This window comes from Rhodamnia argentea, chromosome 9, assembly GCF_020921035.1.
Source record: "Rhodamnia argentea isolate NSW1041297 chromosome 9, ASM2092103v1, whole genome shotgun sequence".
Lineage (NCBI taxonomy): Eukaryota > Viridiplantae > Streptophyta > Magnoliopsida > Myrtales > Myrtaceae > Rhodamnia > Rhodamnia argentea.
The window spans coordinates 16,712,674-16,784,762 of record NC_063158.1 but is presented as its reverse complement, the minus strand read 5'-3'; the positions used below and the strand labels follow the sequence as shown (position 1 = coordinate 16,784,762).

The 72,089-nt window shown below is 40.0% G+C and overlaps 4 protein-coding genes and 3 pseudogenes across 6 annotated transcripts; all 7 read right to left on the bottom strand.

The window, feature by feature from the left end:
- Nucleotides 1-5,845: 5,845 nt before the first annotated feature.
- Nucleotides 5,846-6,582, bottom strand: LOC115754900 (vacuolar iron transporter homolog 4-like). Its single transcript, XM_030694080.2, has one exon. It carries the CDS (start codon nt 6,580-6,582, stop codon nt 5,908-5,910), a length of 675 nt encoding a protein of 224 aa, XP_030549940.2. The 3' UTR covers nt 5,846-5,907.
- A 2,133-nt stretch (nt 6,583-8,715) lies between these two features.
- LOC115754901 lies at nt 8,716-9,390 on the bottom strand (annotated as a pseudogene).
- A 2,690-nt stretch (nt 9,391-12,080) lies between these two features.
- Nucleotides 12,081-12,777, bottom strand: LOC115754899 (annotated as a pseudogene).
- A 13,313-nt stretch (nt 12,778-26,090) lies between these two features.
- Nucleotides 26,091-26,820, bottom strand: LOC115754898 (annotated as a pseudogene).
- Nucleotides 26,821-29,637: 2,817 nt separating this feature from the next.
- LOC115754895 (vacuolar iron transporter homolog 2-like) lies at nt 29,638-30,438 on the bottom strand. Its single transcript, XM_030694075.2, has one exon. The coding sequence runs from the start codon at nt 30,389-30,391 to the stop codon at nt 29,717-29,719; it is 675 nt and encodes a 224-aa protein (XP_030549935.2). The 5' UTR covers nt 30,392-30,438; the 3' UTR covers nt 29,638-29,716.
- Nucleotides 30,439-43,409: 12,971 nt separating this feature from the next.
- Nucleotides 43,410-52,965, bottom strand: LOC115754894 (folate transporter 1, chloroplastic). 2 transcript variants are annotated; one of them, XM_030694073.2, is made up of 11 exons: nt 52,671-52,965; nt 52,507-52,583; nt 51,015-51,091; nt 49,262-49,355; nt 45,942-46,035; nt 45,172-45,245; nt 44,821-44,934; nt 43,934-44,005; nt 43,834-43,854; nt 43,643-43,710; nt 43,410-43,561 (listed from the first exon to the last, which is right to left on the bottom strand). In XM_030694073.2, the coding sequence occupies exons 1-11, from the start codon at nt 52,777-52,779 to the stop codon at nt 43,429-43,431; spliced, it is 933 nt and encodes a 310-aa protein (XP_030549933.1). In that variant the 5' UTR covers nt 52,780-52,965; the 3' UTR covers nt 43,410-43,428. The 2 variants fall into 2 exon arrangements, with proteins under 2 accessions (XP_030549933.1, XP_030549934.1); XM_030694074.2 differs by having other exon boundaries at nt 44,821-44,931; nt 52,671-52,964.
- Nucleotides 52,966-54,282: 1,317 nt separating this feature from the next.
- LOC115754890 (RNA polymerase sigma factor sigB) lies at nt 54,283-60,498 on the bottom strand. 2 transcript variants are annotated; one of them, XM_030694066.2, is made up of 7 exons: nt 60,118-60,498; nt 58,759-58,975; nt 57,787-58,392; nt 56,748-56,981; nt 56,488-56,628; nt 56,162-56,362; nt 54,283-54,768 (listed from the first exon to the last, which is right to left on the bottom strand). In XM_030694066.2, the coding sequence occupies exons 1-7, from the start codon at nt 60,228-60,230 to the stop codon at nt 54,487-54,489; spliced, it is 1,794 nt and encodes a 597-aa protein (XP_030549926.2). In that variant the 5' UTR covers nt 60,231-60,498; the 3' UTR covers nt 54,283-54,486. The 2 variants fall into 2 exon arrangements, with proteins under 2 accessions (XP_030549926.2, XP_030549928.2); XM_030694068.2 differs by having other exon boundaries at nt 58,759-58,961; nt 60,118-60,495.
- Nucleotides 60,499-72,089: the final 11,591 nt, after the last annotated feature.

Genomic DNA, 72,089 nt, shown 5'->3' with positions numbered 1-72,089 from the left:
TATCCGAGTGGGTAACCCTCACCTAGGTGAGGACCTAAGAAGCACGGACACGTGAAGAAGGCATCCGAGTCTGTGTCGGACACCGACACACGTTCGACACGCGGTCAACGCGTGTTGGGAATTCGACACTTGGTCAACAGCCGTCAACACGCGTGTTGGGTACGTCGGACACGCAGAATGCGGACGGTGCAGAGGAAGATGATGGAGATGGCAGCGGGGAGCCAGGCGACAAGGAGGATGAAGGGCTCGGAGCTCTCGCCGCAGAAGGCGTGGTAAAGCTGGGCCAGGATGGCGTCTCTCAGACTGACGAAGCCCTTGAGGAGGTTGCTCTCTGGAGGAGGGAGAGGGACGTTGTAATGAACAACTCTTCCCGTCAGCTCAAAGTCGCCGGCCTCCGAACCTGCTCCACCGCTGCCTCTTCGCGAGCGAGAGAGAGAGAGAGAGGGGAAGAGGAAGTGATGATAGAAAGACGAAGTTTGAGAGAGAGAAAAAGGAGGTAGTCTAGTGCTGATTAGGGTTCGGCGAGGCAAGGGAAAGGGAAAGGGAAAGGGGTAGGGGAAGGGTTGCGTGTGTGGTGGGGTTCATTGAAAAAGAAACCTTGGGAATAAAAGAAACTCTCGAGAGTTGTAACTTGGAAGACTAACTTGACGTTGACAAGACTCCGTCGAGGTGAGAAGACCACTTTGAAGATAAAGAGATGGGGAGGAGATATAATGAATATTTTTCATTTAAAATTTTAAAAAGCAAAACAATTTCACTTAAAAATGAGGTTTTTTTTAACACTATTCTAAAATCTTTGCACACGTAACAAAATAATTTTTTTTAGACATGTATATATAAAAATACAACGTGTCCTAACGTGTCGGAATTTTCTATTTTTTAGAAATGACGTGTACACGTGTCGTGTCGTGTCGTGTCGTGTGTCGCGTGTCCCGTGTCCGTGTCCGTGCTACTTAGGTGAGGACTCCCTTGGGCAAGGGCTGCGACCCTCGCCGGCCATAATGACAAAAAAAAAAGAAAAAGAAAATGAAAGACTAATAATAAATAAAATATTATAATATTATAAAAGTTTGTCCACGTTAGCATTGATTTTTCCATGTAGGATGGGAGAAAGTTGCCAAAAAAGTCATAAACTTATTGCATTGGTATCGGTTTAGTTCTAAACTATTTAATTGCACCAATTTAGTCCTAAATGCATTGCATTTGCACCAATTGAGTCTATTCAACCAATTTTCACTGGAAATCGCTAATGTAGGAGATGGTCATCCTATATGGTATGGCCAACTCTGACCTAGACATTTTTAATAATATTTAAACAAATTTATATAAATTTTTTTGTTTTTCTTTTCTTTTGTTTTTCTTTTTTATTCTTCATTTTTTTGGGGACTAAGGGTCACCGGCCGACCCTTGCCGGCCACAAGTGAGGTCTCGGATGCCCTCGTCTAATGTGGGTGTCGCAACCTCGCCTAGATCGGATGAGGGCGTTGCGGCTCTAGCCAAACCCATTGAAGGCATTGAGCAAGGGCCGCCATGCCCTTGCCCGATACTGGTGAGGGTCACCAGCCCTTAATGGCCCTCAACAAAAATAATAATAATAAAGACCAGAAAAGAAAATTACCAAAAAGATTATAAAAAATCCAAAATTCTATTAAAATGTTATAATATTGTCTACGTTAGCTCCAACCGTGCCATGTAGGACGGCCAGCATTCACGCCCGCAATTTCCGGCCAAAATTGATCAGATAGACTTAATTAATACCATTACAAAAAGGTTTAGACTAAACCGGTCGAATTAAAAGTTTAAGACCGAATTGATACGGATCCAACGGGTTTATGACTTTTTTGGTATATTTCACTTGGGACATCCAACATTCGTGTCAGCGATTTTGGGTTAAAATCGGCCGGATAAGCTGAATTGGCACAAATGCGAAAAGGTTTGTATTAAATTGATCCAATTAAAACATTTAGGACTGAATTGATACGAATGCAATAGGTCTAAGACTTTTTTGATACTTTCCCATGGAGTCTGCTTATCCTTCATCATGCATTGATGCAGATCTATATGCTAGCGACCGAAGTCCATGCAATGTGATATGGAAATATGTTACTCAATGATGATTCTATTCACTAAATTTTGTTTTCATTCTCTTCCCCACTACCCTTTACCTCATTTCTCTCTCTTTTTCTTCGTGCTGTATTTTGCATATATGATCGGACTAAAATTGGGTTGAAAACAAGAGGCCAAAGTCGACGGGGCGTGATATTATGTATTCAAATATTCATGTTTCTCGGGTTTCAAATTTATTGGGCTTGTTGCGGTTGACTCGGAATGTCTTTAGCATTAGGTAAGTGCAATTAAAAACCTTAGGCATATAGGGGTGTGCATGGTCCAGGCCAGTCCGGTCTCGATATAGAACCGGGGACCGGACCAGTAGTCCCGGTCCCCAAACTTTTGGGAGCTGGACCGGCGGTCCGGTCCGGTCCCGATGGACCATCCATGCGAAAATGATAAAAGACATTGCTCCGAGGCACATCCTGTACATGTAATATTACTAGTTTGAAATTGTTTTTTTGGGTAAAGAGTAGTTTGAAATTGTTCAACATGGGTAAAGTGGAAAAAGCCTAATAGGTTCTTGTTTATGCAGCAAAATCTGAAAATTCATGCTCGTAAATTATATGATATACGAACACAACATTTATTCACCCAAGGAACAAAAATTCTTGCAAAGCTCATAGTTGTGCTGATACCCCTTTCGTTCATCTTTGTCGCGACCTAAAAATTCAGAAAATTTCCAGGCTAATGGATTATCGGGTTAATTATTTAACTAACCTAACTTGGACTCTCCCAAGCCCATACCAAATCGCAACTTGAGGTTCAACCGATTAACATGTAATGTATTTTAATTTTGGAGCCGTCACTAATCATTTATGGTAGGTCGATTAGAAACCTAAATAAAATAGCGGGAGAACTATTTTATTCCTACGAGCCAAAGATTAAGGGTTCGGGGACTTGATTACACCAGATTACTCTAACGCTCTTTCGGTACCATTTTATTTCATGAAAAATCATTTGAGAAGGCAATGTTAATTGATTTTAACCTAAGTCACTAACAAAGGTTATCATGCGGGTGCACAATCAATTAATGAACATCCAAAAGTCAATATAATCAAGGGAGCATGCGCCACACAAGATAGTTCTTTTATTTTCAATTTTTTTTATATGAATGCATGAAAGACTATACTATATGTGATGCAATGTCGTGATGCAAATGCAAGACTAAGGTAAATGACGTACAAAAGATGACAGGCAAATGAAAATTAACTCCGTGACGTATGAATTAATTCAAATTTTAAATATGCAATTTTAAACTAATGTAACAAGATATGCTTATAGTTTAATTAAATTGATTACGTGATGTTGGAATCAATTAAATTAACCTAAGCATGTAATTCTACATGCAATGCAAACTAACATGCAACCTATAAGACATGGTATGAGATGACATAGCAAAGATGAATGACGTGGCATGGATGACGTGGCAAAGATGAATTTTTTTATTTTCGGATGAATTTATTTCCTAAAATAGAACTATGCCAAAACAATTTTTATCTTGTATATTTTAGAGTTTACATTAAACTAAACCCTAATATATTAAAGACAAATTATTTTAAACATGAGATTCTATCTAAACATGCAATTTCTACCCTAAAATGCAATCTAACCTAATTATTTACAAGAAAACGATTAGTTATGCAATGATCTACATGATGCTATTTTTGAAAAGATATGTAATTTTCAAATATGGAAAGTGAATGAATACAATTTTTAGAATTTTCGAGATCGGATCACGCGACGGATATATTCTAAAAAAATGACAATCAAACAATTCAAATCAAATTAGGAAAGTGAATATGCCAATTAATGTCAATCAAGAAAGTGGATACATCAATCAAGTTTTGAAATATTTCGCGGATATTTGAGTCAATCTTTAATTCGTAATCCTACGATTAACGATTGAACCCAAATTCTTGCCTAATCGAGTATTCCATCAATAATCTTAAAGATGGACATTCTCGATTATGTGACAAGTTGCGGATTAGGAAAGAAAATTTTCCTAATCAATCTGTATTTTGAAAAAATATCCACCTCGATGCAATATTCAAGATATGCAAGTAAATCACAAAATAAGCAAGTGAATATATTGAAGTTCAAGATAGGAAATTTACCTTGTCTTGCAAAATTTGCACTTTCCACAAATTGCACACCAAGCTTCAAGCGATCGACCGAATGGCTAGGGAAATTCATACGCACGATTAGGATTAGCAAAGCGAAATCATAGCAGCTATTTAGCATCTTAAACAGCACCGAACAGTGGAGATATTGTGCCAAAAAAAAACGTGATAATCGCTCTCAAAGCACTAGCAAAATCTGCACTGAAGCATTAGCAATAACACCCAAAAAACTGCACTATTTTTTAACCTAACAGTGGCTAAATTGAGCACCAAACAGTGATGAAATCAAACTCAAACGACAAAGTATCTAGCACCAATGCACAAGGACTTCAAATGCTAAAATCTAGCTCGAACGGACACCGGACAGTAGCGAAAAAAAGGCTTGGACAGCAGCGGAAACCAGTGTGGAAAGCAGCGATTTTGGACCCTGAATAGCAATCAGAAGCACCGAACAGCAGCAAGAGATCTTCGGTTGATAAGTAGAGGCGTTGAATAGCAGTAAAAGACCTACGAAACAGCGAGCAAAGATGCCGAACAGCAGCAAAAATCGGCCTCGGGGGGAAACCTTCAACCTTTCTCACCGTTTTCCTCTTCACGCCAATCTCACGTGAATTTGATGTACGTGCAGAAAATTTTTTGCTCCACCCCCCTTTGTGAACGTCCATGACATATGTATATATAGGCATGAGATTAGGGTTTTTTGCCCATATCTCTTTCCTATTTTCATTCAAAGGACATATTCTGATATCTCTACGATATTATTGAAACAATTGGCTCATTTATCCTTTAAGATTTGAAATATTATTGCCCCCAAACCAATATTACGAATTTTAATGAATTAATTGCTTCCGTCGCCGGTCCTATAAAATGCAAATGTAATGCTTTAATTATTTTTTTTGTGAGAGCTAAAACTAATCCTCTTTTTTTTTATACAAGATAAATGATTTAAGAAAAATCAAAATTTAGGTGTCAACAATCTTCAGTTAGAAATCCCAAAGGAAGATGATGCGACGTAATCATAGGTAGCCACATGATAGTTCCATTACAAAATCTTAATGTTTGCAAATGAATTTGAATACAACTACAAATGATATAGGAACTGAATTTCCAAAAAAGGGAAGTTATATAGGTATGACAATATCGTCATATATATATTTGTGTATTGTAGATTCTAGGCGGTCTGGTCTCATTCACATGGAACCGAGGACCGGACCGCCCGATCATCTGTCCCATTTATTGGGATTGGGGACCGGACCAACTCGGCGGGTTTGGGCCGATCTCCCGGTTGGTTCGGTCCTGTTTGTAAATGCACAGGAAATTTATTAGGAATAACACTTATAAATAATCGTCATCACTTAATACAAATATTAAATTTTCAATTTACAGAGAAAGCACATTAGGCCCCAAACCCCACCCCAGTCCATCTTTTTCCCCTCCCGTTGTCTGCTTCTCACTTAGCCGCACGTACACAGCATACTCTCTCCCCGCCCCTCACCGCTACTACCACTGCCACGCGCCGCCGCCACGGCCCACCCTCTCTCCTGGCGGAGCTGATGGATGTGATCGTCGCCGGCGAGGGGCTAGCTAATATTCATCAACCTAAAATACAAACATGTAAATCTTATTGCTTGCCATTAATACCATCAAGTAAACACTACAAATGATGCGCAAGTTATTATAGACCAGTAGATCCAATCAGCTTGGTCAAACCAAAGGTGATGCCCATGGCCAACCACCCTCCAAGCAGCACCCTAGAAGCCGACTTCACCACTCGCGCTTTCCCCAACACCGCACTTAGCCCACCGAACCCGAACAATGCCACGCTTACCGCCACTATCACCACAGCCACCCTCACCTTGTACTCCTTTATGAACACAGCCGCAAGGATCGGCACCAGCGCCCCCATCGCAAAGGCCGGTGCTGATGCCCCGGCCGCTTGCCACGGGCTCGGCAGCTTCTCCTTTCTCGCGCCCATCTCTTCAGCTCCTAGAGCTTTGTTCATGGCCTCTCTCTTGATTTGGGCCACCTCAATGTCGTATCGCGAGTACACGGATACAAGCTCCCCGATGGCCATGCTGCAGGCCCCGGCGACCAGCCCCGCAACCCCGGTTATCGCCATGGTCTTGACGTCCCTGTGGACGGCACCCACGCCCATCATGAGCGATGCCGTCGAGAGCAGGCCGTCATTCGCACCCAGCACGGCGGCGCGGTGCCATTGAGCTCGCTTCAAGAAGTCGACAACCTCAACCTCTTGCTCAAGGGCTTGCCTGGTTTGTCCCTCAAGGTCGACGAGAGGAGGAGGAGCCAATTGTTTGGGGTTTTGCGGTCGAGTTGATGGTGTTGTTGCCATGGATGGACGGATACGGAAGCTATAGAAATGAAATGAATATTGGAGAGGAAGATAAGAGGGCGTGTGGAGGGAACACTCCCTAAGAGAAGCTATTTATAGAGAGAAACGTGCGTCTTAGAACTAGAACAATACCCAAGTGTGATCCGGTGGAACTTGGGACATGGTTTCCTATAGTTGGTGGAATCTCACGTGTTCACACTTGAATAAAATGATAAGACCTGCTGGTGGAAAACAAAGTCTGATGTTGTATCTCTGCATTTTGTTTTTTTAATAATGTGGAATGCGACCCATTTTCAGTTGCTCAAATAAGTTAACAAACAAATCGAGGGACAAGCTTCCCACGGAAATGCGAATAGCCTTTGCTTCTTATGGGCAATTTCGGATAATATAATCTTATGTGTTCGAACATGATTTGCAAGATCTTCCAATAGGTGTCTCCATAAGTGTGCTAATTGCTCATGAAACATTGATGAGATCTTATTATACTTCCTCTAGAAATGGCAGGACAACTGCTAATAAAGTATTTTGAAAAGAGCTACTACTCTAACAGTTTGATAGTACTGTCGGTTAGTTTTTACCACATGATTTTCCAATCAATAAGTGTTTTATGCAATACAAGCGGTGATGATGTGTAGATCTATAGTTATCGTCCCTAATAGCATTGTCAAGAAAGTATTTTCCAATTTTGAACACCCAATTAGTCATCATCCTGCGTGACTATTCTAGCCTAAATCGAATGAGGGCATTGCGGCCCTAGCCAAACCCATTGAAGGCATCGAGCAAGGGCCGCCACGCCCTTGCCTAATACCGGCGAGGGTCGCCAGCCCTTAATGGCCCACACAAAAAAAAAAAAAAAAAAGACCAGAAAAGAAAATTACCAAAAAGATTATAAAAACAAGAGGCCAAAGTCGACGGGGCGTGATATTATGTATTCAAATATTCATGTTTCTCGGGTTTCAAATTTATTGGACTTGTTGCGGTTGACTCAGAATGTCTTTAGTATTAGGTAAGTGCAATTAAAAACCTTAGGCATATAGGGGTGTGCATGGTCCAAGCCAGTCCGGTCTCGATATAGAACCGGGGACCGGACCAGTAGTCCCGGTCCCCAAACTTTGGGACCTAGACCGGCGGTCGGGTCCGGTCCCAGTGGACCATCCATGCGATAATGATAAAAGACATTGCTCCGAGGCACATCCTGTACATGTAATATTACTAGTTTGAAATTGTTTTTTTGGGTAAAGAGTAGTTTGAAATTGTTCAACATGGGTAAAGTGGAAAAAGCCTAATAGGTTCTTGTTTATGCAGCAAAATCTGAAAATTCATGCTCGTAAATTATATGATATACGAACACAACATTTATTCACCCAAGGAACAAAAATTCTTGCAAAGCCCATAGTTGTGTTGATACCCCTTTCGTTCATCTTCAGTTAGAAATCCCAAAGAAAGATGATGCGACGTAATCATAGATAGCCACATGATAGTTCCATTACAAAATCTTAACGTTTGCAAATGAATTTGAATACAAATACAAATGATATAGGAACTAAATTTCCAAAAAATGGATGTTATATAGGTATGACAATATCGTGATATATATATATATATATATATATTTGTGTATTGTACATTCTAGGCGGTCTAGTCTCATTCACATGGAGCCGAGGACCGGACCGCCCGACCACCGGTCCCATTTATTGGGATTGGGGACCGAACCAACCCGGCCGGTTCAGGTCGGTCTCCCGACTGGTTCGGTCCTGTTTGCAAATGCACGGCAAATTTATTAGGAATAACACTTATAAATAATTGTCATCACTTAATACAAATGTTAGATTTTCAATTTACAGAGAAAACACATTAGGCCCCAAACCCCACCCCAGTCCATCTTTTTCCCCTCCCGTTGTCATTTTCTCACTTAGCCGCACGTACACAGTAGACTCTCTCCCCGCCCCTCATCGCCACTACCACTGTCACGCAGCGCCGCCTTGGCCCACCCTCTCTCCTGGCGGAGCTGATGGATGTGATCGTCGCCGGCGAGGGGCTGGCTAATATTCATCAACCTAAGATACAAACATGTAAATCTTATTGCTTGCCATTAATACCATCAAGTGAACACTACAAATGATGCGCAAGTTATTATAGACCGGTAGATCCAATCAGCTTGGTCAAACCAAAAGTGTTGCCCATGGCCAACCACCCTCCAAGCAGCACCCTAGAAGCCGACTTTACCACTCGCGCTTTCCTCAACACCGCACTCAGCCCGCCGAACCCGAACAACGCCATGCTTACCGCCACTATCACCACAGCCACCCTCACCTTGTACTCCTTTATGAACACAGCCACGAGGATCGGCACCAGCGCCCCCATCGCAAAGGCCGGTGCTGATGCCCCGGCCTGCCGCCACGGGCTCGGCAGCTTCTCCTTTCTCGCGCCCATCTCTTCAGCTCCTAGGGCTTTGTTCATGGCCTCTCTCTTGATCCGGGCCACCTCAATGTTGTATTACGAGTACACGGATACAAGCTCCCCGATGGCCATGCTGCAGACCCCGGCGACCAGCCCCGCAACCCCGGTTATCGCCATGGTCTTGACGTCCCCGTGGACGGCACCTACGCCCATCATGAGCGATGCCGTCGAGAGCAGGCCGTCATTCGCACCCAGCACGGCGGCGCGGTGCCATTGAGCTCGCTTCAAGAAGTCGACAACCTCAACCTCTTGCTCAAGGGCTTGCCTGGTTTGTCCCTCAAGGTCGACGAGAGGAGGAGGAGCCAATTGTTTGGGGTTTTGCGGTCGAGTTGATGGTGTTGTTGCCATGGATGGATGGATACGGAAGCTATAGAAATGAAACGAATATTGGAGAGGAAGATAAGAGGGCGTGTGGAGGGAACACTCCCTGAGAGAAGCTATTTATAGAGAGAAACGTGCGTCTTAGAACTAGAACAATACCCAAGTGCGATGCAGTGGAACCCGGGACATGGTTTCCTATAGTTGGTGGAATCTCACGTGTTCACACTTGAATAAAATGATAAGACTTGCTGGTGGAAAACAAAGTCCGATGTTGTATCTCCGCATTTTGTTTTTTTAATAATGTGGAATGCGACCCATTTTCAGTTGCTCAAATAAGTTAACAAACAAATCGAGGGACAAGCTTCCCACGGAAATGCGAATAGCCTTTGCTTCTTATGGGCAATTTCGGATAATATAATCTTATGTGTTCGAACATGATTTGCAAGATCTTCCAATAGGTGTCTCCATAAGTGTGCTAATTGCTCATGAAACGTTGATGAGATCTTATTATACTTCCTCTAGAAATGGCGGGACAACCGCTAATAAAGTATTTTGAAAAGAGCTACTACTCTAATAGTTTGATAGTACTTGTCGTTAGTTTTTACCACATAATTTTCCAATCAATAAGTGTTTTATGCAATACAAGCGGTGATGATGTGTGGATCTAAGGTTATCATCCCCAATAGCATTGTCAAGAAAGTATTTTCCAGTTTTGAACACCCAATTAGTCATCATCCTGCGTGACTATTCTAGCCTAAATCGAATGAGGGCGTCGTGGCCCTAGCCAAACCCATTGAAGGCATCGAGCAAGGGCCGCCACGCCCTTGCCGCCACGCCCTTGCCTGATAGTGGCGAGGGTCACCAGCCCTTAATGGCCCACAAAAAAAAAAAGACCAGAAAAGAAAATTACTAAAAAGATTATAAAAAAATCCAAAATTCTATTAAAATATATAATACTATCTACGACAGCTCCGGCCATGTCATGTAGGATGGCCAAGATCCACGTCTGCAATTTCCGGCCAAAATTGATCAAATAGACTTAATTGATACCATTACAAAAAGGTTTAGACTAAACTAGTCGAATTAAAAAGTTTAGGACTTAATTGATACAGATCCAATAGGTTTATGACTTTTTTGGTACATTTCACATATGACATCCAACGTTCGTGTTAGAAATTTTAAGTCAAAATTGGCCGAATGAACTGAATTGACACAAATGCAAAAAGGTTTGTAGTAAATTGGTCCAATTAAAACATTTAAGACTGAATTGATATGAATGCAATAGATCTATGACTTTTTTGATTCATTCCCCATAGAGTTTGCTTATCCCTCATCATGCATTGATGCAGATCTATATGCTAACAACCGTAGTCCAAGCAATGTGATGCGGAAATATGTTACTCAATGATGATTCTATTCACTTAAATTTTGTTTTCATTCTCTTCCTTGCTACCCTTTACCTCATTTCTCTCTCTCTTTTTTGTGTTGTATTTTGCATATATGATCGGACTAAAATTGGGTTGAAAACAAGAGGCCAAAGTTGACGGGGTGTGATATTATGTATTCAAATATTCATGTTTCTCGGGTTTCAAACTTAATTGCCTCATTGCGGTTGACTCAGAATATCTTTAGTATTCCGTAAGTGCAATTTAAAACCATAGGCATATAGGGGTGTGCATGGTCCTGGCCAATCCAGTCCCCGTATGGGATCGGGAACCGGATCAGCAGTCCCGATCCCCAAATTTTTTAGATCGGGACTAGACTAGCTCGGGACCGGAGGTTCGGTTCGGTCCCAGTGGACCATCCATGCGATAACCATAAAGGATATTGCTCCGAGGCACACCCTATACATGTAATGTTAGCAGTTTGAAATTGTTCAGCATGGATAAAGTGGAAAAAGCCTAATAGGTTCTTGTTTATGCGGCAAAATCTGAAAACTCATGCCCGTAAATTATAAGATATATGAACTCAACATTTATTCACCCAAGGAACAAAAATTCTTGCAAAGCTCATAGTTGTGCAGATACCCCTCTGTTCATCTTCAGTTAGAAACCCCAAAGGAAGATGATGCGACGTAACCAGAGATAGCCACATGATAGTTCCATTACAAAATCTTGACGTCCGCAAATGAATTTGGATACAAATACAAATAACACATGAACTGAATTTCCAAAAGGGATGCTATATAATTATGACAATACCGTGATTTTATATATATATATATATATATATATTATATTTGCGTGTTACATATTTTGGGTGGTCCAGTCTAGTCACCCCCTCAAGGACCGGGTCGATCCCGGACCGGTCCAGTTTGCAAATGCACAGAAAATTTATTAGGAATAGCACTTAAAAATAATCATCATCACTTATACAAACACTAGATTTTCAATTTACAAAGAAAACACTTTCTCCCCCAAACCACACCCCCGTCCATCCTTTTCCCCTCTCGTTGTCTCTTCCTCAAACCCCGTTTCTCACTCGCTCGCACATACATAGCAGACTCTCTCTCCACCCCTCGCCGCCACTACCACTGTCACACAACGCCGCCGAGCTCATCGCCTCGATGGCCCACCGTCTCTTCTGGCGGAGCTGATGGACGTTGTCGTCGCCGGCAAGGGACCGACCACTGTTTATCTACCTAAGATACAAACATGTAAATCTTATTGCTTGCCATTAATACCATCAAGTAAACATTATATCCGATGCTCAAGTTATTATAGACCAGTAGATCCAATCAGCTTGGTCAAACCAAAGGTAATGCCCATGGCCAACCACCCTCCAAGTAGCACCCTAGAAGTCGACTCCACCACCCGCGCTTTCCCCAGCACCGCGCTCAGCCCGCCGAACCCAAACAACACCACGCTTATCGCCACTATCACCACGACGACCCTCACCTTGTACTCCTTTATGAATACAGCCATGAGGATCGGTACCAACGCCCCCATCGGAAAGGTCGGTGCCGATGCCCCAGCCGCTTGCCATGGGCTCGGCGGCTTCTCCTTCCTCGAGTCCATCTCTTCGGTTCCTAGGGCTTCGTTCCTATCCTCTCTCTTGATCTCGGCCACCTCGATGTTGTACTACGAGTACACGGATACGAGCTCCCCGATGGCCACACTGCAGGCCTCGGCGATCGGCTCCGCCACTCTGGTTATCGCCATGGTCTTGACGTCCCCGTGGACGGCACCCACGCCCATCATGAGCGATGCCGTCAAGAGCAAGCCGTCATTAGCACCCAGCATGGCGGCACGGAGCCATTGAGCTCTCTTCGAGAAGTCGACGACCTCAACCTCTTGCTCAAGGGCTTGGTTGGTTTGTCCCTCGAGGTCGACGGGAGGAGGAGGAGCCAATTGTTTGGGGTCTTGCGGTTGAGTTGATGGTGTTGTTGCCATGGATGGATGGAGAGAGAAGCTAGAGGAAGATAAGAGGGCGTGTAGAGGGCACACTCCCCGAGAGAAGCTATTTATAGAGAAACACGTGCGTCCTAGAACTAGAACAATACCCAAGTGCGATCCGGTGGAACCCGAGACGTGGTTTCCTATAGTTGGTGGAATCTCATGTGTTCACGCCCGAATAAAATGAAAAGACCTGCTGGTGGAAAACAATGTCCGATGTTGTATCTCTGCATTTTTTTCTTTTTTTTTTATAAATAATAATGTGGAATGCGACCCATTTTCAGTAGCTCAAATAAGTGAACAAACAAATCGAGGGACAAGCTTCCCACGGAAATGCGAATAACCTTTGCTTCTTATGGGCAATTTCGGATAATATAATCTTATGTGTTTGAACATGATTTGCAAGATCTTCTAATAGGTGTCTCCATAAGTGTGCTAATTGCTCATGAAATGTTGATGAAATCTTATTATACTTCCTCTAGAAATGGCGGGACAACCGCTAATAGAGTATTTTGAAAAAAGCTACTACTCTAACAGTTTGGCAGTACTATCGCTTAGTTTTTGCCATATGATTTTCCAATCAATAAGTGTTTTATGTAATACAAGTGGTGATGATGCATGGATCTATGGTTACCGTCCCCGACAGCACTGTCAAGAAAGTATTTTCTAGTTTTGAACACCCAATTAGTCATCATCCTAAGTGACTACTCCCCCCCCCCCTGTTTAGTTTAACACTTTTATATGTTGAAGTACGTTTGATTTAAGTCTAGATGATGAGGACACGAATCAAACCCAAAAAGAATTTAGGTATCACGAACTTCTTGATAATTATTGGCCCACAAGAAAAAAGAAAAAGATGTTTAGTAAAGAATGCAAAGATGCATTGCGTTCTTTCGAAGCGAGGGATGTCACCTTTACCAGGGTTGCAAGGAAAGGCATGGTCATAATTGGCGTAGGCTCGAACGTGGCTTTCTTTAATGAGGTTTAACTGAATAATCATTGTTATAAACAAGAGTACTCACGTAAATATAGCAATAGGATTTGTACATGTTGTACCTGTGCCTCTCTGCTCATGAATCGTGACATTCATGCGCATGCATTATTCAAATCAATCGCCAATCATCCTCCATATAGAAGCTAGTACCCCATGCGCCACAGATGTACAATGAGATCTTCCAACTCCCCAAGGTATGTGCATCTACCATATCTTGACGTTAAAATGCCATTATCATCACATGATTGACGGTGTAAGACGTAATTTTCTACTCATCAACTTTATAACCGGTTGTCGTTCACTAGTGTTTGTGCGACGTATTATTGTGCCTTCTTCAAGCAGAATCTATTTAACGGCACCAGGTAAAATTTCATGCTAGTGTCAGTCTGCATATGCTTGACCATCTTACCAATCTCATTTTTTATCAAAGGTTTCAACTTCCTGGTTTTGACAACAACATCAAACTCGTACCACAGCACAAATACTCAGGTCTTCTTCAAGTAGTCATTCATAACTATTTGCATATATCTAGAACTTTTCCTCGAAGGAAACCAAGATAGCATACAAACATCAAAGTGAATCAACTCTGCAATCCCTATGACTTCTCTAATAGATGGACTGAATTGTGCTTTTCGTTGTTTACTCAAGCCACAACGCTCGCATACATCCAGTTCCTCAACCACATAATCATACAACATATTCCTCTCACTTAAAACCTTTACACTTCCCTCACCAATGTGACCTAAACCTCTATGTCATGATTCTCTAGCAGATGCATTCAACTTCTCTACGACAAAATTTTGTCATTGCCTCCCCTTGAAGCATATATAGGTTACAGTGTTTGATTTCCCCTCATTGTTAGCAGGATATCTCAAAAGACCTTTAGAACTCCACCTTTTGGTGTATATTGACACCGAGCTGAATTTAGGCCATGTTCTAGTTCATTATTGGAACATGCCTTACTCTAGTCAATGTTTTTCCGATGTCATTATGTATTCTAATTCTAACATCACCAAGACTCACAATACTGCACTCAATGTTGTCAGCTACTCTTTACTATTTTCCGTGCACTGAATAGTAAACCAACTCTTGTTTGGTGTAATGCAAAATGAAAATATAAAATTCATAGCCCATTTGTCAAATGACAAATCCTTAGCGACAGACAAGATATAATCATCACCATTCGTGACACCATTAGCAATTTTAGTAATATCATCAACAGACTTAACTCTAATTCCCTTATCCTTTTATTCATCTACTTAAGGAAATCAGAAAAATTACACCTCAAGTGATAACATTCGTGTATAGCACTTACTTTGGTGCCAAAAAAAAAAATTCGGATCATTTAAATGCTAATTTTTTTAAAAAAGGTTATTTCAATGCCAACTCCGGTGAGTCTAGTCGGAAGTCATACATGGCAAGTTTTTATTAATTAACTAATCCTACGTGGCTCACCGGAGATACTAGTCAGCTTTCAAAGCACAAACGACATCATTTAGCCAATTCGCAAAGTGACTTTCAGTGCCATAAGTTGTAAATTATAATCATTTGAATCTCAAGTTTTTTTTTAAGTGATCATTTAAGTGACATAAGTGATAAATTGTGATCACTTAGGTGCTGTAAGTTTAAGACATCCTAGCCACGTCGACCGAGCGACATTGTTCTCCTTGCACATGTCGAATTGATTTTTATTTAAAAAACCATGTCACTAAATTGTTTGACTTAAAAATGCCATGCCACTAAATTATTTTAAATAAAAATACCATGTATTTATTTTGGCCAAAATCTCTCACCGTTGGCACTTAAGTGATAGTTTTTTCTCCGATTTGGCACTTAAGTGAGCCGGCGAAAAATTTTGGCACTAAAGTGAGCATTGTACACAAATATTGTTACTTGCGGTGTCCTTCTACCTAAGGAAATCATTTTAAGGATGCTCCGTCTTGCCACAACTTCAATGAATCATACTATATATCTTAGACTGAATTCATCTATTCAAATTCACTCGACGCCTGCTAACAAGAAAACTAGTTCTTCCTCTACGTTGACCTATTAAAGTAGCGGACACATTCACTGGATTCTATTTTATGGATGTCCTCAGTCTGAATCAGATCGCACACCTAATAAAACCTCAAGCTTCTTGACCTTGAAGAATTACTTACAGTAGTAATAGTAGTATTCCAATTAAGAGGCAATTGGGATAATAGAATCATAGGATGTACCTTATCATCAAAGACAATATCAACTGAACTCCAGCACTAACGATGGATTCATTGATATGTTCAGCAACCATCACACACTTGTCCATCTTTAAGTAAAACAAACATCGCATCAAGTAAACGTTTTTTATTACATAGGATATCTCATACATGTTCAACACGGCATTTATTATTCTTGTAGTAGTCTTCTTTTTCACGAAATCAAATATTATGCAATAACCGAACGTCAGCCAAATAACACCTAACGCATATCTATCCAGCAAATTCGAATCAACTGCCCTCATCGACCCTAGCTTCTTCCAAGACAAGGGTAAGTGTAGATTGCTTTGGTACAAACAATCTGCATTTTCCGGAAATGATAATCCTTCCCATCAAATTGATTGATTTTCATTTTTCCTTCTTTTGTTCCCATTGATTTGCTTCAACGAAGCATAGCCTCAGTGTAATATCACTCTGTCCAAAATAGAGAAGAAAGAGGTGTTACCAGGACTCTACCGTTCAGTCAATTCGGTTCCACTTATATCCCTATCTCATGGCCACATATTTTTCTGGCTAAGTAGCAAGCGAACAATAAAATAAAAATAATAAGGAAATAAATCGGATACCAAATTTAAGCAGTTCAGTCGATGGGATCTACTTCATGGGAAGAGCAGCATAGGATTCTACTATAGACCCAATCGATACAATTGAGATTACAACTATACTCGAGTCATTCAAACACTTTTAGTATTTTTGAGCGCCCACTTACATGTGTTTAACCCCGCAATTCTTCACGAAATAATCTCCCAATTTCACAAAAGAATTTGTAAATTTTATCGCAAGATTTATTGTCCTGAACACTAAAAACTCATCTTGGAATGCTTCTGAGTGTAATTCATGAAAAAATTGCCTATTTGATACAATTCACAAACAAGAACCACTTCTAAAAGAATTGGATCCAAAATAGAAAACATACACAAACTAGGGATTAAACTCGAACTGGGAAACCCGTTTGGACTTGATTTCCTTTACGAGCGAAGTTAGTAAAGCTGACTGATCTCATGCATGATATACTCGCACATCATAAACACCGAAGATTCGTCACCCACTCGGCATTATGTGAACAAATTGCAGGGAGTGAGAGGAGCAAGGCAACTATTATAGTTGCGATTAATAACTTTTCAAAGCGAAGTTAGACATGTAACAATCGTTGGTGTTAATTACATGAAAGTATATAATGAATGATAAAAGATTATTCAGGCAATGCACATCTGCGGCGGTCTGTATTCCCCAGGCACCACTTGGTTATCTTCAGTCGAGGATTATCATTTGATTAATTAAGAAAAGTTGTTGAGTTCCCATTTAGAAGATAATATGCTTTCGTGTGGACGCCATGCGCCTATGCGATCTGGCATCATTCTAAGTAATCAACTTAATGTGTGGTCCTGCTCAGCTAACTAATTTGTTTAAAAAAGTCCTAAACCTATTGAAATTGTACAAATTCAGTCCTAAACCTCTCTCTTTTTTTTTTTTTTTTTGGTCAATTCAGTTCTAAACCTTTCATTTGTGTCAATTCAATCCAACCGACTAATTTTGACCGGAAATTACTAGCCTAGATGTCGGTCGTCCTACGCTATGCAGCCGATGCTGACGTTGTAATTATTCACAATATTGTAATTTTTCTCGAATTTTTTATTATTTTTATATTTTATTTTGTCTTTCCTTTTTATTCCGCTTACAGGACTTGCTGGAGGAAGGAGGAAGAAGGGAAAAAAATACATAAAAAAAAAAGTTCAAAAAAATATTAAATTACTAAAAAATATCCACATCAATGCTTGCCGCGCCACGTAGGATGGCCGGTGTCCACATCAGCAATTTTTTGCCAAAATTGGTCGGATGAACTAAATTGACAAAAATGTAAAAAAGAAGAAAGTTTAGGACTGAATTGGCATAGTTACAATAGATTTATGACTTTTTTTTTTATAATTTTTCCTAATGATTTCAAAAGAAAGAAAAGGCAGAATGCGGTGTGAAATCTAAAAGATGCTGCCATTAAAGAAAGTTATAACTGTAGGAAATGAGGTATTACATTCAATCGGATGCCATGCGGCTATGTGATTTCTGTTAGATGATATGCTTTCGTGTGGATGCCACGCGCCCATGCGATTTGACTTGTCGTTCACTTGTCTCATTTCGAATCTTCTACTTCTTCGAAGAAAACAATTACTAAGCATCAACTCATTTGGCAAACGCGTAAATATCAGAGAAAATGGGTAAAGTAAGAGGAGGTACTTAAGATATTATTAAGAAAGAAAGAAAAAAAAAATCGATAGAATCAAGAATTTCTCATTTCACCCCTTCTCACGCGAAAGTTAAATTAGGAAGAGAAAATTACCAAAAAAGTCAAAACCTATTGTAATTATGCCAATTCAATTCTAAATCTTTTTTTTTACCGATTCAATCTTAAACCTTTTGGAATTGTGCCAATTTAGTCCATCCGACGAAATTTGATCGGCCAGTGCTGACATGGACGCCGACCGGCCGGCGATCGAATATTTTATTATTATTTCTGAATTTTTTTTATTTTTCTGTTTTTATTTTCTTTTTCCCTTCACCTTCCTTCTTCTTTTTCAGAGAACGACGGTCGCTGGTCTTCAAAGGAACATTGGTCGCCGAGGTATGCCGACTAGCCAGAGGGATGGTCGGCCTAGATCTAGCGAGGCTCGACCTTGCCGTCGTAGGCTCGAAATCTCAAGAGCAACAGAAAAGAAAAAATGGAAGCTTGGTGTTTCTTTTGGGGGAAAGGGACTCTGGGTGGTGAATCTGGTGATATATCAGGATGGTCGGCAAGGAACTACTCTGTTCGTCGGCCGCACAAGAAAAGGAACGACTCCAGTTATGACGTGTCACCGTCTCCGAAAAATATTTTTTTCCGTCTGATCCAATTGAAAAAAACAAGAAAACGAGGAGCATTAGATGCTGAAACCCCAATCAGAAATTGGAAGCTAGAAGTGCAGAAGGAGAACCCTCGAGAGAGGGTGTCGCGACCTTAAAAAAAAATTAATTTTTCAGGCTAATGGATTATCAGGTTAATTTTGATGACTAACCTAATACGGACTCTCCCAAGCCCTACCAAATCGCAACTTTGGTTAACTAGAATGATTTAGGATTCAGAGTCGCCACTAACCATTTTGGGTAGGTTGATTAGAAACCTAAATAAAAATAGTGGGAGGACTATTCTTATTTCTACGAACCAGAGATTGTGGATTCGGGGACTTGATTACATTAACTAATTAAAGCTAATGCCCTTTCGGTACCTTAATTTCATGAAATGTCCTAGGTTGGCAACTCAAGTTTGATTGAATTCACAAGGAGCTTTTCAAGTTCAAGTGAGGTTTTTTTTTATGTTTTCACTTTCTTAGAATGAATGCAATGCGTAACATGCGAAGGCTAAAATACGTGCCGAATTTGTATGACTAAATTAAGTAATGCTAACGACATCAAATTAAAGTGGAATGCAAGGCAACGTGCAGACAATTATGCAAACATTTGGAGACCGTAACATGCAAGATGTTAAGTCAAGGTTTCCCTATATGCAACAATTAACTACTTAATTAAAACATGCAATATGGCACAACATTTACGTAATATGAAATAACATGCAAGATAATGAACTTGAACAAACATGATATGCCAATGACATGAACATGTGACATAACAAAATAATGATTTTAAAAAAAATAGGATGAATGAATATGCAATTTTCGAAAAAATATGGTATATGATGTTGGTGATATTCAAAATACGCCAATGAACAACATATGATATAAAAGTATGACACGCGATATGCGAGATATGATTTTTCTAAAAAATATGATATGAGAAAGATATGCAAAGATAGCAAGATATATGCAGGAGATACACATGGAAACACGAGATATGCAATGAGGCATATTTTTTGTATTTTTTCGTGAATAAGATAAGATATGCATGAAATCACATAAGACGACATGAGATATGACAGGAACGTGATGAGATACTCTAAATATGCATAAAATGATGCAAAATGGCATGAACTGATCTTTTGTATTTTTACATGAATTTTCCCCAATATGAGAGATGCATGAAATAAATGAAGTGCATGATACCTTTAAATATGGAATGCAAGATTAGGGATATTCGAAAATATGCAGTGGATATGCAAGATATGCATAAAATTAGAAATATGCGCGAAAATGACGTGAGATGTTCGGGATATGCTAAATATGCAATGAGATAATGTGAGATGCATGACAAAATTCTCTGATTTCTATTCCCTTTCTTTTGAATTTTTGGCCAGATTAAAAATATTCTGATTTGATTCTCTTTACCTAAATTTTCAAGATAAACTTAATGAGATAAAGTTTTTAGGAAACCTTATCTTCCTAAAGATTTAATCAGACATGATTTATAAGAAACCATATCTCACTAATTTTTAGGATTCTTTTTTAAGTTTATCAGGAAATTTAAATCAAACAAGATCTCAATCAATTGCAGAATATCAATCCAATCATATAATTCAAGATAGCGATCCAGATCAAACCAAATCAAATCCTATTCTCTCGTAATTTTCGAAAAAAGGATATTCATAAATCTAAATTCGGCTTTTTGAAGATAGCGAATCGGATCTAAACGGCGATAGATCAGATTAACTAAATTCCCATCTTTAATAAGTTGGAGGGTCGTATCCGAATGGCGACGGACAAGTTTATCCAACTTAACATAGATGTTGCCTACTAGGAAATAAAATTTCCTAATTTAGATTTAGATTTTTTTTATTCTGAAAATATATCCAATGAATCCAATTAAACCCGATTTTCAAAATCCATGATAAAAATTAGGGTTTTGATATGCAAAACTTGCTCCTTGAATTTTTTCAAAATTTTCTGTGTTCATGCCGAAGAACAACAAGTAGACGGCTTTCAATCCATGCACAACAGCATCTAAAACGAGTAAAATACTTACCTTTATGCTCCCGCAAAGATATGCATGGTTAGTGACATAAATAACAAAAAAAACAGCTTGATTTGGATCAAAACAGCATGTGGACTATGCAGAAACAGCATTGGAACAGCAACAAAGCAGCAGATAAAGTACTCTAAAACATGCTTAAATTAACCCTAAGTGTGCAAGAGTATTACCTTGAATTGCTCAGAAAAATCTGCACGCACAAGCTGTGGGATCCGCCCAAAAATCACTTCCAAACGGTGCTGTCTCAAGTGCTGATTTGCAGCAGAATTGACCTCTGGACAGCAGAACAAGTTGGACCAATTTGGAGCAGAAACGGCACTGGGCAGCAACCAAACTCAAGCACCAAATAACAGACAATTAGGTGCCAAATTGCCACACATGAAGACCCTGGACCGTAGCTGAAGAGAAGACCAAACAGCAGTGAGAATAAGTGTGAACAGCGACTGGACTGAGGGTGCAACAGCGGCAATCGAGCAAGCTTCAGACTGAGCGGTGGTAGTTGGAAGCAGATGCAACGTCGAAGCTGGTGCCGAATTGGGCAAAGACGACGTCAAATCTGGATCCAGGTTCAGCAAGGAGTCGTCAACTCACGTCAAGCTTTGTGGATAGTCGAGCGATGGGAGGAATTATGTGTTATTAGAAAACCTAAGTCTCCCTCTTTGCTCTCTAATCTTCACGTGAGCAAGGAACTCTGACTTTCTGAATGTGTTAATGCCTCCACCTTTTTTGAACGACGCCCACACACACACACACATATATATATATATATATATATATAGATAAAGCCTAGGGTTTCGTTCAACTAAAAGGCTAATCTTCAGTATATCTCTTTTGCAATCAATATCCTTATCCTTTATTTTATTGCAATCAAGATCTTAAGGATTATTTTAAATTGGATTGAATAATGCAGACCTCCAAGTCCTACACCTCACGTGCATATAGACATATTATATCCATGGGCTTGGTTAAATTTTAAACAACATGGACTTGGTCTTGTTCAATAAAGCCAAAACTCCTATTTTTGCCTACAATTTTTGAACACCATCTCCCCACTGCAGGTGTGCCAAATTTCTGATGGGTTCTTGATCGATCCGCACGTCCATTTTAGGTGTGCTTCTGCCGCCGGTCCATATAAGATGCAAAATGTAATGCATGTTAAATTAAATTGAATATGCTATGCATGAAAAATATTTTTGTGAGAACTAGCTCAATTCTCATTTTATGCTTAAATGAATGATTTTCTAAAAATCAAAATTTAGGTGTCAACAGAGGGGAACCAGAGAGAGATCGAAGAGAGGTGAACATCGACGGGGAAAGGGGAGATGGTGGGGTATAGGGCTTTGGTTCGTGCATCCTCGTTGTGGCGAGCCTCCCCCGGCCATGGCGAGGCTTGGTCTTGTAGGCCGCTGCAAGACCCGCCATCCCTTTGACCGATCGCCGGACCTCGGCCACCAATGTTCCTCTGAAGATTGGTGTCCCTCTGAAGTAAGAGGAAAGGGAAGGACAAAAGAAAAGGAAAAAACAGAAAATAAAATAAAATAAAAAAGAGAAAAAGAAAATTCAAAAGTATCGCTGGCCGGCCGGCGTCCACGTCGGCTTCGACTAGCCAAACTTCGGCGGATGGATTGAATTGGCACAATTACAATGGGTTTGGGACTTTTTTGATAATTTTTCCGATTATGAATGACACGTGAAATGTGATGAATGAGGTAGATGTGTACCTAAAACAGACTAGGGCAAACTCTTATTATGATAACATATGTTTATAAAGAGCATATGAATCTCATAATTAAATGGGATAGTTCGATAAATAATTAATCTCGTCTCCGTCTATTTATTTGTTCAGTTTAGAAAGAAAGCAAGAGAAAAATTAAAACATGGCGCCCCCTCTCCACACTCCACCCGCCATGACAAGGGAATAATTCGGACAAAGACAAGTGCAAAAAGCGGAAATTAGATGCAGATGCTCTCGTGAGGTGATTAGTAATAGGAAACATGTCGAAAGGTGATGGCGTGGGAACCGGAATCTGTAACGTTCACACCTGAAAGGAACGCGTTCAACGTCGGTTAAGCTGCGATTTCGGCAATTTTGCATCTTCTTTATGTCAAGCAAGGGATGGATACGTATATAGGTCATTCAAATTTTGGGCACTTTTTGTCTCTTAGGCTCCCTTCGTTTCGTGAAAAATCCGATGTTTTTGAGAAAGGTTTTCAAGAAGTAGTGAATTGACGAGCATACATGGACAATATTTTCCAAACGGTTGAAACATGAAATGTACCGGAAGATATCCTCCGTTGTTTGGTATGGAAAATCTGATTTGATTTCCCTCCGTGCACTTCATTTAATTATTTTTTTAATGCTCTTTTTTGTTTTTCCTTCTTCTTCAGCCGATCGCCGGCCATGGCAACCGGCTATAGACGAGTGACGAGCTCACCAAAAAAATGAAAAATGATGACAGTTTTGATATTTTTTAATAAAAATAAATATATAATGCAAAAATAAAGAACAAATAATTAAAATGAGTGCACTTAGGAGAATGTGCTTGGTGTGAGTGAAAGAAAGAGGATGAAAAATGATTTCCTCTCTTCAAAAAGAGGGAATCATTTTTTCCACTTTTGTAGGTGTTTTTTTTTTTTTCACTGATTGAAAAAAAATTTCATTGACTAATTTTTCGTGAACCGAATGCCCGAAAATTCGAAAAATATTTTTATGAAAGTTGTTTTTTGCGAAATGAATGGAGTCTTAATTTCAACCGCCTCGGATGGGTTGGATGGTACTGAAGACTGAGCAAACTATGATTTCCATATTCGAAATCACCAAGATGAAAGAGTGCTGGTCATATTGGGGTTACCATTTTGAACCAACTTGAATCGAAACAAAATTTCGAATGAAGGGAGCTTCATCAACTTTCCAGTACTGAGTATAGCCTTTTGCTTATCTTTCGCTCATGAGCGGATGCGATTGCAGCTATTCCCCATGTCCTGACGATGTTTTCAATACAAAAGTCAAATTCATATCCCAACAATTTTTGGGTGACCGACTGTATTTTGAAAACCATGGTTAGCACTCAGCACCGACACTGTAACGACTACACAATTTGTCCTTCAATTGCGATCGCACACACGTACGCACAAGCTGATTCAGAGGTCAATTGACACAACTCAATCTGCTTCGAGTTCTAGTAGATTAGACAAAGGATAATCCCCTCTTTCGGCTCTGGGTTTTTAACACAATACGAGTGCATGCGATTACTGTCATGTCATGTCATGTCGTTCCATCTTCATGTTTTGGTTTTGACTTGCCATATCATGCTATACAAGATGATTGCTCTGTCATGTCATCTCACCATTATGCTCTTATTTTTCATGTCCTGTCATTAAATCATCCAGTTCTGCATTTGATTTGTCCTATCTTGCCTCATGTGGTTGTTGTCAGGTAATATCGTTCTTGTGTGTCATGGTCGAAGTTTGTATTCCGATTGACATTTGCATACGAACTTTCACATACAAATAGCGTCATACCATTGTACGCGAAAAACGTCCTCGTTGATTAACAAATGACATCAAATAGCATTTCGCGACATTTCAAGATTTTACAACAAAAATACCATGCATGCTTAGGAAAGTAAATTGGTGAATGCTTTAAGACTCAACGAACAATAGAACAAGGTGTCATGGAGTTTGCTTATCCTTCATCATGCATTGATGCAGATCTATATGCTAGCGGCCGAAGTCCAAGCAATCTGATGTGCAAATATGTTACTCAATGATGATTCTATTCACTTAAATTTTGTTTTCATTCTCTTCCCTGCTACCCTTCACCTCATTTCTCTCTCTTTTTCTTCGTGCTGTATTTTGCATATATGATCGGTCTAAAAATGGGTTGAAAACAAGAGGCCAAAGTCGATGGGGCGTGATATTATGTATTCAAATATTCATGTTTCCCAAGTTTCAAACTTAATGGGCTTGTTGCGGTTGACTTAGAATGTCTTTAGCATTCGGTAAGTGCAATTAAAAACCATAGGCATATAGAGGTGTGCATGGTCCGGGCCAGTCCGGTCCCGATATAGACCGGGGACCGGACCAATAGTCCCGGTCCCCAAATTTTTGGAACCGGGACCGGCGGTCCGGTCCAGTCCCAATGGACCATCCATGCGATAATCATAAAGGACATTGCTCCGAGGCACACCCTGTACATGTAATATTAGCAGTTTGAAATTGTTCAACATGGACAAAGTGGAAAAAGCCTAATAGGTTCTTGTTTATGCAGCAAAATCTGAAAATGCATGCCCGTAAATTATATGATATACGAACACAACATTTATTCACCCAAGGAACAAAAATTCTTGCAAAGCTCATAGTTGTGCGGATACCCCTTCCGTTCATCTTCAGTTAGAAATCCCAAAGGAAGATGATGCGACGTAATCAGAGATAGCCACATGATAGTTCCATTACAAAATCTTAACGTCTGCAAATGAATTTGGATACAAATACAAATGATATAGGAACTGAATTTCCAAAAGGGATGTTATATAAGTATGACAATATCGTGAGACATATATATATATATATTTGTGTATTGTACATTCTGGGTGGTCCGGTCCCTTCCACATGGAACCGAGGACCGGACCGCCCGATCACCGATTCCATTTATTGGGACCGGGGACCGGATCGCCCCCCTCAAGGACCGGACCAACCCGGCCGATCCGGGCCGGTCTCTTGGCTAGTCCGGTCTAGTTTGCAAATGCACATCAAATTTATTAGGAATAGAACTTATAAATAATCATCATCACTTAATACAAACATTAGATTTTCAATTTACGGAGAAAACACATTTGGCCCCAAACCCCACCCCCGTCCATCTTTTTCCCCTCTCGTTGTCTCTCCCTCACACCCTGTTTCTCACTCAATCGCACGTACACAATAGACTCTCTCTCCACCCCTCGCCGCCACTACCACTATCACGCAACGCCACCGAGCCCCTTGACCCGATGGCCCACCCTCTCTCCCGGAGGAGGCGATGGACGTGGTCGTCACCGGCAAGGGGCTGGCTAATATTTATCGACCTAAGATACAAACATGTAAATCTTATTGCTTGCCATTAATACCATTAAGTAAACACTACATATGATGCTCAAGTTATTATAGGCCAGTAGATCCAATTAGCTTGGTCAAACCAAAGGTGATGCCCATGGCCAACCACCCTCCAAGCAGCACCCTAGAAGCCGACTTCACCACCCGTGCTTTCCCCAGTACCGCGCTCAGCCCGCCGAACCCGAACAACGCCATGCTTACCGCCACTATCACCACAGCCACCCTCACCTTGTACTCCTTTATGAACACAGCCGCGAGGATCGGCACCAGCGCCCCCATCGCAAAAACCAATGCCGATGCCCCAGCCCCTTGCCACGGGCTCGGCAGCTTCTCCTTTCTCGCGCCCAACTCTTCAGCTCCTAGGGCTTCCTTCATGTCCTCTCTCTTGATCTAGGCTACCTCTATGTCGTCCTGCGAGTACACGGATACGAGCTCCCCAATGGCCATGCTGCAGGCCCCGGCGACTAGCCCCGCCACCCCGGTTATCGCCATGGTCTTGACGTCCCCGTGGATGGCACCCACGCCCATCAAAAGCGATGCCGTCGAGAGCAGCCCGTCATTCGCACCCAGCACGGCGGCGCGAAGCCACCGAGCTCGCTTCAAGAAGTCAACGACCTTAACCTCTTCCTCAAGGGCTTGGTTGGTTTGTCCCTCAAGACCGACGGGAGGAGGAGGAGCCAATTGTTTGGGGTCTTGCGGTCGAGTTGATGGTGTTGTTGCCATGGATGGATGGAGACAGAAGCTATAGAAATGAAACGAATATTGGAGAGGAAGACAAGAGGGCGTGTGGAGGGCACACTCCCCGAGAGAAGCTATTTATAGAGAAACACGTGCATCCTAGAACTAGAACAATACCCAAGTACGGTCCGGTGGAACCTGGGACATGGTTTCCTACCATTGGTGGAATCTCACGTGTTCACACTTGAATAAAATGATAAGACTTGCTGGTGGAAAACAAAGTCTGATGTTGTATCGCTGCATTTTTTTTTTTTAATAATGTGGAATGCGACCCATTTTTAGTAGCTCAAATAAGTTAACAAACAAATCGATGGACAAGCTTCCCACAAAAATGCGAATAGCCTTTGCTTCTTATGGGCAATTTCCGATAATATAATCTTATGTGTTCGAACATGATTTGCAAGATCTTCTAATAGGTGTCTCCATAAGTGTGCAAATTGCTCATGAAATGTTAATGAGATCTTATTACACTTCCTGTAGAAATGGCAAGACAACCGTTAATAGAGTATTTTGAAGGGAGCTACTACTTTAATAATTTAACAAGATTGTCGGTTAGTTTTTACCACACGATTTTTCAATCAATAAGTGTTTTATGCAATACAAGCGGTGATGATGTGTGGATCTATGATTATCGTCCCCAACAGCATTGTCAAGAAAGTATTTTCCAGTTTTGAACACCCAATTAGTCATCATCTTGCGTGACTATTCTAGCCTAAATCAAATGAGGGTGTCGCGACCCTAGCCAAACCCATTGAAGGCATCGAGCAAGGGCCGCCACGCCCTTGCACGATGCTGGCGAGGGTTGCCAGCCCTTAGTGGTCCTCAACAAAAAAAAAAAAATAGACCAGAAAAGAAATTTACCAAAAAGATTATAAAAAAATCCAAAATTCTATTAAATTGTTATAATATTGTCTACTCAGCTCTAGCCGTGTCATGTAGGACGGCTAGCATCAACATCTGCAATTTCTGGCCAAAATTGATTAAATACACTTAAGATACCATTACAAAAAGGTCTAGACTAAACTGGTCGAATTAAAACGTTTAAGACTGAATTAATACAAATCCAATACGTTTATGACTTTTTTGGTACATTTCACTTATGACATCCAACGTTCGTGTTAGCGATTTCGGGTCAAAATTGGCCGGATGAACTGAATTGGCACAAATGCAAAAAAGTTTGTACTAAATTGGTCCAATTAAAACATTTAGGATTGAATTGATATGAATGTAATAGGTCTAGGACTTTTTTGATACTTTCCCCATAGAGTCTGCTTATCCCTCATCATGCATTGATGCAGAACTATATGCTAGCGGCCGAAGTCCAAGCAATCTGATGTGCAAATATGTTACTCAATGATGATTCTATTCACTTAAATTTTGTTTTCATTCTCTTCCCTGCTACCCTTCACCTCATTTCTCTCTCTTTTTCTTCGTGATGTATTTTGCATATATGATCAGTCTAAAAATGGGTTGAAAACAAGAGGCCAAAGTCGACGGGGCGTGATATTATGTATTCAAATATTCATGTTTCTCAAGTTTCAAACTTAATTGTCTCGTTGCGGTTGACTTAGAATATCTTTAGCATTCCGTAAGTGCAATTAAAAACCATAGGCATATAGGGGTGTGCATGGTCCCGGCCAATCCGATCCCGGTATGGAATCGGGAATCGGATCAATAGTCCCGATCCACAAATTTTTTAGACCAGGACCGGACCGGCTCGGGACCGGAGGTTCGGTTCGGTCCCAATGGACCATCCATGTGATAACCATAAAGGATATTGCTTCGAGGCACACCCTATACATGTAATGTTAGCTGTTTGAAATTGTTTTTTTTTTTGGATGATCCAGGATCCGCCGGTCGTAATCGGGTCAACTCACCAGCCACCTTTTTGGTAGACGTGAAGACCCTTTCGATGGCGACTATACCTGGAGAGAAGCTGGCCCCGCAGCCCACTAGCAACCCCCCCACTTAAGTCCGAGAAACGTGTTGGGAGATTTTTGAACCCCGACGCGTGGCTTGGGCCGGTGCTAAAGGGTACGATTCTCACCATCACGCCATGCCTGTGGTGGGTAGCAGTTTGAAATTGTTTAGCATGGATAAAGTGGAAAAAGCCTAATAGGCTCTTGTTTATGCGGCAAAATCTGAAAACTCATGCCCGTAAATGATAGGATATATGAACATAACATTCATTCACCCAAGGAACAAAAATTCTTGCAAAGCTCATAGTTGTGCAGATACCCCCTATGTTCATCTTCGATTAGAAACCCCAAAGGAAGATGATGCGACGTAACTAGAGATAGCCACATAATAGTTCCATTACAAAATCTTGACATCTGCAAATGAATTTGGATACAAATACAAATAACACATGAACTGAATTTCCAAAAGGGATGTTATATAATTATCACAATACCGTGATTATATATATATATATATATATATATTAATTTGCGTGTTATATATTCCGGGTGGTCCGATCTGGTCACCCCCTCAAGGACCGGGTCGATCCAGGACCGGTCCAATATGCAATTGCACAGAAAATTTATTAGGAATAACACTTATAAATAATCATCATCACTTATACAAACACTAGATTTTCAATTTACAAAGAAAACACATTCGCCCCCGAACCGCACCCCCGTCCATCTTTTTCCCCTCCCGTTGCCTCTTCCTCAAACCCTGTTTCTCACTCGGTCGCACATACACAATGGACTCTCTCCCCACCCCACGCCATCACTACCACCGTCACGCAACACCGCCAAGCCCCTTGCCCCCGATGGCCCACCCTCTCTTCTAGCGGAGCTGATGGACGTTGTCGTCGCCGGCGAGGGGCTAACCACTATTCATCGACCTAAGATAGAAACATGTAAATCTTATTGCTTGCCATTAATACCATCAAGTAAACACTATATATGATGCTTAAGTTATTATAGACCAGTAGATCCAATCAGCTTGGTCAAACCAAAGGTAATGCCCATGGCCAACCACCCTCCAAGCAGCACCCTAGAAGCCGACTTCACCACCCGCGCTTTCCCCAAGACTGCGCTCAGCCCACCGAACCCAAACAATGCCACGCTTACCGCCACTATCACCACGGCCACCCTCACCTTGTACTCCTTTATGAACACAGCCGCGAGGATCGGAACCAACGCCCCCACCGCAAAGGCCAATGCCGATGCCCCAGCCGCTTGCCATGGGCTCGGTAGCTTCTCCTTCCTCGAGTCCATCTCTTCAGCTCCTAGGGCTTCGTTCCTATCCTCTCTCTTGATCTCGGCCACCTCGATGTCGTACTGCGAGTACACGGATACGAGCTCCCCGATAGCCATGCTACGGGCGCCGGCGATCAGCCCCGCCATTCCGGTTATCGCCATGGTCTTGACGTCCCTATGGACAGCACCCACACCCATCATGAGCGATGCCGTCGAGAGCAGGCCGTCATTAGCACCCAGCACGGCAGCGCGAAGCCACCGAGCTCGCTTCGAGAAGTCAACAACCTCAACCTCTTGCTCAAGGGCTTGGTTGGTTTGTCCCTCGAGGTCGACGGGAGGAGGAGGAGCCAATTGTTTGGGGTTTTGCGGTCGAGTTGATGGTGTTGTTGCCATGGATGGATGGAGAGAGAAGCTATAGAAGCGAAACGAATATTGGAGAGGAAGATAAGAGGGCGTGTGGAGGGCACACTCCCTGAGAGAAGCTATTTATAGAGAAACACGTGCGTCCTAGAACTTGAATAATGCCCAAGTGCGGTCCGGTGGAACCTGGGACGTGGTTTCCTAGAGTTGGTGGAATCTCATGTGTTCACGCCCGAATAAAATGAAAAGACCTACTGGTGGAAAACAGTGTCCGATGTCGTATCTCTGCATTTTGTTTTTTTTTTAAATGATAATGTGGAATGCGACCCATTTTCAGTAGCTCAAATAAGTGAACAAACAAATCGAGGGACAAGCTTCCCACGGAAATGCGAATAGCCTTTGCTTCTTATGGGCAATTTTTGATAATATAATCTTATGTGTTCAAACATGATTTGCAAGATCTTCTAATAGGTGTCTCCATAAGTGTGCTAATTGCTCATGAAACGTTGATGAGATCTTATTATGCTTCCTCTAGAAATGGCAGGACAATTGCTAATAGAATATTTTGAAAAGAGCTCCTATTTTAATAGTTTAACAGTACCGTTAGTTAGTTTTTACCACGTGATTTTCCAAACAATAAGTTTTTTATGCAATACAAGCGGTGATGATGTGTGGATCTAAGGTTACCGTTCCCGACAACACTGTCAAGAAAGTATTTTCCAGTTTTGAATACCCAATTAGTCATCATCCTGAGCGACTATTCCCTCCCCCCCCCCCACCAACCCTGTTTAGTTTAACACTTTTATATGTTGCAGTACGTTTGATTTAAGTCTAGATGATGAGGACACGAATCAAACCCAAAAAGAATTTAGGTATCACAAACTTCTTGACAATTATTGGCCCACAAGAAAAAAGAAAGAGATGTTCAGTAAAGAACGCAAAGATGCATTGCGTTCTTCCGAAGCGAGGGATGTCACCTTTACCAGGGTTGCAAGGAAAGGCACGGTCATAATTGGCGTAGGCTCGAACGTGGCTTTCTTTAATGAGGTTTAACTAAATAATCATTGTTATAAACGAGAGTACTCACGTAAATATCAGCAATAGGATTTTTACTTGTTGTACCTATACCTCTCTGCTCATGAATCGTGAAATTCATGTGCACGCATTATTGCAATCAATCGCCAATCATCCTCCATATAGAGGCTAGTACCACATGCGCCATAGATGTATACAGAGATCTTCCACCTCCCCAAGGTATGTACATCTATCATATCAAGACGTTAAAATGCCATTATCGTCACATGATTGATGGTGTAAGACATAATTTTCTACTCTTCAATTCTATAACCGGTTGCTGTTCACTGGTGTTTGTGCGACGTCTTATTATGCCTTCTTCATGCCGAATCTATTTAACAGCACCAAGTAAAATTTCATACTAGTGTCGATCTACATATGCTTGATCATCTTACCATTCTCATTTCTTATCAAATGTTTCAACTTTCTGGTTTTGACAATGACATCAAACTCGTACCACAGCACAAATACTCAGGTCTTCTTCGAGTAGTCATTCATAACTATTTGCATATATCTAGAACATTTCCTCGAAGAGCAGCATAGGATTCTAATAAAATAAAACGAATAATGAAATAAATCGGACACCAAATTTAAGTGGTTCAGTCAATGCATCTACTTCATGGGAAGAACAACATAGGATTCTAATATAGAACCAAGCGATATAATGGAGATCACAACCACACTCAAGTCATTCAAACACTTTTAGTGTTTCTAAGCTCCCAATTACATGTATTTAACCCCGCAATTCTACACGAAATAATCTCTCAATTTCACAAAAGAATTCGTAAATTTTATCGCAAGATTTATTGTCCTGAACACTAAATACTCATCTTAGAATGCTTCTGAGTGTAATTCATGAAAAAATTGCCTATTTGATACAATTCGCAAACAAGAACCACTTCTAAAAGAATTGGATCCAAAATAGAAGACAAACGCAAACTAGGGATTAAACTCGAACTGGGAAACCTGTTTGGACTCGATTTCCTTTACGAGCGAAGTTAGTAAAGTTGACTGATCTCATGCATGATATACTCGCACATCATCAACACCGAAGATTCGTCACCCACTCGGCATTATGTAAACAAATTGCAGGGAGTGAGAGGAGCAAGGCAACTATTATAGTTACGATTAATAACTTTTCAAAGCGAAGTTAGACATGTAAAACAATCGTTGGTGTTTCTTTCTTTCGCGTGGAGAGTCCGGATTCGTGGGCCTCAACACACCAAAAAAAAAAAATAAATAAAAAGTCAATGAACTTAGCTAATTAATTACATGAAAGTATATAATGAATGATAAAAGACTATTCAGGCAATGCACATCTGCGGCGGTCTGTATTCCCCAGGCACCACTTGGTTATCTTCAGTCGAGGATTATCATTTGATTAATTAAGAAAAGTTGTTGAGTTCCCATTTAGAAGATAATTTGCTTTCGTGTGGACGCCATGCGCCTATGCGATCTGGCATTATTCTAAGTAGTCAACTTAATGTGTGATCTCACTCGGCTAACGACTCTGTTTAAAAAAGTCCTAAACCTATTCGAATTGTTCCTATTTAGTCCTAAATCTCTTTTTTTGTCCATTCAGTTCTAAACCTTTTATTTGTGTCAATTCAATCCAACCGACCAATTTTGATCGGAAATTACTGACCTAGATGTCAATCATCCTACGTTGTGCAGCCGATGCTGATGTTGTAATTATTCACCATATTGTAATTGTTCTCAATTTTTTATTATTTTTTATATTTTATTTTGCCTTTCCTTTTTTTTTTTTGCTTCGGGGACTGGCTGAAGAAAGAAGGAATGAAAAAAAAGGGAGAAAGAAAAATACATTAAAAAAGTTTTAAAAAGTTTAAAATTATTAAAAAATATCCACGTCAATGCTTGCCATGCCATGTAGAAAGGCCGACGTCCACATCAGTAATTTTTTGCCAAAATTAGTTGGATGAACTGAATTGGCAAAAATGTAAAATGGTTTAGGACTCAATTGACCAAAAAAAAAAGTTTAGGACCGAATTGACACGATTGCAATAGATTTATGACTTTTTTTTTGTAATTTTTCTTAATGATTCCGACGGAAGGAAAAGACGGAATGTGTTGTGAAATCACAAAGATGCTGCCATTAAAGAAAGTTATAAATGTAGGAAATGAGGTGTTAGATTCAATTGGATGCCATGCGGCTATGTGATTTCTGTTAGATAATATGATTTCGTGTGGATGCCATGCGCCTTTGCGATTTGACTTGTCGTTCACTTGTTGCATTCGAATCTTCTACTTCTTCGAAGAAAACAATTAGTAAGCATCAACTCATTTGGCAAATGCGTAAATATCATAGAAAATGGGTAAAATAAGAGGAGGTACTTAAGATATTATTAAGAGAGAAAAAAAAAATCGATACAATCAAGAATTTCTCATTTCACCCCTTCTCATGCAAAAGTCAGATTAGGAAAGGAAAATTACCAAAAAAGTCTTAAATATTTTGTAATTATGCCAATTCAATTCTAAATCCTTTTTTTTTTCCGATTCAGTCCTAAACCTTTTGCAATTATGCTAATTCAGTCCATCTAGCGAAATTTGGCCAGCCGATGCTGACATGAATGCCGACTGGCTAGCAATCGAATATTTTATTATTATTTCTGAATTATTTTATTTTTCTGTTTTTCTTTTCTTTTTCCCTTCACCTTCCTTCTTCTTTTTCAGAGAACACGGTCGCCAGTCTTCAGAGGAACGCCGGTCGCCGAGGTCTGGCGACCAGCTAGAGGGACGGCCGACTTTGCCAGCCCAGATCTGGTGAGGCTCGACCTTACCATCGTAGGCTCGAAATCTCAAGAGCAGCAGAAAAGAAAAAATGGAAGCTTGGTGTTTCTTTTGGGGGAAAAGGGACTCTGGGTGGTGAATCTGGTGATATATCAGGATGGTCGGCAAGGAACTACTCTGTTCGTCGGCCGCACAAGAAAAGGAACGACTCTGTTCTCCAGTTATGACGCGTCACCGTCTCCGAAAACTATTTTTTTCCATCTGATCCAATTGAAAAAACAAGAAAACGAGGAGCATTAGATGCTGAAACCCCAATCAGAAATTGGAAACTGGAAGTGCAGAAGGAGAACCCTCGAGAGAGGGGAAGCAAAGAGAGATCGAAGAGAGGCGAACATCGACGGGTAAAGGGGAGATGGTGGGGCATAGGGCTTCGGTTCGTGCATCCTCAATGTGGCGAGCCTCGCCCGGCCATGGCAAGGCTCGGTCTCGTAGGCCCCTGCAAGACCAGCCGTCCCTCTAACCGATCGCAGGACCTCGGCCACCAGCGTTCCTCTGAAGAAAGAGGAAGGGGAAGGAAAAAAGAAAAGGAAAAAACAGAAAATTAAAAAAAGAAAAGAGAAAAAGAAAATAAACTATAAAGAAAATTCAAAATTAATATTAAAATATTTCATCGCTGGCCGGCCGGCGTCCACGTCAACTTCGACCGGCCAAACTTCGCCGGATGGACTGAATTGGCACAATTGCAAAAGCTTCAGGACTGAATCGGCAAAAAAAATATATATTTGTTACTGAATTGGCACAATTACAATATGTTTAGGACTTTTTTGGTAATTTTCCCGATTAGGAATGGCACGTGAAATCTAACGAATGAGGTAGATGTGCACCCGAAACAGACTAGGGCAAACCCTAATTACGATAACATATGTTTATAAATAGCATATGAATCTCATAATTAAATGGGATAGTTCGATAAATAATCATTCTCGTCTCCGTGTATTCATTTGTTCAGTTTAGAAAGAAAGCAAGAGAAAAATTAAAACATGGCGCCCCCTCTCCACACTCCACCCGCCATGACAAGGGAATAATTCGGACAAAGACAAGTGCAAAAAGCGGAAATTAGATGCAGATGCTCTCGTGAGGTGATTAGTAATCGGAAATATGTCGAAAGGTGATGGCGTTGGGAACCGGAATCTGTAACGTTCACACCTGAAAGGAACGCGTTCAACGTCGGTTAAGCTGCGATTTCGGCAATTTTGCATCTTCTTTATGTTAAGCAAGGGATGGATACGTATATAGGTCATTCAATTTTGAGCACTTTTTGTCTCATTGGCTCCCTTCGTTTCACGAAAAATCTGATATTTTTGAGAAATGATTTCAAGAAGTAGTGAATTGACGAGCATACATGGACGATATTTTCCGAATGGTTGAAACATGAAATGTACCGGAAAATATCCTCCGTCGTCTAGTATGGAAAATCTGATTTGATTTCCCTCCGTGCACTTCATTTAATTATTTTTTTTTAATATTTTTTTATTTTAATTTTTCTTTTTATTATTTTTCCTTTCTCTTCAGCCAGTCGTCGGACATGGCGACTGCCCGGCCACAGGCGAGCGACGAGCAGTGCACTTAGGAGAATATGCTCGGTGTGAGTGAAAGAAAGGATGAAAAATGATTTTCTCTTTTAAAAAGAGGGAATCATTTTTCTCACTTTTGTAGGTGTCCTTTTTACTGATTGAATTTTTTTTTTTCATTGACTAATTTTCCGCAAATCGAATGCCCAAAAATCCAAACAAAAATATTTTTCTGAAGATTGTTTTTTGCTGAACAAGTGGAGTCTTAGTTTCAATCACCTCGGACGGGTTGGGTGGTACTGAAGACTGAGCAAATTATGATTTCCATATTCGAAATCACGAAGATGAAAGAGAGCTGGTCATATTGGGGTCGTCATTTTGAGCCACCTTGAATCGAAACAAAATTTCGAATGAAGGGAGGAGCTTCGTCAACTTTCCAGTACCGAGTATAGCCTTTTGCTTATCTTTCGCTCATGAGCGGATGCGATTGCAGCTATTCCCCATGTCCTGACGATGTTTTCAATACAAAAGTCAAATTCATATCCCAACAATTTGAGGGTGACCGACTGTATTTTGAAAACCAAGGTTAGCACTTAGCACCGACACTGTATCGACTATACAATTTGTCCTTCAATTGCGATCGCACACACATACGCACAAGCTGATTCAGAGGTCAATTGACACAACTCAATCTGCTTCGAGTTCTAGTGGATTAGACAAAGGATTGTCCCCTCTTTCGGCTCTGGGTTTGGAACACAGCATGAGTGCATGCGATTACTGTCATGTCATGTCGTGTAATTTCATCGTCATGTTTTGGTTTTGACTTGCCATATCATGCTATACAAGATGATTGCAATGTCATGTCATCTCGCCATTATGCTCTTATTTGTCATGTCATGTCATGTGATTACATCATCCAGTTCTGCATTTGATTTGTCCTATCTTGCTTCATGTGGTTATTGTCAGGTAATATCGTCCTTGTATGTCATGATCGAAGTTTGTATTCCGATTGACATTTGCATATGCACTTTCGCATACAAATAGCGTCATACCATTGTACACGACAAAACGGCCTCGTTGATTAACAAATGACATCAAATAGCGTTTCGCAACATTTCAAGATTTTAGAACAAAAATACCATGCATGCTTAGGAAAGTAAATTGGTGAATGCTTTAAGACTTAACGAACAATAGAACAAGGGGTCATGGGATGCTAATATGTCCAATGCGTAACTGAATTGTTTGGTGGTAACTCTGGTATGGTCGTTACATTCATTAATCACATCTTGTCCCATTCCTTATACTATAAGTCTTTACAATTTTTGGTATTTTTTACAATTTTTTAACTAAAACTTTTTGATTTTGTTAACTTGCGTTTTTTAATTGGATGTAAGATATTATTGAAGTAATATATGCACATAAAATCAGCATTCTTAAGATCAAAGAGTCGGGCGAAAAATTCGTGACAATCATAAGTACAAAGTTCATATTCTTCGGTCATTGATTACCAACCCATATGCTCCCATGTTTAATAAAATGCCGATTACCACAAAAAATACAAATTCCTAAATCAATAGGACCAAGGAGAAAGGAGCTCAGCGGGAAGAGGATTGTATCACGAGAGAAGCAAGGCCATACATAACATAACAACCACACTTGGAAAGGGTGGACGTTCCACTTAATCCCTATTTCATGGCCACATTTTTGTCCGGCCAAGTAATGTGAAACCTTTCTAACCCATCCATGTAGGTGTTATTGTTTGTCAGTGCCAGCGCTCACTCATGTCTCCACATTGCTCATTTTCCACGCAAAGTTCTAGCCCACGACCTGGCACGAGCACCCGAGCTCCTTCACCCGCTCAGCGAGTCGATTCGTGCAAACAAAAACCCTAGCTGCCAAAACCCTTTCTGAGGGACAGAGTTTCCCTCTCCCCATTATTTTCTTAAGTTATTTTGATCTTCTTTTTCCTTTTTCTTGCTTTTCTCCCATTTGGAAACTTATCTCTTCTAATTTAGCCTGGATCTAGAAACTTTTCTCTCTCCTTTATCTCGATCTAGTTTAGATCCGCTCTTTGAGCGTGTAGCGTGGATTTCTCTTGTTTTTTGTATCGTGACCTAAAAATCAGGCTAACTGATTATCAGATTAATTAATTGACTAACCTAATTTCGACCTTCCTAAGTCCTACCGAATTGCAACTTAGGTTTATTCTTGAGAAAATATTCAATCGGAGCCTCCACTAATTATTTACGATAGGTTGATTAGAAACATCTATAAAATAGCAGGAGAATTATTTTATCTCTATGAACCGGAGAAAATGAGTGTAGGGACTTGGTTACGCTAATTGAAAAAATTAACACCATTTCGGTACCAATTTCATGAAAAATCCCTTTTGGTTGATCGATGTGAATTGATTGGTTCAAAAGATGAAACGGACCATATGATACTCAAAAAATGAGAATTTTTGTGGTTTTCGGATTTAATGATGGTTATAGTGAAAACATGTCATAAAATGTGGTAACACCCAATTTTAACTAAGAAAATAATCTCTCAATGTCTTAACTTATGTTAGATGTTATTTTTTATATACAAACAAGGTTCCGACATGTTTGACCATATGATATTCAGAAAATGACTTTGTTTTCGTATTTTTCGGAAAAATAAGAAAAGCACTCAAAAGCAAAATAAACCAATAAAAAATTTGAACAAAAATAAAGAAAAATGCCCATAATATACATAAATTCACTGATTCCCAAAGATTTGAGTTAGAGAAAAATTTTATCTGCTACATCCTCGAAAATTCGAGCCAGTATGTGGATAGACGTATAGAACGACCTCATCCTTTTTGCCAAAAGGATAGAACACAAAATTCTATACTAAATTGCCATCCCATTCCATGAGATCACGGCTAAGTCATGCAATTTAATTTTCCGAAGGGTTTGGGCACATAGGAGAGCATATATTATGAGCATGTTTGTTTAAAATTGTGCAAATTTTATAACAATCAAAACAAACAAGCACGACAAAAATAAAATAAAAATGAGCCACTTATCCTTGAAATTTTTGAAAATATGCAAGGGGTGCCCGAAAAATATGAGTTGGGGATCCACCTTTCCTCATCCAAAGAAATCTGATCCAATTTTAATTCGAGAAAATTATCTTTAAGGTTTGGAAAAATCAATTCAGATAATTCTCAAAAAATGTGGATATAATCCAATGAACTCAAATCTTATCTCTAACAATTCAATATTATCAGAAAATCACAAGATAGATCCAATTAACTAATTGATATGCATTCTCAACAAATTACATGTTAAAGATAGACATTGAGATCAAAAAATTTATCCATGACAGACAAAGTTGTTCGATCGAGCACAAATCCTTATCCACATCATGAAGATAGCATCAAAACAGTCATGAGATAAGGCAATTTCCACCCATCCGAAGCAAGAGATAATCATCACAATGAAACTAACCTCCCTATGTAGATTTCGGCCATGGTAAGGCTTATATGCCGAAAATTCCAGATTAATTCACAAAAAAAACTCTGATTGATTTTTAATCCAATTTGATCTCAAAAATTGTTGAATGAATCGTTATTTTGAGAAAAGACATGATTCCATTTAAATTTTATCAATTCTCAAAAAAGAACGTCATCAAATTCAGCCAATGCATGGATCAATTTATCTTAGAAAAATCAATTTTTTTTCTCTTGCACCAAGCACATTAGTTTTGGTTCTAACAAAAGATGAACAGAAAAAGGGTTGAATCTTCCAATTTTAATTGCAAATCGAGTATGCTCAAGATAGTGCAAGAACATCAATGCATGTTTCCAAGTAAATAAGCATGATTATGTAATCAAAAGTTTGAGAATTTGTACCTTTTTGCAAACAACTTTCAGCGCACGCGCACTTGATGTAATCGACCCCAAAATCGAATCTTTTCGAGTTCGATTTGCTTGAAACTAGTCCCAAACGATCTAGCACAAGTAGTAAAGGGATTAGGGCTTAAAATAATACCAAAAAAAAAATATTAATTGGCCTTGAACCATGGCTGAACAATGGCGTTTTTCAGGCTAGTTGGTAGGGCGGCACGGCAGGGACAACGGCGGCTTCTCGGGCTTGGACGGGAGGCTCCGGGTGTCGGATTGTTGCACCGTCAGCAACTGGTGATAGATCGATGAGTGAGGATCGTCATGGTGGCTGGCAATAATCGAACGGAGCAGGGACAGTGACGCATGGTGGGTTGGCGCGAAACTGCTCGCTGTAGTTGGCGGGTAGGAATCTTCTAGCCATGATCTCTCTCTCTCTCTCTCTCTCTCTCTCTCTCTCTCTCTCTCTCTCTCTCTCTCTCTCTCTCTCTCTCTCTCTCTCTCTCTCTCTATGAATATATTACCAAAAAATACCCCCATTATGCTAGAGCCAAGGACTTGCTTATATAGGGCTTGGTCCTTAGAGTCCTAGTAGGAGTAGGAGTCTTTAGGAACCCTTTGGATTTGTAATCCTAGTTGAAGTGGAATCTAACATGAGCCGTTAGATTTCGAGAGTCCGAATCAACTAGAACTCTCTGTTATTTTCAGCCAAATAAGGATAGAGTTTCAGTTTCTTAAAACTGTAACCTCTAGTTAAGATAAGACTCTTTTAATGAATTTGAAATTTTGATCTTTGAAGAGTCCTAATCAATTACAATACTAAGAATTTTCGTCCAAATGGAGGTCCCCATGAGTTGGTCAAAATTCCTAGGCTCTTGTGGGCTCATTTTGTGATTCCGGGTCTAATTGGACATTAACTAATCAAATGGGTAATTAACTAAGGGCCTTTCGTAATTATAAGAGCTAAAATGGGCTGATTTGGGATCAAATTGAGTCCAAAATCATAGTGAAAAATTCAACATACTTATGTCCATGTCATGGCCGAATTCTTTGATCAAATTACGGGCTTGACTCACATTTTCGGGCTCAATTAAGGCTTTTCTTAAATAGTAGACATTAAATTAAAAGCCTTAATAATCAAGCTTGAATGAGCAGAATTGAGCTTGAAAATAAGTTCACTTAGCTCACAAAAGTTCGGCACACACCCCCAATGTCCTAGTCGAAAATTTCAGACTAAGTCCGGTCCAGTTGCCTATCAAATTAAGCTCAACTGCTCCCCCTTTGGTCTAAATGCAAATGACTAACAGAAAATAAATATGCAATGTATGAAAAATTATTTTTGGTGAGAACTATATCTAATTCTCAGTTTATGTTTAAATGAATGAACTTTTAAAAATCAAAATTTAGGTGTCAACAATTTGGAGCTTGTTTTGTTCTGAAATTGTTTGAGATGTCTTTTGATTTGTAGTTGAATTGCAATATTTCTTGCTTGTATCCCGAGGAATTGAATGAAATGAAATGTTACTTTTGATCAAAAATATCCACCTGGCCAATTTTGTCGAAAAATTGATGACGTGGACGCCGCCGGTGCCACGTAAGACCGCTGGCACCGACATGAATATTCACCGGCCTCCGGGTGAGAGTTGGTCAGCCCTTGGCGGTCGAGGACGAGGGCTGGCTGCCCTTGCCAAGTATTAAAAAAAGAAAAAATTAAAATAAATATTATTAAAAATATCCACGTCAGCGCTTATCATCCTATGTGGCACCGCCAACGTTTACGTTGGTAAATTCTTGCCAAAATTGGCCGGATGGACTGAATTAGTATCAATATAAAAAGTTTTAAGACTAAATTGGTCCAATTGAAAGGTTTAAAGCTAAATTGACAGCAATCCAATCGGTCTAGGATTTTTTTGGTATTTTTCTCTGAAAATCATACTAGAGTTTCCGCCATCAAGCTGGGTAAACCAAAGTCAGTCGGACACCAAAAAGGTTTAGACAGTAAGGGAAGGTGCACCTGTGAAGGGACCGGTTAAATGAAAACCTGAGGTTTGAGGTCGGGCAGGTCACAGTTACGCAAAGAACGGATTAGCATCCCACGACATCCTTAGGTATCACAGCTATATTTGTGTTTCTTCTTAAAACATATACCAATTTTTTTAAAATTTTGTAATGTCGCCAGAACACTTGTACGATGTCATTATTTATTGACGATTCCATTTCTCATGTACGGTCGCGTGACTTCGTTTATGTGTGAAAAATGCATATGCAAATGTCAATCGAAATGTAAACTTTAACCATGACGTAAAAGAATGATATAACATGGCAGATAACTACATGGAACACGATATGAAAGATCACGAGCAAAACGGTATGATGGAGTGGCATGATTTGGAAAATCGGATGGAAGACATGATGATGAGAGATGACATGGCAATAATCGTATACGACATGACATGATAAATTAGAAACTAAGCATGACAACGATGGAATGACATAATAATAATCACACCTACGCGTATTGTGTTCTAAAACCAGAGCTGAAAGAGGGTATAATCCTTTTGTTGGGGAAAATATGCAAAAACAAAAAAAAAATTATAAACTTATTGCATTAGAATTAATTGAATTCTAAACCTTCCAATTGGATCAATTTAATCACAAACCCTTTGTATTTGTGCCAATTGAGTCCATCTAACAAATTTTGGATGGAAATCGTTAACGTATACTCCGTCTTCCTTACGCAGCGCAGTCGGCACTAGACATGGCCAATTTTTTACTAGTATTTTGAATTTTTTTATAATATTTTATGGTTTTTTTTTAAAATTTTTTTCCTTTGCTTCACTTTCCTTTTTTTTCTTTGAAGGCCGGCTGGCTGGCAACACGTTCCGGCATTCAGCCCAAAAAAAAACAATAAACTGAAGAAAAGGAAAAAACCATAAAGATTAATAACAAATTCAAAATATTAACAAAATATTATTAAAAAATATCTACATCAATACTGGCCATACTACGTAAAGTGACCGTCAGCAATTTCAAGCCAAAATTAACAAGATGGACTCAACCGACACAAATGCAAAGGATTAAGAATTAAATTGATCTAATTAAAATTTATAACAAAATTGATATCAATGCAATAGGTTTAAGACTTTCCTAATACTTTCCCCTACTTTTATTTTATCTAACATACCAGAACGGGAAGCAGATTGAGCCGTGTCAATTAACCTTTGAAACAAGCATACATGGTATTGCAATTGGAGGACAAATTGTTGTAGTCTGTACAATGTTGGTGCTAGTGCTAACCATGGTTTTCAAGTTTCAAGCTACAGTCGGTCAGCCAAAGATTGTTGGGCTATGAATTTTTTGTATTCAAAACATCTTCAGAACTGGGGGAATAGCTGCAATCGCATACGGACATGAGCGAGGTAAAAGCAACAGGCTGTACTCAGCACTGTAAAGTAGATGAAGCTCTTCACTATGAAATTTTGTTTCAATTCAATGTGTTTCAAAATGGCAACCCCCTATCATCAACTCAATTTCTTCTTCGTGATTTCGAATATGGAAATCATAATTTACTCAGTCTTCAGTACTGCCCAACTCATCCGAGTCGGTTGATATCAAAGCCGCGTAGTATCTCCACGTCACTCAGTCATTCACTACTCGATGGGTGAAATAGAATGACAGAGACAGAAGTGCCCAAAATTGAATGACCTATAAAGGTATCCATCCCTTACTTACCAAAAAGAAGATGCAAATTTGCCGAAATTGCAGTTTCCCAATGAAATGCTTGTCGTTCCAAAGAAAGCAAAGGTTTATTCTTTCGTCCTTCCAAGCTTCAACAACTTCATTACATTCTCATAAACAATGAATGTTATTGAGGAAGCAGGGACATTTTTCAGTATGTTGGGTGTGATTCCTTTGTAGAAACCCCGAAAGCCTTCAAACCTACAAAGCCAGAATGGCATGAAAATTCTGTACCCGTCGAGATGAGCGAGATAGAGTCCAAATCACATATAGTTGCATTACCTTGCAGTTTCTTTCACGACATGCCAGGTATCCATATATCTGGGGGTACCATCAGTGTACGGCCGTTGCTGCAAAAGGAATGAAGAATTGACAGAGCATTGAGTTTATCAAAAAGTGGTCACTCAGAGTCGTCAAAAAGCTTCAAAGCAGTAGTATATTTCGAAGAGAATGAACTTGGACTATGGGATTACCTGCAATCGAGTTCGAATCACCTGGAACAAGAATAGATTCTATTATAAACAGAAAATGACAAATTGAAAGGAAAATGCTTGAAGCAATAAATAAGCTCACCTGAAATGGATAACTCAGAAGAATGGCTGCAAGTTTAGAGGATGCCCCCAGTATTGCATAATCAACTGAGTTCTGCAGATAAAATCTTAAGTTGGACAAATAGCAAACGAAATATTGAAACGGTTTTTTTCCCCATAAAAACTGTTTCTGAAAAGACGCAAGCAATTAAATTTCTTTTTCTTTATTGATTGTGGCGGTGGTTGGGGAGGAGGGCATTCATTACAGAAACCAGTTTGGCGTAATTTAATTAAGAGTACCATTCGCATTAGCAAATTTTGTTAAATATATCGATAGTTTGGAAGTACTAGAATACGATCAACAAAAGATGTTCCTAAACATGAGTCTCCAACTTTTGTACAATATGAAGTCATAACAACCAGCAACATTATTTTAGTGTCCTGGAAACTTGGGTATTTGTTGCCGACCAGTTCATTGAAAAGCAGAGATTTAGAGACCACTTCATGAATTAAATTTCTGAAAGATTTCAAATCATGGATTGTTGTTGGCGAATGAGGTCTATTGCCAAATTTATCCCAAAATTTCAATTTCACCTACAAATAACCCTGCCCCAAATATCAGGCTGCAATGCTTCTAGGTGAAACATTACCATCTATTACATTGAAGACATTCCCAACTTCAAGCTCAAAATGCCAGATAACACCTCCACTGCAAACATTGCATGTATAGATATTTTCTTCCTTATCCAAACGAAATAGATAAGCCTCAGAAGAACTATGAACCAATTATATAAAATGGAAAAAGAACCAGTAAGAGAATTGTAGCCTTAGAACTGATCAATTGCAAGAAATTGCAAGACTGGCTATAAATGGAAGATACTAGAGCGCATTTTGTGAAAATTCAGAAAGAAAGCGTAATAACATGCTCACCAGCATCTTATCAGCACTTTCAGGCCTCTCTTTCCTTCCTTTCGCCTTAAGTTCAATAACAACTTTCCGAAGTTCCTCATAGGAAGTGAACTGAATAGCACCATGAGAAACCTGCTAATAGATTACACCGTAATTGAGATAAATAACGCAGAACAATTGACCAAATAGAACAATTTATGATGGAAGAGGGTAAAATACAAAGCTACTCATCACCAACAACAGTTTCTCAGCCATCCTTGTTGTGCAAATTACTGAAACAGGGCCTTTCTCCCTTCCCAGTTACACTAGTGGATCATTGTTTCCTATTCTACAGACCAATCTCTTTAGGTTCAATTAAATATAATCAGTTACCAGAAAGAGACTCGGAACGATCCCTTTGTATAAAGCACGCCAACCTTCCTCTCTCATTATGGTTCTAAAAGCATCTGATCATCACATATGAAGCAATAGCAACAGTTAGTATGCATCAATGAGGCCTTCACGAAGAACTGCTTAAAAAAAGGATTCATAGGCCATGTTCTGTCCATGTTTATCCAAAATTGAATGGCAATTGCTCTTTCCCACAAAGAGTAGAAGTTGTCTTTAATTTTTCTCTTCCCCTATAGATAGAAGAACTTCATCAACAAAACTACCAATCCCAAACAGAACCATTCGTAAAATGAGATAATTTGTCAAACCTAACGAGGGAAGTTGTAGTATGTTATCTTGTAGAGTAAATGAAAGGGGTTGATCCAAGAGTAAAACCAGAAACACGTGTGAAAGATTAAAGATTAGTTAATTTGAGGTTTCCAAAGTGCATAGTATACTGGATTTCTCCTGCAATGGATAGACAATATATATTGCAGGTGGATTATAATGCATACATATCTTTCAACTGCACCAAACCACGTTTAAAAAAAAACTAAATAATCCTACTACGAAAGAACATATTGAATAACAGTAGTGAACACTAAATTAACAGAATGTTGTTCCAAATTCTGAAGTATGAAAATCGGTAAAGAATATCCACAGATAAGCATCTCCACTGACAGAATTTCAGAGCCAAAGTCATGCAACTCACTTAAATATCGGTATCTCAGAGATGACATAATAAGCAAGCCAATGCAAGGTGTGAGGCAGACCATAAAATCCAGAATAAGGTTGGGTTTGATGAAGTGGATTCTGAAGTTGCAATCTTGTTTTTATGAGCCAAACTGGATTTGTGCACAGAGAAACCTGGAAAGGAAAACAAGAACTTTATGTTAGCATATGTATCTATCTCCACAATGTAGGATACCACAGAATCAATTAAAAAAATTCAAAACAGTAGGTAGATTATTTCCAAGAAAAATACTTTTACCCACACTGATAAAGAAAAAAACTACGGACACATCAAAGTGGAATACTATTGTCACTTCCCAAAATCATTAAAAAGTAGTTCTCAAAGATAGACATACATGAAACTTCATTTAGTGGCCCCAATGCAGCTGGGCCTATAACAAAATCTTTCTCTCTCTTGAAGTGATACAATATTGTCACTTCCCAAAAGCATTAAGAAGTAGCAAACCATCCATCATCTCAAAGATTGGCATACATGACATTTCATTCAAAAGTAATGGCCACATATTTATTGTGAGAGATAACTAAGCATCCATGTAGCGGGCGGGGGAGCCGTCTCCCCACACACAAAAGTTTTCTGCCACAGTCCACAAAATGTTCAATTTTTCATTGATTAAATGTTTAAACAGCTTAAAGCAACACAGAACCTTTACTCAGTTGTGGCAGAATCATACGACACAGCTCAAGGCATGATTTTTTTATGGACTATCTGGCAAAATCACTATATCATCTTCAGATATCAACAATCTATGTGAAGATCTGATACTTGTCTACACTCAAAATCCATCATTTACCAGCACCATTCTCACAGAATATCTAGTTGTTTCAGCCAGTATACCCAATCTTTCTAGTGCCGAGTTTGACTTTCGAATTCGAACAAGGGCAACATAGAGCTTTATAGCTCATCAAAAATCATTCTTTCCATGGCAGAATTCTTGACTCCACTTATTATGTATATGATTCAACATGCCAACTATTAAACAACTTATTAGAAACACAAGACAGCCTCCCGCTTGACCGATTTCTCGGAGTCGGAGGACGATCTCTCATCTGATGACCCTGAACAAGAAGAAGCTGCTCTCTATGTGAGATCAGCTCCCAATCTTTCTATTGCAGGCACTAGAATAACTGCTATAGCTAGTCAACAAGAAAGTTGACCTCTGCCAGACGATGATACTGATGTTAGAGACCACATGATGTAAAATCATGCAGTAAAGTGCCTAATTGCCAATTGGCAAAAATCACGATAGACCAAAGTGAACCCTGATATGCTAAGGGACCAGAAGTGTAATTTAACTTCACATGATAAAGTTAAGCAATTTGCAAAAGACATACAAAAAAAGAGGTCTCCAATTCCTCTGTGCATAAAAACATGTTTTGCTTTCTCAAAGAATAATATTATAATTGGTTAATATGATGCTATTACATTAGTCTGTCTATTGGAAGGTAAAGCATAACAATTCAATCCAAATGAAGAATATTCGTCTAGTTGAAAAGATTATCCTAGAGATATAAGTAGATAACAACATAGTACGTAAAAAGAAATGACACGAGGATGTTCGTATCTAAAAAGTTCGCTATCCAAAGGGGTGCTCAAATATGACCAAAACTTCAATTACCATAAACCCACAGATATAATGTGGATTAATAAACAGATAGCACAAAATAGAAAAAGGAAATCACAAGCCAATATAAAAGTATGACAGAAGTTAGAAATATAAGAATATAAGTTCCATGATCATGGACTTTCCTATCATACAAAATACAATGTTTCCTTGATATTACAAAGAATCAATGAATGACTGACTCAAACGGAACCAAATGAGTTCAAAGCTGATTACTTTGAATTAGTCTGACCACATCCATGCTCACCCTTGTAGCAAGCCATCCTCCAAATTTTGAGACTTATAAGGTGGCTGAAGGCTAATTTTTTTACCTTTACATTTAGCAAGGTTTTTCTTTGTTTTTTACATTTTTACTGTAAATTCTCATTTTAAGATAAATTGTTCATGTGGAAGTATGAGCTCGAAACAAAAGTGGCAGTAAGAAATATCGTGGTGATAAAGCCCCTGGCGTGATGGTCATTACCTTTCTTTGAATCTTAGCAGCAGTGTAACTGTAATTGTGTCATGTCCGTCTTCAGTGACTTCAGTGAGTAGGAAACTTTTTAAAAAAAGTCTCAATGCCTTTTTTTTTTATATCTCGTCATTTAAAGAAAGGGTGGGATTGATATATTAGATATTTCCGACCTCTCAATTGGGTGGCAGAAACTCAGTGCAAAAGTACTCACTAACCAGCTCCGATCTGTACTTTCAAAATCAATCTCATCTTCTAAAAGTTCTTTCGACTTAGGTAGGCAAATACTCAAACTCTATTTTAATTGCTAACAAGTGCCCTCTTATGGAATTGGCATCTGGAAAATCATAAGAAAGGGATAGATATTTTCATTCGAAGTATAAGTTTGAGGGGGGTGATGGATGCAGAGTTTGGATTCCAGCATGTTGTTTTAGTACAGCAATCCATGTCTTAATTCTCTGTTTAACATCTACAGTAATACCCATAGGAATCCAATTATTAGCATAAGTTTTAAGCTGGAAGCTGAAGCTCTTTGCTAGAATGTTGCTTCTCTTTAGATTACTAAATCAGATAGTTCAGGCGATGACAAGTTACAGTGACTTCTTTTCAAGTAAACCCTCTCCCTATCAAATCTCGTAATTATTATTATTTTTTTTTTTTGGCCAGCAACTCCAATCAATTTCCTGCTAAAGCAAATTGGCTTTCCAATGGGGTTCCAAATTAGTTGTTGGATTATCAGACTCTGTCTGCACATAAAGTTTTTATAATTTTTTTTAAGATTTTGTCTGTTGATTTGTTTAATTGACGTAACATTAAGGAAGAGATCAGTCACCAAAATAAGATTTACTGGTGAATGTTCTTTATCAAAGTTTCAATTTCCTTTCATATAGTTCAGTTTATTATACCTCTAGCAGTAGAAACAAAAGAGAATAAATCTTTAAAAGCTTGTCTTTTGATATAAGTTAAACTCTGTCCTCTTGAAAATTGCCTGCAAATATATGAGCGCTTCTCCATGAAGTTAAAAGTTAGTGTGTGACTAAATCATGTCGTCGCTCCAGTTAAAGGTACACGCTCAGAAACATGAACCAAAATATTCAAAGCACAAAATTTACTGATATAAAAGAAAAGTGAGTAAACATCCACACAGAAAGAATAAGCTATTCACACAAGGTCAATACAGCAAACTGGTTGACTTTATGGGCAACAGGAGATTGTCCAGATTCAAAGCAGTGGCGAAAGCTAGTTTTTGAAGCTTCACCATACTAACCAGAACTCCAGCTTCTGCAGCAGAAGCAAGATGAAGACCAGGGGATAGGCTTTCCTCTCTCCTTGCAGAATATCTTTCCTTGGCTCGGCCATAGCTGCGAGGGAAAAAATTCAGGTGTGCACATAAGATTACATTATCCATCAAGATAAGATAGACTATCAAACAGTTCACCACAAAGGGTTGACTGAAGACCATTCATAATGGAGCTCAACTCCAGAAATCTATCACCATGAATTAAATGTTTAAAGACAAAAATCAGATGAACAAGTTGGGACAAACTGCAATTTCACAACCAGATTGGTGAGGGAGCCAGTAAAGTTCTTGCTTTATCTGGTTCAACTTTATGAACCCCCGATAAAACCATTGAGAAACCTTTAAATAGACTTACTATTTCCGACACGATAATTATAGTAACATAATTTTGTATACATATGATATATGTCATAGCTGACTCCACACCTGAATAAAAGAGAAGAGTGGCGAGTGAGATAGTCATCCGCTGGCATGCCTTTTTCCACCTGACTCTCTATGAAATAAATCCTAAAGAAATTGTGCTTAAGCTAGGTCATCAGCTAGAAGTGTACAGTACTTATAGAAATACGTGACCAGGAGGTAAACCAAACACATCCCATGCCTTTGAAGCTCTGTGTTTGACATTCAACTCTTAGCCTAATGCACTTTCCCACGTACAGTTCATTGTGTATTGATTACATGGCTTACTCTCGTCAGAACATGGTCGACTGTATGGTTAGATGGTCCAAGCATGGTGTCGATGATTTGAATGATAACTACAACAACTGTTGTTCTTTTTTCTTTTCTTCACCACCAAATCCGAGTCAAACTAGATTTTTTCCCTGGTCAAATTGTCCATTTGAGTGGTTCAATCAGATCAATGCAACCTATAGAATTTTGTTCGACAATGCCCTTAAGTTACGAGATAAGGTGTAATTTGATATTTAAATGTTATATAGTTCAGTGGTCTAAATAGGACTGGACTCTAAAGAGGTTCTCGAATTGGAAAGTCCATACAATGACTCCAAGCATGCAGCATTTGTTGAATCAAAAAGTCTAGGTTGGCATCTTAAAGCTGCCCATATAATGTCATGAACTGTTTTTATGGCAAATTGTCTGCCTACAGCCCTATACTTAATTTGGAGAAAGAAAATTCTTCAGCATTATTGCTCTTGCCTGGGCTGGGCAACCCATTCTATATTGAATATTGAAATTCTACATATCTGTATTATCTCTTCGTAACTCACCTCATTGATATTTCAGTGAAATATCCCAACCTATAATTCAAGGTAGTTTTCCACTGTTTTTTGAAAGACTAACTCTGGAGGATGTTCCAAAAACATGCCTTTAGTCTGTGGAAACAAAGTTGTTAAGAACAATCAACTATTAATAGAGATTGAGGAAATGCCTTGAACATTGATATTGACAGCAGGCCCAACAATGGCAATAGTAAACTGCTACTCAAGTAGCAATAACCATTGAATTCTCTTCTTTGAAAATAATTCTTGGATGAAATTACTCCCATTTCCAAGCTATGTATTTGCTAAAGCCTTCCTCTAACTTATTGCAGGATTTACAAAAACAAATTGAAAGATGCAGCTTTCCTTGCTCATAAAATGTGAATGGGTAAGTAATAATTCCGGGAACAGTAAAGGGAGCAACAGAAAATTCAGAAGAGATGAAGACAAAGAACCAATACTGAATGGTCAAATACATCAGACCTACCAAGCATAGCACTTACAAGAAGAAATATAGACCCCATGAAAGGCTTGACCCAAGTACAGCAGGTAAGAAGCCAGCATAAAGACCTCTCAAACCCTGCAAGAAAAACTCATTGACATCTGCAAAAGTTGTTTCTGCATCTAAAACTACAGATAGGCTTTCAAGACCAATGTTGGAAAGGTCAAACAATTGCCGAATAAAACTGGAGTTGCAGACATAACGACGCATAGAAACTTGACTAGAACTCAAATATAACAGGATGATAAAGCAAAGTTGTATGATCAGACAGACAGACAGATGTCATTTCAGCAATCAATGAATTTCTTCTCATAATATCATGCAATGTCTTTGGCAAGTGCTCATATCAGCGTATATAGAGAGAAAACAGCATTGAACTTGCTTTGAGTTTCTCTGTAACCTACATAGAGAACAGCTATAAATAGGAGAGGGAAAGCATTTAATATTCAAGGGGATGGTTATGGAGAAAGTGACAGAAGATGCAACAGAATATAGATACTCGCAATTGAAGTAATCAAACTTATGAAATTCTTAATGATAGCTGGTTGTATTCACCTATTTTCGCAATAATAGCTTGTTCCACAGCAGGATTAACTGCATTGTGGGTCTTTAGGATTGGTGTATTCTTTTAATCTACTATATAATCCACCAAGAAAAATAGAGCAATAGAGGCATATTTTCCTATTCCATCATCATTCTCTCTCGTATCGAATTATTTCGTATGATATGTTAACGCCATTCATGATGGGTTTACTCACAGTCCATAGGTGTGACCCCAATTGAAATGGTTTCTTTAAAAAGAAAAGAGGTAAAACAACTCCAACCATTAACAGAGCAACTTTGAGTTTGGGGGCGTGGCATCATCATCATCAACCAGCATAGAAGACAATGAGGAGCCTAGCTCCTTACGTGATGACCATCCCAATACATCAAGAAAAGAGGTCCCTTTGTCATCCTTGATGCATTCGTGAATTGGCCTCTGATCTTGATGGGCAAGTTGGTAGGAACAAATTGAAAGGTGAATACGAAGAACTTATTGACTGGGTGGATACCATTGAAAGAGCCTTTGACCATGAGAAGATATTCATAAATTTGCAGAGTGCTGTTCGAGGCCATCAAGCTATAAGACAGGATCTTTATAAACTGATTATGACATGAAATTCAAATGTAAGGAGCGCCATAAGAATTTCCCACCTCAAAAAAAGTAGGCCCTTACAAAGTTACACCATATTAAGGCAGAAGGGTCGTCAATGTAAAAGTACACGACCGAATTCGAGCCCCCCTTCAAATATTTGCAAACACTTTCAACTCATAAAGTGGCATTTGCTTAATGTTTGAGAGCCTCTACGCTAGAGTTCCGCACAATCTGTTACCTTCTCCATCACCACCATCCCATCCGCTACTAAAAAGTTCATTCGATTAAATAAACCTCAGAGAGAGAGAGAGAGAGACACACACACACACACACACACAGAAGCAGGAACTGGGAGAACCTCGGAGCGAGCAATGGCGAAGAGCGCTTGGGGAGTGTTCTTGTAAGTCGGAAGATACACGACTCTGCCATCGTTCGCTGTGTGAGTACACGAAAAAGTCCCACCTCAGTCAAAAAAGCAAACTCAAACTCAGCACACGCCGATGCACCTGAGAGAGAGAGAACCTTGGAACCGGGTGCGGACGACGTCGAGGGGATGCGTGGCGGCGACGGTGGCGAACCCGGCGAGGCCTCCGGCGGCGGCGTTCTCCCACTGCCAGTGCGTCTGCGACATGACATGCGCAGTGGGGGGGGGCGCGAGGTCGAATGGGGGCGCTACCTCAACTCATTCACTCGCAGTCACATTCGAATTTCGCACGAAGAAGACGACGAAGAAGAAGAAGAAATGGGCGGAGATTGCGCCAACTGCGCCGCCATAATCCGCCAGAGACTGATCTGAGCTCGTTCAACGTCTTCCCGATCGAGGGACAACGCAACCAGAACAGGCCCGTCTTCCTAATCAAGCCCGGTCTTAGATCATGTGTGGGACCTACCAAAATTAAAAATGGTTACGACGTATCGAGCTAACGCGCAACCTATGATCGACATTATATATGTTTTCTCCGTCAATGACCGGTTAGGTAATTGAAGCACGCGATCTCTAATTAGCAAAGCGAGTCTTGCACGGATCAATGGGCATGCTAGATTTCGGAAACGCGGGCAAACGTTTTTCTGAAAATTGACATTTATCATAGCAAGTCGAGACTATTAAGGTATTGAAAATAAAGATAAATACTAGGTTACTGCATCGAATTAATATCCGAATCTACCAAGATGCAATTGCGATTCCGTTGTTCGGAGAAGTTGGAGACCACTTGAAAGATTCGCGAATTGAACCTCTATGCTTTCGAGAGAAGTTGGTCTATGGATTATGCCTGTCATTATTAATCTCTAATACATTATGGCTATTGATAGTCACGACGATAAATACTACGGATGCACGCGATTTGGGAGTGCCAAAGTTAGGGTCGGCCTAAACTTATTGGACTAGAACATCATTTTTGCCAATTTAATCATCAAACCTTTTTACGTTTTGCTATCCTATTAGGCTAAAACGTCATTTTTGTCAATTCAATCCTCAACCATTTTATTTTTTGCCAATTGAGGTCATTCGATCAATTTTAATCAGAAATCGCCGACGTAAGCGATAGCCGTTCTGCATTACACAATCGATGCTAATGTAAACAATCATTAATATACTTTAATATTTTTTTCAATTTTTTTTATTAATACCCATCCCGAGTGAAGGGTCACTAGCTAGGGAGTAGGGACATTGGGGAGCCGTATCATTCCCGGTTTGATATGGCCGGTTGACTCTAAACCCGGTTCGGAAATTGCATGACCAGTCTATTTTTTCAGAAATGACTGCAAAGCCCATTCTTTGGTCCAAGGAAAATCAAGTTGGGCCTTGCAATGCCACAGCTCTGGTTTCTGTGTGTGTATATATATATATATTCCTTTCTATGACTAACTATATTTTTATTTTAATTTACTAATTCCGACCGGTTCGACCTAGTCCGGGGTATCAACGTCAGAAGTCCAGTAGCCGGGAACATCCCGAATGGAAAGAAATTATTAGGCTTCGATCAGCCCGGGCTTTCGGGTCACTAGAAAACTTCGAACGCTTCCGAGACAACTTTCAAATAGGGCAAAAACCCTTCATCAGCAAAACAGTGGATGAATTGAGACTTTGTTCCTCCTCCCTTTGGAAGAGATAAACATGACACAATCATCAAAATGTACCAAAAAATTTTCCTCATCTAAGAAATTGTGTTCCTACAACATTTGCAAGTACGGTGCATCCCCGCGGATTCACCATCGGTATAGCAACCAGAAAGACGAAAAATATGTGATATATAGAGGAAAATTAAAATGAGAAAGATATGGGCATGAAAGAAAGTAGGAAGAAAGAGCATAGACTTTTAAAAGCCTGATGCTCGGCCTACGCGAGCACATACTGTTGCAAATGTTTAGTTCTCTTCTTGTTCTTGAGCTTGCGAAACGCGCACGACTCGATTTGCCTTACCCTTTCCCTGCTCACGCTCATGAGCTCCCCAATTTCTTGCAGCGTCTTCATCCTCCCGTCTTCAAGGCCAAACCTCCACCTCACCACTTGCTTCTCTCGCGGGTTGAGACTGTCCAGTACCTTCTCCAGGTCCTGCCTCATAAACTGCTTTAGCAGCAAATCTTCTGCTGATTCAGCATCGGGATTGGATATCACTTCCTGTCAAAAGAAAGGAACTGATCAGCAGGGGCATTCACATGACAAAAAGTCTCCGGCTTTTTCAAAAATAAATCGCCAAATTAACAGATCCAAAGAGGTAATATACAGGTTAGCACTTCACAGTTCACTGACTAAAGGGCATTTTGCATAACTTGATCTCATTAGGCACAAGATAGAATGGGCAACATATGCTCGAATTAATTGGCAATCCGAGTTGCTAAGTAGGTGAAAAAATTGACTGTCTCACTCTAGATGGTACGAGAATACATGAAGATCTACAAACTTGTCCCAAAGTAACAGCGCATTACACAAGTGAGTTTAACTTCCCTAGACGAAATACATTGGCAGTGAATAAGAAAAGAATGAAAACATAGAACAAAATGGAAATTTGAATTCACAAGATACGATTAAGACAAGAGCATGCCTGCTTATTGCCAACATATACCAAGGTTGATAAGAAAGTAAGGTGATAGAGAGAATGATGTTTCCGAGTGAAGAACAGAACTGAATTGACAATGTGAACCTGAGATTTGATGAAATGGAGGTTGCACATAGCCCCACAGCACAATAAACTAGTGACAAAGTGACAGGAACAGGCTCTCAACCTTGAGGTGAGTGCTGAGAAGTTCAACACCTCACTTGTATGCCCTACCCGATCTCATTTGGCAGGCAGAGACAGGGTAACTTACATACCCAGGAAATTTTACCAAACCCATACACATAGCTAGGTCAGGCTCTACGAATTCAGAAGAAAGGAAAAAAGGAAAATGGTCGAAGGAGGTCTGAAAACTGCATAGTAAAAAGTACATGTTCAGAAAATAATAATATTGTAAAGATATTTATTTACCTAATCAGACCAGTAGTCATGACAAAAAACATTTGTCATTTTAAAAGAAAAAGGAAATAGAGAAAAAAAAGTGAATTACCGAAATAAAAATGTCGTTGAAAGTAGTTAAAATGTATTAGCACTTGGTAAAGTAGCAGGGACGGAAGGGGATGCTCATCACACAGCTGTTACACTCAATCCCAAAGTACAAATGTTTATTTCATATGGTGAATGTTCCTTGGGCTGAAAGTATGGCTAACACGTGCTCAAATATATCACATCTCTATGGACTTTTCACATTTGCACATTAAACTGTCACAACTTCGAGAAAATCATCTTAACTGGAATATTTGGCTAAAGTTTCACATTTTCAACTGGGTTTAGATTTGATTCGATAACTATTCGGACTAAACAGTTGTTTTAGTCTGCAAGTATTACTCAAAATGAACTGAACTACACCAAACTGATGGTGCAAGTGCCAGCAATCATAAGATCACCAAGGGTGTGAAAATCTGGAGAAAGTTAAGTTTACTTTATCCATTTGACAGCGAAGGGGGGCTGGCTTACAGAGGGTTTGAGATTTTGATTGATTCCGATCTTCTGGTCAAGAGATCTTGGAGGTCTAGGAGTCATGAGAACAGCATTAAGCCTCCTCATTGATAGCCCCGTAGCCTCTGCTACTTCCTCATTGTCCGGCTGTCTTCCATTTTCACTGTACAATTGCTTCCTTGCCTCCTTCACTCTATATGTTGCCTCAACCATGTGAAACTGTTTAATGGAGATAACCAACATTACAGATGATGAGAATCTGGGTTTGGTGAAAGCTCCACCAAATGCTTTCTCCCCTACATACAAAATAGTAAGACTTGCAAATAATGAAATGTGAAACATACTGGTAAACGAATTGTCCTGGACTGATCGGAAAGAGACTTTCGAACGGCCTGCTTTATCCACCAATGAGCGTATGTAGAAAACTTGAACCCCTTTGAAGCATCAAACTTCTCAGAACCCCTTACCAAGCCACGACATCCTTCCTGTTGATCATGAACCAGACCCAAGGATTTGAAATTCTTTCATATGTGTGATGAAGTTTGAAACTCAATAAAATCATCTAATCATCATATTGCAGAAAGTACAACAGCAAAATAAGTACCTGCACAAGATCTTGAAGATTCATTCCAGCTCCCTGATAATTTTTTGCAATGGATATAACAAGCCTTATGTTGCTTTTGATCATTTTGTCTTTACACAGTTTCCCATAATTCAAACGCTTCCTTAGAGTCTTCTGATCAACTCCTGCAGCAGCTGCCCATTGTGGAAATGTTGGCTCATCATGTCCACATCGCTCGGTTAGCTCCTCCCGGAGTCTTTCCAGTTTCAATAAATCCTGAATGACATTGGCAAGCCAGCCGAGACTTGAGAGCAAAAAATAAGCAAAAGAAATAACAAAACCATGGAGACATGCATCATTGGAAACATATACAATCCTCTCAATATAGTGGCCTGCAGTACAGGCACTTGCGCTTGTAAACATAAAGAATTCTTTACTTCAAGATACTGAAGATGTAAAAAAGGTACGCTTAAACAACAAAAGGTACCTTATCTCATTCCATTTCCAATGCACAATTAATAGATGTATGGTATCCATCTTTACATTTGTATTTAAATCTATAAAATACAAAAGCACTTCTATCCAGTTGCCCCAAGCAGCAGGCCTCCTAGGAAAACCATTATAGTTTTTACAAGACAAGGAAACCTTCTTTTCCTAAAAAGAGCAATGTTTGTAATATGCATCCATTGCCAGACACAAAGTTCTCTCTCAGTGATTTAACGTAAGGCAGAGATTCTTCTTTTTCCAATTTTAATAAAGTTCATTTCAAGTTCTTTTCTAACTAATTTAGCAGTTCAATTACTTGTCTCCTTGTAAATCGAGTGTTTTCCCAGCATAACAAAAAAAAAAATACGACTGCCTCGATAGCTCAGATGGTGAGGCCGCATACAAACCACTAACCCCATGGGAATTCATTCACACTTGTTCAAATGAGTCCTGTCCAAGGTCCCCCAATTTACGGAGTGGGGACAAATAATAAAGTAACTCAGAGGGTTCTGAGTCATCAAAAACATAACAGAAAAGTACACTCTAGCGATAGTGATCAGAAATTCGCAAGCTAGAGAATATGCATTTGTTCTACCTGTATTCCTTCTGACAATTCTGTTTCTTCTGTGGCAGTAAGAAGCCTGGAACTGCTAGTGGTTCCTCTCAAGTAGCGCAATGGGTCAGAGTAATCTACATCTTGTACAGATGCACGTTTCTTCTTACTAAGAGATCCCGACTTCACGGAAACTACATTCGCAGCTGCTTTTTCCGCTGCTCTTACTCTTCTTTCTTTCCTTTCTGTTTGCCGCCTTGATCTTACAGCTATGCTTTTGAAGAGCTGTTCTTGCAGAAGTTGAAGCTCTTCATAGGTTGGCTCCAGATCTTCGGATTCTCCCATTGAGTACTGCATGATATTTTCTTCCCTTGACCCCCTCTCAGATTCCATGAACTCTGTCACAATGCTGGAATTTTCTAGCTCCAACAGTTCAGGATGCTTTGAAAGAGAAGTGCTTGTTTTGGATGAAAATTCAAGCTTACTATCAGTATTTAAAGAACTTTCATTTCTGATCATAAGTGCTGCATCCTTTGCAGATTTCAAAGCTGCCTTTGCAAGAGTAACCGCTTCAGCAGCAGCTGCTGCTATTACTGCCTCATCACTTGTTAAAAGTGTTTCCGCAGCTAAAGTTGCACCAAGATTTACCTGATGAGAAAGTTCGGATCAAAGAATGGATAGAAGGATAGTAATTTGAGACAGGTAGAGGAAAACACTGCTTCCTAAGTGACAGGATGAACGGAATCTCGACTTCCAAGCCTTAGTAAAAGCATAAAAAAAAAAAAATAGATTTAAGCAAAGAACACGACAGTCAACCGAGCAGAATACTTTATGAAGAAGCCCGAGCTCGAGCATAATCACAATGCCATTATCAAAAGGATTCTGGGAAGGACACCAACTTTCAATTAAACAATGGGGATTTTCATCGAATAATGCAATATATAGCCATCCTCCACATGGAAATAGAAATGCCCAAAAGAAATTCCACTATTAGTATATAAACAAGCCTTTCACCTCTGCAGGTGGACCGACTGCCCCTGTGTACATCCATGGCCTGTTTGAAGTTGCTGAATCTGTAAGAATTTCTAAAGAAGGCAATCTCAGCTTTTCCATGACAAGAATGACAGCTGTTGCAGCTGATGATGATGATGACGTCGGCAGAGACGTGGTGGACAATAGACATTGTGCACGGAAATAAGTAGGCTCTTTATTTTTCTCTGCAAAACAGTTTCTAAAAAATGGTAACGTGATTCATTACAATAAAATAAAAGAGCACACGAAACCTTAAATCATGTACTTATGATAAAAATTAACAGGAAAGCTTCTGCCCCTTCATACTTGGCACAATAAGGAATAGAGCACATTCAACTATTCCTCACCAATTGCCTGACAAGTAAGAATTCTAACAAGTAAGATATCCTTCCTGAAATCAACCGACTTGAACAGCAAGTCCAGCAAGAACATTTCAGCGATGCAATAAGAAAGAGGTAGTAAACATTAGGGTCGCCATTATGGTACCAACGGAGAGGTGAAGTGAGAATGGTACAAGAGTAACGGCTAAAGTAACTTGTTCTTCACACAACTCAAGGTGACAAGATTCATGTCCATGTCAAATGGCTTATTGCCACATAGCCCTTTGCATGCTAAGCACTAATTTGTTTCCCTAATGATATTTGTAGGAAACATTGACCACTAGAGCGTGACCAAGATGAAAACCCTCAAGATAACTCCAATACCAGCAAGTCCCTTTCCATCCAGGTAATTTCGGTTGACTTACAGTGATAAGACACAGATGAAGCTTCTGTGGGTACCTACTGACCTTCAGGTACCATAAGGCACATCAATTCTAACATGGGAGCATTACATGGACTAGAAGGCGTCAACTACTACCTTTGTATTGGCTACAAGCACAGCAGTACATGATCTGCATTAAGTGCAGTATGCTCAAGCGAAAAGCCATTTCCGATTAACGTTATGTAAGTAACAACTTTAGCTTCTTCCAAGTTCTAAGAAGTCATGAAAATTGAACAGAGAAACTGAATCAGACCCAAAAAGTTATAACCAAGAGACATTTAGGGTCCAGCAATCAATGATAAAGCCCAAGAATAACAGAGGAATAAGAAGCAGATTCTTGACATCATGGCAGACGATCCTTACAGCAACAACCGACTTCTTCAAAGCTAGAACTATAATGCCCAAAACTAGTTCCTGGTACTTTTCCATTCAACCACCTCAAAAAGCAAAGACCAATGCCAAAATCAAGAAAGGGAAACTCACCCACAAAGTACAGAAAGAATGCGAAAAAGCCCATTTGAATATACCAATTAGAAGGACACAGCAATGGGGAATCGGCGAACAAGGCAAAGAGCTTACGAGTGTGGACGTGAGTCCTGAACTGAACGGAAAAGGTGTCTGGCTGACACTTGAACTGTGGGAGCAGACATGAAGACATCCTCTGTTCTTCCCCAAAGTTCGGCAATCCTCATTCAATTTGTGTCCGCAAAACACACACACACCCTCTCTCTCTCTCTTTCTCTCCCCCCGCTGCTACAGATTGATGGCTTTCATTCGTTTCCAATGTTGAAAAGAAGAAAAGGGATAGACAAATGTTCAAATGGGTACTCCGAGAAGCTCTTGAGAGAGAGTGGGAGCGCGGCAGAGGGAAGAACGAGAAGGGTATGTGATGGACAAAACAGATAAGGAGGAAGAAGATAAGGGAGTGGAGGGTTATGTCAAGAAAATGTGAAACTGTCTCCCAAACCGGGAGTCGAAATGATTTTCGGCATTCCTGTCTTTTTTCGCCTTTTTTTTCCTCTACATGTTTTACTGTTTTTTGACATGCTTAACATAATTTCCGTCGCTCCATTTGGGGCGAAGCTTGAGGGTCTGAACTGGAGTGAAGTCTGCGATGTGACCCCGTGAGGGTTTGACTTCCTCTCCTTTGCGCTGACCAGAAAAGATTTTAAATCATGCTTCATTAATGATTTTATTTGATATTTTATAATTTATATGCACTATAGGATAAAATAAATTCGAATTCCTAATATACGTGAGTCACATACTAAAAAGCTCATAGGTAAAGTAATAAAATTAAATAACGCAAACCCTAACATTATTTTTCGCTCACTTCCATTTTTCTGTATATTAGCTGAAAAAAATTTAAAAAAAAATGAGAAAGGTGGCCTAATAGGCGGGCCTGGGCAGGATCTCGAGAGGTTCGGGCCAAAAGAGCAAGCCCGAGCTATCCTAGGCCCGCTAAATGAGAAGGTCAACATGCAATGAAAAGATGTTAACCTATTTATGTGTAAGAATTATTTATGAAAATAAATAAATAATATTATTGTCGTGATGGCGTGATTGGACCTTATGAAATAAATAAATAAATAAATAAAAAGAAACCAAACCCTCATGAGAGACCGAGAAATGAGCCATTCTTGCCTAAGCCTTGCCTTCCCTCTCTATTTCTCTCTCTCACTCACACAAAATTGCGTTACCTTTTCCACTCTTTTGTGTCGTTCGAAATTGCAATAGTTGATTGGTCTAGTAAGTACAACAAAAATATCAATTTTGAATGTATCGATATTTTGTTCTACTCGGCAAGACTCATGTGAAATGATGCATTCATGATATTTTTGTAAATGACTCCCATGGAAAAAATAAATCATAGCTCTTTTAGATGTGTCGGATTTGCTCTCTTAAGAAAAGTGGAAAAATGGGTGGAGATCTCTCCCATGAAGAGTTCAAAACTAATTATTTTGAATCGGTCTCGTTTCCATTAATTAATCTCATTTAATAATTCACTAATTCACAATGAAGCCCCTAACATAGCCCCGTTAAAAACACCCTCTCAATAATAAATATTCAAAATTGCCCATAACTTTGTTGAGAATTACCAAGATGCCCTTTTTATGCCTAGTTTTGTCATTTTTCACATTTTTCCTATTCAAGATGCAACAAAATATTTTAGTAATCTTTCAAACACTCCCTAGGCATGTGAAATGCTTTTTAATCGAAACCCAAGAATTACAATAGCTTAAAATACAATTATTGAAACTTCACACAGAATAAAATCTAGACTAAATGAGCAAACAATCAATTAATCAAGTTTAATAGTACTAAGTAGATCGGTCTAGTTTAGTCCTTAGAGTTTTCACTTATCTTGAACGACATCTTCAACCAACAAAGCCGTTAATCACCTTGAAATCAAAATAAATACTAAAATTAACAACTTTCATTATTTAGAAAACAACAAAACTAGTTTGGTAAAAAGAAATTAAAGTCCTTGAATTTACCTTGTAAGACACTTGATCGAAAATAAGAGTTTGAACTTTGATTGGGTTGTAAAAGGTTGGAATGGAAAATTTGAACTTGAAGATGTTAGTGTCACGGGCACAAAGATTCCTTGGTCGAGGAATAGCCCGTGGGGCACCCGACAAGTCGTTCGGATCGTACTAGCCCTATTTCTTTAGTTGTCCCATGAAAAACGTAGGCGAATGTCTTTCTTATATCGGATCGTACCACACCAACTTAGCTCGAGCATTCTTTATATCGAGCGAGATCAAACTACTTTAAGCACCACAACCGGTTTCAGCCTGTCATGGCCTCATCAGGAGAGCGACATCGCCTCTTGACTAATTTGTACACTGGAGGCTAACCCCGCCTTTAGAGCTCCTAAGTGATGTATTCTATCTAATCTTAGAACTCCTAGTACAAACCGTCTTCGACACCACTCCCAAGGACGTGGTTGCTTCTTCCCCTCTGCATCGTTCATTCACTATGCTTGACACCAATAAGTACTACTTCAAGGTTTACGAGTATGGCAGGAAATGAGGCCACAAGTTGTTCAGTCCTCCATATCATACGAGGGACACGGAACAACTAGCCCGTGTCATTCTCCCCCACTCAATTCTACAATGCTCTCTTTGCGGGATGTTCTATTGCTTCCTTGTGCTTTTTTTTTTATCATCAATGCTGCATATCTAGGTATTACATAGATGGAGGCGCGCCCTCGCCCAACAAAATTGTTTTTCTCAACATCAATGGCTTCTTTTTGTTTTTAAAGGACATTCGGGTTTTCTTTGGTCACTCATGTTTTTCGGTGTCACGTCCCGCAATCCTCCTCGAACGTACATCCACCTAAGCCATAAAATACTAACCCAGGATACCACATAACGGAATACGATAAAACATGTAACGCGCAAAATGAAGGTCACTAAAACCCTAACAAGAGAATAAGTGGACAAGAGAGTAGAACCAAATATCTACAGATATATACAACATCGGTCAAGCGATAAACATCAGCGAGACCAAATGCAGCACCCACAAAAGAACAAAAGTAGGAGCAAGAGAACAAGTCCCAAAAGAAAACCACTAGGCCTCAAAAGATCTAACAAAGCGAACCGGAACATCCAAGCTAGACATAAAAACTCCCAATAACCTTGCCACTCTCGTCCTCAATAGTCGTCGGTACATAATCCGGGTCCGTCTATGCAATCTCCTCCTCTGTCTCATCATCGATGTCTTCCTCATCAACCGAATCCGAGATCACCACAACATGCCGATCGCCTACTGGGGTAGGGCTCCTCTCTGATATGTTCCTAGATCCAGCCACGGATATCTCTGCGTCCGCCTGTATCTTGGGACGAGTCGAGTGGCACCACTCTGGAACAACCTCCACCGGAACGTCCTCGAGTCGGAGAGGACCCTATAGGTCGCCATCTCCCAAGCGAAGGAACCAATACTCAAATGGATGAGGTTGCATCTATTCCGCTCCTAAGTCTACCCAAATCTTGGTACACTTTCTAACATATACTACACCTTTACTTTTTGGAAACTCCTCAAAAGTTACCGTCTTCTCCTTTGGGTCGTCTAATCTGACTAGAACCATATTCAATGTTGGGGTTCTGACAAGGGGGGTCCCACAAAGGGGTGAAATTGACATTTTAGCGAGTAAATCCTAACCCAAGCTAGACCACCAGCTCAAAAACAAAATAAAAGAATGAAATGCAATAGCATGGCATAGAAGAAAATTCAACTTTAGTAACCTCACGCAATTGAGAGAACTTAGCATGAATGGCATTCAAATATAACAATTTATCACAATAAAGACCCAAGTAGTCGCACTAACATCACACGAATTTTAATAACAAAATCAAGTCGCCCGCGTAAGAACGCCTCGGGCATCATATCGGTTTCACTATAATTTGCCCTCGTAAACACACCTCGGGCATTACATTTCAATTTCAATACATTAGCCCGCGTAAAAACGCCTCAAGCTTAATTCAAACTCAATACATTAGCCTGCGTCAAAACGTCTCAAGCTATATGATCTTAATGTCAATAAACTCGCCCGCGTAAACACGCCTCAAGCTTAATGATTCGTGGAACCCACGTACTCTATGCCTCGGGTCCCCTATGCCACCTCATTGGCCCAAACAATACATAACTAATCCAGTAATTCCAGTCACAAATCTCATCACACAGTATTACATTCCAACAATTATTACATCCATGAACATATCTATGTTCTAGGAAGGGTAAGAATTACTCACTATTATTGTTCCAAGTGCCAAAGCCAAATGGATTCCTTCTTCCTCTAACCGGCCAAGAACAACTCAAGTCGCGCCTATGGAAATCAATCCAAAACTTAATCAAATCGAACTCCAATTGTGCTCAATTTTTAACCACACCTTAATCACTATCTTAAGACATCCCACAATTAAATTCAAGACCAAAAGACTTCAATTTGGCCCTTAAACAATTTGGTTTCTCTTGTTCAGAAACATGGCATTCTTGGTTTTGCATTAATTTGCCAATTTCAATCCATTTAACTATTGTAATCACTCAATCTTCACTAATTGCATTTGTCAAACCCTCATTCTACATGTTAATGAGGTCTACCAAAATTTGGCAACAATTTACTTCAATTTGGGACCTCCAACAGTTCAAAAATCAGCAAGTACCAACCAAATTTAAAACTACTACAATAATGAGCTCCAATTTAGCTATATAACTCTAATTTTTTCCAACATAACATAGCAGTCTCAAATCATCCAGACCTAATCCTATCAGTCCTTGAGCCATAGCCGAAAATTTCATGCCAAACGAAGCTAAAATGAAGAAGTTATGCCACTTACCCTCAGCTAACTCTAAAACCGTCGAACGATTTTCTTTTGGCCGGCCAGAACTGTTCCGATGAGCAAATGAGGTGCTTCCGGTTGGAGAAAGTCGGCAAGAGACTGAACTTTCAGGGGGTAGTCAGCTTGTGGCTAGTGGTTTGCCAGGGAGTGAGCAGTGACCGATGGAATGAGTGATCAAAAACTGGTTCAAATGAGGTAGTTTCTGATTTTCCCGCAACCGCAAGGAGGGGAAGAAGAAACCGCAATTGGAGGGGAAGGGAGGCTTACGGAAGTTCTCAGCTGAAGCAAGCTTTCTTCTTTGTTATTATCCCTTAATTTCTTGAATTATTGGCTTCAAGAAAGTATTAGTCAATAACACACCACCCCCATTTGACACTTAGTAAGTAAATCCTCCACCACATAAATTACTTTCAGCCATTATTAACCCTAATTTCTAGGTAATTTCAGCTGAGATGTATTCCCAAAAGACCATATTGCCTTTCTTTGTACTTTAAACAAAATTTAATACTCTAGGGGCAAAACGGTCATTTTACTCCCGTCGGTTGAAAATTTGATTTTTCTACCACAGATTACTTTCAATGAGACGACGTCTAATCCAAAACCAAAATTTGAATTTTTCAATTCCTTTGTCCAAATTTTGAGATTTTATTTCCTGATTCATTTTCTATCAAATGTAAATTCAATTTGTTTCAAACCGACGAGCGGTTTTTGCAGCAACGTTACGTGTATCGACTCGGTGATTTTCATCACTCTTAGGCATACTCTAGTCATGGCCATTTGGTTGTCATGTAATTGTGAGGGTTTATCACTAGTCCATAGGTTTCGATCTTCGAAAATCGATTTAGGAAAAACTCGCAAATTATACATTGGTTAAGCGGAATCACCCGCGTACCACCCGCGTACCAATCGTATAATACTAGCAATGAATTCCATAATCGTCTTTAAATCGCCCTTTCTTGGCTCTAAATATCTCCTTTGCAATTCTTATGGTCAAAATGCCAATTCTTATTTGAGTTTCCTAGGTTCACGTACCTTGTCGCGCGTTAGCCTTTCCCTTTTTAGTCGGTTAACTCATGATTGATCGGATCTGAGTGAAATATAACTGAAATACATTGATAGATTATTCCTCATTCATACATCTCAAAAAGAACGGGAATTTCAGAATGTCACAATTCTTCCCCCTTACAAAAATTTCATTCTCGAAATTTACAACAAAGTACATTACTTAAACAACTCGGGGTATCGACGTCTCATTGCTTCTTCGCTTTCCCACGTCGCGCTTTTTGTTCCATGATGCTCCCACACCACTTTAACCAATGGAATGGTCATGTTTCTCAGCACTTGTTCTTTTTGATCTTCAATCCTTATCAATCTCTCTACATAAGCAACTCTATCGTCCACTTCTAATGTCTCGTGATCCAATATATGAGTCGGGTCGGGTTCATACTTTCTCAACATCGACACATGAAACACATTATGTACTTGGGATAAACTCGGTGGTAGAGCAAGCACGTACGCCAAGGTTCCGATCCATTCTAAAATTTCAAACGAGCCTACATATCTTGGACTCAACTTCTCTTTCTTTCCGAATCGGGACAAGCCTCGCATTGGTGATACTTTGAGGAAAACGTGATCACCAATTTCAAATTCTAAGGGCTTTCGTCGCTTATCGGCATAACTCTTTTGACAACTTTGTGCTGTTCTCAACCTCTCACGAATTAGTTTTACTGCTTCTACCGATTGTTCCACCGGTTCTGCGCCCGTGATACTCCTTTCTCTCACTTCATCCCAATACAACGGAGTTCGGCAAGCTCTGCCATATAGTGTTTCAAATGGTGCCATTCTAATACTCTGTTGATAGCTATTGTTGTAGGCGAACTTGACCAAATGTAAGTGGTCTTCCCATCCACCTTTAAAATCAATTACGTAAGCTTGTAACATGTCCTCGAACGTCTAAATTGTCCTTTTCGATTGTCCATCGGTCTATGGATGGTATGTTGTACTAAACCGTAATTTGGTTCCCATAGCATCCTAAAGACTTTTCCAAAAATTTGTCGTAAATTTAGGATCTCGATATGACGTTATCGTTAAAGGCACTCCATGCAACCGTACGATCCGCCGCATGTACAACTCTGCGTATTTATCCATGGCAAAGTCCTTTCTCACGGGGATGAAGTGCGCCGACTTGGTCAATCTGTCCACTATTACCCAAATCGAATCATGTTCTCTCTGACTCCACGGTAACCCCATAACAAAATCCATTGTCACGTGTTCCCATTTCCACTATGGGATTTCCAAAGGTTGTAATAATCCGCCAGGTTTACAATGTTGTGCTTTTACTTGCTGGCAAGTCAAACACTTCGCTACATGTTTGGCTACATCCACCTTCATACCGGTCCACCAATAATGCTCGTGTAAATTCTGATACATCTTCGTACTTCATGGGTGGATATTGTAATTACTTTGATGGGCTTCGGACAAAATTCTTTCTTTAAGCTCCTCATCACTAGGTATACATAGACATCCATGAAATTTTAAAATTCCATCCATTGTCACTTGAAAGTCGTCTTTCCTTTTCGATACATTCATGCTAAGAATTTTCTGGATTTTGAAGGTCCGCACACTGTGAAATTTTTATCCTTTCTTGAATCTTTGGTTCAATTTTCGGAGTCACTATTAAGCTTGTCGGTTGACTCACTTCTAATTTGAATTCAGAGTCTCTCAGTCCTTCCAAGACCGACCATCCTCCGACTAATAAATGCGCAATACTAGACTTTCGGCTAAGCGCATCCGCAACTCTATTCGCCTTCCCAAGATGGTACAGTATGTCGTAATCATAATCCTTAAGCAATTCCATCCACCGACGTTGTCTCAAATTCAACTCTTTCTGTGAGAATAAATATTTCAAGCTCTGATGATCCGTGTAAATCCGGAACTTCTCTCTACAAAGGTAATGTCTCCAGATTTTCGGAACAAAGACGATCGCCGCCAACTCCGGATCATGCGTCGGGTAGTTCATCTCATGGGGTCTTAATTGTCGAGAAGCATAGGTGACAACTCTCCCATGTTGCATCAATACGCACCCCAATCCCTTTAGTGATGCGCCACCGTATACCTCATAACCTCCCGGTCCAGAAGGAATGGTCAACATAGGTGTAGTCGTCAAACAATGCTTCAATTCCCGAAAACTTCGTTCACATTTATCAGTCCATTCAAACTTCGTGTCTTTCTTTGTTAACCTTGTCAATGGAATCATTTATCAGTCCATTCAAATTTCGTGTCTTTCTTTGTTAACCTTGTCAATGGAATGGCAATCGACGAGAATCTTTCTACAAAACGTCGATAGTATCCAACCAATCCCAGCAAACTTCGGACCTCGGTGATCGTCGTAGGTCGTGGCCAATTCGCTATCGCTTCTATCTTCGAAGGATCCACATATATTCCTTCACCGGAAATCACATGGCCAAGAAATGCCACTATATTCAGCTAAAACTCACATTTACTAAGCTTGGCATACAATGAATGCTCCCTTAAAGTCTGCAGAATGATTCTCAAATGTCTCTCATGCTCTGCAATACTTCTTGAATATATCAAGATGTCATCGATAAAAACAATGACAAACCGATCAAGAAACTCCTTAAATACATGATGCATTAGATCCATGAAAGTAGCTGGAGCATTAGTTAATCCAAAAGGCATTACTGTGAACTCATAATGCCCGTATCTTGTTCCAAAAGTAGTCTTCGGAACATCTTCCTTTTTAATCAACTGGTGATAACCGGTCCTTAGATCAATCTTTGAAAATACAGAGGCTCCTTGTAGCCGATCAAACAAATCATCTATTCTTGGCAACGGATACTTATTCTTAATGGTCACCTGATTTAGTTGCCCGTAATCAATACACAACCGCAAGGATCCATCCTTTTTCTTCACAAACAACATTGGCGCTCTCCAGGGCGACGTGCTCGGTCTAATGAATCCCCTATCTAACAATTCATGCATCTGCACCTTTAACTCTTTTAATTCCGGCAATGACATTCTATAAGGTGCCTTCGAGATCGGTTCTGTCCCGAGTGCTAACTCAATCACAAACTCGATTTCTCTCTCTGGTGGCAATCCTGGTAACTCATGGGGAAAGACATTAGGAAATTCACATACCACCGCAACATCTTCCAATTTAAGTTCCCCAATGGTCGTATCAACAACCGCAGCCAAATACATTTGGCATCCTTCCACCATCAACTTCTCCACTTCAAGTGATGATAGCAAAGGAATCGAGGTCCCACCTCGGCTTCCTATCAGTTCATAACTCGGACGACCAATAGGATTAAACCAAATCATCCGATTACCACAATCAACTAGGACCTTTTGTTTACCCAGCCAATCCATCCCAATAATCACATCAAAGTCATACATAGATAATACCACTAGATCTATTCTTTCTTCGCTACCACTCACAACTATTTTATAATCGGGACATCCCATCGAGACTAGTACCTTATCTTTCAATGGCGTGACAACATGTAGTAACATATTCGGTGTTTTTAAAGCCATGCCAACTAACTCCGCAAATTGAGCGGACAAAAACGAATGACGTAGCTCCAGGATCAAATAAAGCATACGCAGATTGATCACATAAAGATATCGTACTTGTGACCACTCCCCGATGTTTCCTTAGCGTCTCGACATGCAACAACATAAACCCTTCCTTGGGTCGGTGGTCGGTTCATCTCATCCCGTCATGCTACCGTCGGTGGTCCTGTCTGCGACCTTTGTCCTTGTAGTCTAGTTCTCGGGTCTTGCCTAGGACATTTTCTCATCTTGTGGCCTAGCTAACCACGCCTAAAACATGCACCTGTCTTAGTAGGACATGACCCCCTTCCATGTCTTCTACCACAAAGGCGGTAATACTAGTTCGGGCGATTCGACGGTTTTCCGATGTTCCCTCGAACCGGAGGAATGAAACGTTTGTTATTTACTACCGGCCTCTTACCCAACTGACAACTATCTCTCAAAGGAGTGAACCGCAATCCAGAAACATCGGCTCTTTCTTTTATGTTTCTTTCAATCATCCGACTTCTCTCATAGATATCTTTGTACGTTCTCAAGTTCATAGTTATGATTCGATTGCGAATCTCCGGTCTCAAACCATCTCGAAACCTCTATGCTTTCTCCCTAGGATCCTCAACTGATCTTAGCGCATATCTTGACAATCTCGCGAACTCGGCTTCGTACCGATCCATGGTTAATCGATTCTGTTTTAACTGTTGTAATTCAATCTATTTCCTCTCACACGCCGTCTTCAAAAAGTACTTATCATTAAAAGCATATGTGAAAGTAGCCCACGTCCAGCAAGTACCTTCGGGAAACACTCCATCTTTCAAATCATTCCACCAATCATTAGCAGTCCCTTCCAGCTAATATACAACTAATAATACTTTCTCTTCATCGGTCCACTTCAATACCCCAAAAGCTTTCACAAGTTTCTCAATCCATCTTCGTGCCAACTCGGGATCTCCAGTGCCATCAAACCGGGTTGGTTTTAACTTTATAAACTGTTCAACCAATTGACCCATCCGTCGATTGGCATTAGCATCACCTTGAGTGTTTCCGGCCTCGGCGTCTTGAGCATTATTTTCATGCGCCATATTCACAGCAGCCACTGCAGCTTCAGCAGCTTGAGCAATGATCTTAGCTCTATCCTCGGCTTGTCGAAGAGCCGTAGCCGCCATATCCTGCGCCTCATTTCCCATTAACTCCCCAATTTGTTCTAGCGCTCTCAAAATTCCATCAACTCGTGGATCCAAGACTACTCTTGCCCTTGAGCTAGATGCTCCTCTAGCACCTCTACCTACCCCAAAGCTAGATGCTTCTCTAGCACCTCTACCTCCCCCCGAGCTAGATGCTTCCCTAATACCTCTACCACGTTGAATCATTCTTTCTGATTCTCAAAGGCCTTGAATTCCAACCAATGAATTAGAGACTTAGGTCTAACAAATCTATGCTACACATCAAAGTAGCAATACAAGACAACGGTCAATTACTCGGGCATTCACGAGGGCACAACATCGTGGTACACAACCATACCTCAAGTCTAGACGCATCTGCAACTTATTAGAAGCAAAAGCAATCATATCAACCAACACTCTCAAGCGATACAAACGCTAGTGCGACACTTGGTCTTTACAACCTTATCACATCCATACTATGCCAAACGCCAATCACACGTGCTAATTCATATGCCATGCACACTTGACTCTAAGAGGTCCCCTCAAGGTTTCACTACCCCACTGTCCACATTTCACTCCTCCTTATTACTCCAATCCTCAATCACCTTAGATCGAGTTGACCTTGCTATGATACCAACAAAACGGGGATGTCACGTCCCGCAATCCTCCTCGAACGTACATCCACCTAAGCTGCAAAATACTAACCCGGGATACCATATAACGGCATACGATAAAACATGTAACGCGCAAACAGAAGGTCACTAAAACCCCGACAAGAGAACAAGTGGACAAGAGAGTAGAACCAAATATTCACGGATATATACAACATTAGTTAAGCGATAAACATCAGCGAGACTAGATGCAGCACTCACAAAAGAACAAAAGTAGGAGCAAGAGAACAAGCCCCAAAAGAAAACCACTAGACCTCAAAAGATCTAACAAAGCGAATTGGAACATCCAAGCTAGACAGAAGAACTCCTAATAACCCCGCCACTCTCGTCCTCGGTAGTCGTCGATACATAATCTGGTCCGTCTCTGCAATCTTCTCCTCTGTCTCACCGTCGGTGTCTTCCTCATCCTCCGAATCCGAGATCACCACAACATACCGATCGTCTACTAGGGTAGGGCTCCTCTTTGATATGTTCCTAGATCCAACCGCGAATATCTCTATGTCCTTCTGTATCTCGGGACGAGTCGGGTGGCACCACTTTGGAACAACCTCCACTAGAACGTCCTCGGGTTGGAGAGGACCTTGTGGGTCGCCATCTCCCAAGCGGAGGAACCAAGACTCAAATGGATGAGGTTGCATCTGTCCCGCTCCTAAGTCTACCCAAACCTTGGTACACTTTCTAACATATACTATACCTTTACTTTTTGGAAACTCCTCAAAAGTTACCGTCTTCTCCTTTGGGTCGCCTAATCTGACTAGAACCATCTTCAATGTCGGGGTTCCGAAAAGGGGGGTCCCACAAAAGGT

What these genes read in the sequence shown, in the direction of transcription:
- LOC115754894 (XM_030694073.2), bottom strand. Translation starts at nt 52,779, where the DNA reads ATGTCGCAGACGCACTGGCAGTGGGAGAACGCCGCCGCCGGAGGCCTC. An exon ending in TCGTTCCGAGTCTCTTTCTG is followed by an intron (nt 44,935 to 45,171) that starts GTAACTGATTAT and finishes GTAATCTATTAG; the next exon opens with CAGGTTTCTCATGGTGCTAT. An exon ending in TGATTCGAACTCGATTGCAG is followed by an intron (nt 43,711 to 43,833) that starts GTAATCCCATAG and finishes TTCCTTTTGCAG; the next exon opens with CAACGGCCGTACACTGATGG.
- LOC115754900 (XM_030694080.2), bottom strand. Translation starts at nt 6,582, where the DNA reads ATGGCAACAACACCATCAACTCGACCGCAAAACCCCAAACAATTGGCT.
- LOC115754895 (XM_030694075.2), bottom strand. Translation starts at nt 30,391, where the DNA reads ATGGCAACAACACCATCAACTCGACCGCAAAACCCCAAACAATTGGCT.
- LOC115754890 (XM_030694066.2), bottom strand. Translation starts at nt 60,230, where the DNA reads ATGAGGATTGCCGAACTTTGGGGAAGAACAGAGGATGTCTTCATGTCT. An exon ending in CAGGACTCACGTCCACACTC is followed by an intron (nt 58,976 to 60,117) that starts GTAAGCTCTTTG and finishes ACCATTTTTTAG; the next exon opens with AAACTGTTTTGCAGAGAAAA. An exon ending in ATCTTCAAGATCTTGTGCAG is followed by an intron (nt 56,629 to 56,747) that starts GTACTTATTTTG and finishes CATGATCAACAG; the next exon opens with GAAGGATGTCGTGGCTTGGT.